This window comes from Falco biarmicus, unplaced genomic scaffold (genome assembly GCF_023638135.1).
Source record: "Falco biarmicus isolate bFalBia1 unplaced genomic scaffold, bFalBia1.pri scaffold_27, whole genome shotgun sequence".
Lineage (NCBI taxonomy): Eukaryota > Metazoa > Chordata > Aves > Falconiformes > Falconidae > Falco > Falco biarmicus.
In genome coordinates, this window is record NW_026611833.1 from 2,435,118 (window position 1) to 2,505,341 (window position 70,224).

At 52.1% G+C, this 70,224-nt stretch overlaps 3 protein-coding genes across 3 annotated transcripts in view; 1 reads left to right on the top strand and 2 right to left on the bottom strand.

Moving 5' to 3' along the window:
- The window catches only part of LOC130143377 (uncharacterized), a 10,182-nt gene extending 7,986 nt beyond the window's left edge, over window positions 1-2,196 (top strand). The window contains exon 4 of the mRNA XM_056326062.1: window positions 1,243-2,196. Coding sequence (XP_056182037.1) covers window positions 1,243-2,196 — 954 coding nt within the window. The remainder of the gene's footprint in view (window positions 1-1,242) is intronic.
- Window positions 2,197-9,686: 7,490 nt separating this feature from the next.
- Window positions 9,687-15,980, bottom strand: LOC130143378 (olfactory receptor 14C36-like). Its single transcript, XM_056326063.1, has 4 exons — window positions 15,070-15,980; window positions 14,946-14,998; window positions 12,908-13,111; window positions 9,687-10,024 (listed from the first exon to the last, which is right to left on the bottom strand). The coding sequence occupies exons 1-4, from the start codon at window positions 15,975-15,977 to the stop codon at window positions 9,687-9,689; spliced, it is 1,503 nt and encodes a 500-aa protein (XP_056182038.1). The 5' UTR covers window positions 15,978-15,980.
- Window positions 15,981-28,356: 12,376 nt separating this feature from the next.
- On the bottom strand, window positions 28,357-32,344 carry LOC130143379 (olfactory receptor 14C36-like). The gene is made up of 3 exons (XM_056326064.1): window positions 32,071-32,344; window positions 31,649-31,654; window positions 28,357-29,012 (listed from the first exon to the last, which is right to left on the bottom strand). Exons 1-3 carry the CDS (start codon window positions 32,342-32,344, stop codon window positions 28,357-28,359), a joined length of 936 nt encoding a protein of 311 aa, XP_056182039.1.
- Between the last annotated feature and the right edge of the window lie 37,880 nt (window positions 32,345-70,224).

Here is a 70,224-nt window from a genome sequence, read left to right on the forward strand (position 1 = left end):
GTCCCTCTGCAGAGCACAGGGGCTGAGAGCAGCTGCCCGGCAGTGTTGGTGTGTGGGAGGTGGCGAGCAGAGCTGGGCAAGGGCAACGCTGCCCTCAGTGCCTGGCTCGCTCGCCCTGGACACTCTTACCTAGACCATCAGTGCAATTTTACTTCTTTCTCTGCCGTTTTGGGTTAGTTTTATTCTCTAGCTCTTGCTGTCAGGCTCTCTGGGGATGGGTGTTTCAGCTGCAGAGTCACACTCTGACCTTGTGGGTCCTCTCCTGCAGGTGTGTCCATGGGAACAAGTGTCCCAGCTTTCCTCTCACCCGTGGGGCTGTGGGCAATGCCCTATGTGGGGCTGGGCAATGGGCTGGTTCTCCCTGAACCTGATGCTCTTGTTAGGGCACTTGGCTACCTCCTTGAAGTTCCCTTCCAAGCAGTGCGTTGCCCTCCAGAATGGAAACCTGTCCCCTCGCACCCATTAGCGATCTGAAAGCCCCACGTAGATGCGTAGAGTTTCTGTGATGGAGAAAACACTGCTGGGGTGGGTGAAATGAGCTGTGTATCCTTTGCTGTGGGTGGGATGCTGAGTTCTGATGAAAGTCTACAACCTTTACTGGTCTGTGGTGGGTCAGACCGTTCTCAGCAGTGCCTTGTGGTATTTCAGGGTAACATGGGAGTGTGGCCACCATTCATCTCAGGAAGGTGCAAGCCCACAGAAACTGGGAACCAGAAGGACAGACCACCTCCCCTCACTGGGCACTCACCCACAGGCAATCCTCTTGCCTCACAGACCTCACTCTGTTCCACCGGAGGGCAGCAAAAATGCTCTGCTTTTCTGACATCTGAAAATACTCAACAGGAGAGATGGGGGGGAGCTGTGAAAAAAACTAAAGCTCTCTTACAATGCCTTCACCCTTCCCGTTCCTTAGCACTGGCGCTGCAGACGCTGACCAGCCCTTCTGCGTTGGCACTGGTTTCAGAGGACAAAGTTAAACACCAGGACTGGTCCCTGCCCCCACCCACTGCTGCAGAGTGGGGCTGGCTGGTCAAGAGCCCGTGGGCAGATGCCCTGCTCTTCATCACCCACACGGCCAGCACCAAGCAGGGCTGCAGCCACACAGCTGCAGGAAGGTCTCCGAGAAAAGAGAGGGATGTCTGTGTGTGACGGGGGGATGGTCTGTGGGAAATGGCTTTGATTTTGCTTGCAGAAGTCTCCCCTAAATTATCGCTGTCTTTTTCTCCTGTGACAGGACCATATGCCCAGAGGCAGCAGATGTCCAACAGCAGCTCCATCACCCAGTTCCTCCTCCTGGCATTGGCAGACACGCGGGAGCTGCAGCTCTTGCACTTCTGGCTCTCCCTGGGCATCTACCTGGCCGCCCTCATGGCCAACGGACTCATCATCACTGCTGTAGTATGTGACCACCACCTGCACACCCCCATGTACTTCTTCCTCCTCAACCTCTCCCTCCTCGACCTGGGCTCCATCTCCACCACTCTCCCCAAAGCCATGGCCAACTCCCTCTGGGACACCAGGGACATCTCCTACTCAGGATGTGCTGCACAGCTCTTCCTGATTGTCTTTTTCCTTTCAGCAGAGTGTTCTCTCCTCACCGTCATGGCCTATGACCGCTACGTGGCCATCTGCCAGCCCCTGCACTACGGGACCCTGCTGGGCAGCAGAGCTTGTGTCCACATGGCAGCAGCTGCCTGGGCCAGTGGGTTTCTCAACTCCCTCCTACAGACAGCAAATACTTTTTCACTGCCACTCTGCCAAGGCAATGCCCTGGGACAGTTCTTCTGTGAAATCCCACAGATCCTCAAGCTCTCCTGCTCACACACCTACCTCAGGGAAGTGGGGCTTATTGTGTCTAATGTCTTAGTAGTGTTTGGGTGTTTCATTTTCATTATTCTGTCTTACATGCAGATCTTCAGGGCTGTGCTGAGGATCCCCTCTGAGCAGGGACGGCACAAAGCCTTTTCCACGTGCCTCCCTCACCTGGCCGTGGTCTCCCTCTTTCTCAGCACTGCCATGTTTGCCCACCTGAAGCCCCCCTCCATCTCCTCCCCATCCCTGGACCTGGTGGTGGCAGTTCTGTACTCGGTGGTGCCTCCAGCACTGAACCCCCTCATCTACAGCATGAGGAACCAGGAGCTGAAGGGTGCAATGTGCAAACTGATAACTGGATGTTCTGAAGGAATAAAATTATGAATAGCATTTATAATGTAGTTCATCACAGACCCAGACTGTCTTCTGAATTTGTTGTAGTTGCTCATGGTATTTCATTTCTGACAAAGGTATCGTCCCCATTCTAATTCCTTCTGTGATTTTCTTTTCTGAAGGTGCCCTGCTCTCTCCTCATCTAACAAAGCCAAAGGGCCATTAGGCAACTTTATTTTTGCTGGGATTCTTCCTTCCAAGGCCTTTCTGGAGCTGCAGGGACTGTTCCTGTGTCCACAGACGGAGGGGAAAAGGTTCCTGGCATGGCAGCAGTACCAGGGAACACCAGCCCTTGGCTCTCCAGTGCTGTCCTCCTTCCACTTCCACACTCTCCTTCTGACCCCATGCCTTGGTGTAAGGCCTGAGTGCTCTGGCAGCTTGGTCACCGCCGTGGTGCATGGCAGTCCTGTGAGCGCAGGCAGGGGCAGGCAACGGGCACTCTGTGACGGTGCTGGCCTCCATAATATGTTCTGGACTTGTGGAGACCACCTGAATGCAGCACTGCAACGTGCTTCCTTGAACCGAGGTCCCCGTGCCCGTTGCTCATGACGAGGGCCATCTCCGCGAGGTGCCGAGCAGGGCGCTTCACCCCCGGGCTGAGGTGCTGCCAGCCTCTGGCAGGGGCAGCAGGAGGCCAGGCAGTCACTGTGCCTGCTGCAGTGCTCTGCCTCCACACGTGCCAGGGACGGGCTCGTGCCTCTGAGCACCCCTGTGCGCGTGAGGCTGGGGTTCAACCACGGCAGCAGTGCATGAGGCCAGCTGAGGTGGGGACACCTCCCAGCGCCTGGCCGTTCCTGTGTGTGACTGCAGGAACAAAGGCCACTGTCCCAGGGAGATTCATCTCACCCGCCTTGGGCAGGCTCATTGCAAGTGCCTCGGTCTGATCACGGCACCCTTTCTGGATGGTGCCCTCAAATGTGTCCGAGCAATCAGGGAGGTTCTGGGGTCCTGGGAAACGGCAGACATCCAGCCTTTGTTCAGGAAAAGCAAGAAGGACAACTGGGAGAAATACAGGCTGCTCATCCTCACCTTAGTGTCTGGGGAAATGACGGTGGAAATACTCCTGCAGCCATTTCCAGGTAACTGTGGGACATCAAAGGGGTTGCTGCACCCATACGTATTGAGGCAAGAAGGGGATGGTTTGTACCTGGACCTTTGCAAGGGTTTTGACTTTTTCTCCTGCACTTTCTGTATAGGCAGATGGGTGACTTCTGGAGTGAAGAAATGGAGGATACTGTGGGGGGAAGTTGGCTGGGGGCTTGTGGCTATCTCTCGAGCTAGCTCAACAGCGTCAGGGAGCGAAACCCGACCTTGGGAGAGAGACACAGTTATGCCTGTTGGAAGGAAGCCATGGGAGCAAGAGGAGAAACTTGAAGATAGGGAGTGGTCTGCAGAGCTTGTGGCCTTGTAGATAAAGGGAGTTGCTGAGCTGCTGTGTCTGTAATAAAAAAAGAGCCCAGAGTGGAAAATTGCTGAGCACAATTAAAGGCTGACACGTCGGCCCCCTGCAAAGGTATAAAAGGCTTGCTTGATTATTGATTAATAAAGTGTCTTCGAGGTGTCTTTGAGTGTCTTCGTGCCTTCGATCCTCTTCCAGAGTCGGTGCATCATACGCCACAGGGGCTCAAGACCAAATGTCACCAGTGGTCAAGTCCTCCTGGTGGCCACTGACTAGTGGCATCTTCCAGTGCAAGCAGTTGGGCCAACTGTGTTGAATGTCTTTATTGTCTCCCAGTACAAGCTGACAAAGTGGCTTTCCACACCCTTCTGTGGATGATGCCAAAGTGGGCAGAGCCCTTGAGAGATGCCAACCAGTTCACCCTGCCTTGAGCAGGACAGCTGGACAAGGGCATTTACAGGGGCCTCTCCCAACCTGAGATATTCTAGGACTCATTGACTCACTTCCCTGGAGAGCTCAGCTGGGATGGGATAGCAGGGGGAAGAAGGGAAAACAGAGGCGCAGAAGCAGAGACGATACATGGTCCAGTAGAAACAAAGCAGTTCCCCTGAGGACTGTTCTTCCACCCAAATGGTAGGTAGGAAATCCATGAGATAAATTGGCTGACAGAAGCTTCCCTTCATCTGCTGGGTGCTGGGCCACGGGGAGGGTGACGGCTGAGGACGGTATCTCGTGGTCAGTTGTGTCTCAGGGACTCACATTCCAGCAGGAGGCCAATGGCTGTGACGGGGGCAGTGAGGCCAGTTCTGCCTGCGGAGGGGACAGGCCACCAGCAGCAATGTGCCTGGGAAAGGGGCGGTGAGGTTGCCTCTGCCTGACACAGCGCGTAGGGCAGCCCCTGACTCATGGCTGGCACACGTGCTGTTAAGCTCCATCTGCCCGTGTCTCGGGCAGGCCAGCAGAACCAAGGGGCTTCTTTCTTGCTTGTCACGTCGCTGCTGCCTGAGAACATGACTGCACCGCAGCAGGCACACGGCTTGCTCGTGTCTATGCGAGAAGCTGAAAGGCTCGCAGCCTTGGAAGAGCGCGGTGAGGCCGTGGCATGGTCAGGGGAAAGGCCACAAGGAGGGTGACGGGTCGGGATGCCCGCCTGAAGGGTGGTTTCCCAGGTGGTGGAGCTTTCCTTGGAGGTAGGGAAGAGCAGGAGGGAGAAGCACTGCCACCCAGTGCAGCTGGGAAAGTGGAGACTGGAGGTCAGGAGGAGGAAATGTCACTCAGGGGCTTGTGCTGTGGTGGGAGACGTCGTCCAGAAGGAGTATGAGATCAGTCCATGTCTGTGTGTTTGCAGGCACAGCGTGTGAGGGTGGGCAGACATCAGTGCATGTGCGGCAAGGGCAGGGTGAGAGCACGGTGGGGAAGCCAGATGGGTGCCTGCGGCCTGCCGGGGAAAAGCAGCAGCCGTGGGACAGCGTAGGGCAACATGAGATGGAAGGCAAAGGGCACGGGCAAGGCTGGAAGTCACCAAGAGAACCCAAGGGTTGTCCCCTTGCGTACGGCCATTGTCTCTGCCGTACAGAGTGCAGTTTATGGCATCTGCAGTGTCCTTGGCCATCTCTTCCTTTCCTGTGGATCTCTTTGTCACTGCCTTCCCCAGTTCAGCAGCCCCTCGCCAAGGAATAAACCACCCAGCAAAAGAGTGAAACCCAGTGGGTCTCTCTGGAAGGGGTGGTTGATTCTGCCTGTATCTCCGCAGGTAAGTTGTTCCCCACCGACTGTTCTCCAGTGTCTCAGTCAGTCATATCAGGAAAAATCCCTCCCCGTGTACATCTACCCAGCCATCTTGGTGGTAACGCTTTTTGTGCTACATGGCACATATCCAGCACCACCCCGTGCCCAGTGGAACGTTCCAGTACCTACGGCTAGTTAGTTCTGACAGCTTCATGAAATGCATTGGGCAATCACAATGTGGGTAGGGCCCCACAAAGACCAGAGTTCCATTTTGGTGTGTCTCGGCTTCATTTTAGTAACACACTTCACACTGAGTGTGGATTCAGTGTTGCCCAGGTCTGGAGGTCAGTCTCGTTCCAATGAGTGTATTTTGGTCTTAGCCACAGTTACTCCCACTAGTCCCCAATGGGATGGGGATACCAGCTACAGGCATTCCTGCATGAGGACATTCAGGGAAATGGGTACCTACGCAACAATCACTCCTCCTAACAGCATTTATCGATTCTTCAACAATTTTCAAATGAGTATTCCGTGTCCATGACTCCTCCTGATCCCACCCAAGTTGAGGATGTAGCATACCACATCACAGGCCAAATTCTATACATCTCTAAAACATGTTTCAACACATATCTACAAAGGAGAGGCAAGTAGAAGACTCCAGCTTCCCTGTAGACAGCCCAGTCTTATCTGGGGTCGCATTTCAGTCATTCACTTATACGCTGTCTGGCAATAATGCAAGATACCGAACCTAGAACTTCATGATTCTGGAGGTAGTTTCAAGCATAAAGGTTTTTCTTGCTTGACAGTCCATTCTGGTGATGTGGCTGCTTAAACCCTGCTATGGCACGTCCATGGAGTGACTCCTTCAGGCTTGACAGCAGCGTAGGTGCTGAGCAAAATCTGGAAAGGTCCTTTCACTTCTCTTCAACGGTTCATCCAACCACGTTCTAAGATACACACAATCTCCAGGTCGGTAGTGATGTACAGGCACGTCCAGGGACAGATCTGCGCTCACAGTGACGTACCTCTGGAGAGAGGACAGGACCTTTCCTAGAGACTGAACATACTCTTTTAAGCCATGTTTCCCTTCTATTATTTTGGGATTCACTCCCATTTCTGTCACCTGGCAAGGTTTACCATGTATCCTTTCCAAAGGACTAACTCTCTCCTTCCGTTTACGCTGGATCCTGTATCTGTAGCAATGCTGAGGGAAAAGCATCTGACTGCTCTCTCTGAGGTTCTTGGCAGATTTTACTCATCTGTCCTTTCAGGCTTTGCTTCATTCTTTCTACTTTCCCGCTTGATTGAGGTCTCCATGGAGTGTGGAGATCCCATTTTACCCCTCCTAGTTTAGCTAAAAGGTGAAGGGCTTCTACTACCAAGTGTGGAGCCCTGCCCAAAGAAAGTCCTATGGGTACCCCAAATCTCAGTATAATCTCTGAACTTACACTTATGATATTTCTTATTGTTGCGGCGAGGGAAAGCTTCCCGCCAGCCTGAAAAAGCATCTGTCATGACTAAAAGATACTGATACCCATTCTGCTGCAGTAACTTGGAAAAAGTCTAATTGCCAGTAATCCCCTGGGCTTTGTCAGCCCTGGGAAAGATCATTGGGGTAGGTGAGGGTTATTCTTCAGGTACAACTCAGGCTTCTTCACTCTGCTTTTTGTTTTCCCAGTCATGGTACATTTAGAACTTGCCCTTTCAAGTCTTCTACCCAACTCTCAATTCCCCAGGGAGTTTCTTGGTGCTTCCTTTTAACCAATTCACACATAATTTCCTCTGTAAATTTTAGTTGATGCGAAGGAGTCACCCATCATCCGTGATTTGGGTTGCCTTCAGTATATTAGCCAACTGATTGTTTTCTGGTGGATCCTGTGGGCTCTTAGGCCCTAATTTCTGCCGTTTCTCTGGCAGGACTAGCAATATTTGACTTTCAGCTGCTTCTTTCCTTGCTTGATCTGCCACTTGCTGTCCTAGATGCACCGAGCTATCTCCAAGGTGCTGCACTTTACAATGCATAATTGCCAGCCCCCTGGGTCAACTGGTCACCTGAAATGATTGTGGGGTCTTTGCCTCATAATTTGACTGGGGATCCTTGAGAGGTTCAGAGTCCTCTTTCTTTCTTTCTTTCCAACAGCCCCATCGTCATGGTCTATTCCAAAGGCAAATTTCAAATATGTCCATGCATTAAAAAAGCCTTGTCTGTTGATAATAATCCCAGTGCCCTTAGTGAGGCTGTGAGTTCTGCCTCTTGGGCCCACGTGTCAGATGAGAGGGCTTTGGCTTCTCTTCTCTCTCTGATAGTTACCACCACATGTCCTGCTCTTTGGGTCCCATTTCGCACAAAACTACTACCACCTACAAATAAGTCCCAGCCTCCATTTTCTGTTGGCGTGCCCTTTAATTCCACTCGGCTAGAATATACCTCTGCCATTGTCTTTAAACAATCATGAGTTACTTCTTCTTTTCCACCGAGATCATGTCATTTTTGCCCAGGTGTCAGTTCCTGGGCCTCTTGCATCGGTAATACTGTAGCTGCCACCGTGCGCGGACAGGTTGGCCGTCCTTTACTGACACTGTCCAGCTGTTTGGAAAAGCTCCCCACGGCTCTGCTCCATGGTTCCAGGCTCTGGGCCAACACTCCTAAGGCAACGTGTCACCTTTCATGCACAAAGAGTTCCAATGGGTTTTCTAGATTTGGGAGGCCTTGAGCTGGAGCACTCATTCCAGTCCGTTTCCATTCCATAAATGCATCTCTGCACTCCTGAGTCCAGACAAGGAGGTTTCCCTTTCCTCCAACACCTTCATATAGAAGTTTGGCAATGAGTCCCAAATTCATTATCCGTAAGTGACACCACCCGGCCATTCCCAGGGATGCTCTGAGCTCTTGTTTTCATTTGGGTTCTGGGATTTGACAAATGGCCCTTTTCCTCCAGCTCCAAGACTCTGCTGGCCCAGGCAAATTGTAAATCCCCAATTGATTGCTTCTTCTGGGGTGGTCTCTGCCTTTTCCCAGGGTACTTTGTACCCTGCTAGCCCCCAAGGTTTAGGAGGTCCTTGTTATAGAATCTTCTTTACTACTGGTTGCTAGCAGTACGTCACCTACCTATTGCAGCAAGGCGACATTTTCCTACCTCTTTTGCCAGCTTTCCAACTCACTGGCTAATTGATTTCCAAAGACTGTAGGGCTATTTTTAACTCCTTGCAGTCATACAGCCCTGCACAGCTGGGTTTCTCGACCAGTTTCAGGGCTTTCCCATTTGAAACCAACCGATTGGTGACTGGCAGCAGCCAGCACAAGGCAGAAGAACGCATCTTCACATCTCATACAGTAAACCATTCCTCATTCTCCTTCAGGGTGGTCAGGAGGGCATACGGGTGTGCTACTGCCTCATGGACATCTTGCACAGTTGCATTTATAGCTCGTGAATCTTGCACCAGTTTATATTCTTCTGAATTTGGCTTCCTGAGAGGTAATACTGGAGTGTTATGTTCTGATTGGCATTCTCTTAGTAACCCAAAATCTGTGATTTGTTCAGTTAAGGACTCCAACCCTTTCCTGACTTGTAGTTTAACTGGGTACAGCTTTTGACTTGCTGGTCTGCCATTTGGCTTCCGCTGGATGATTACTGGTTCCCCTGCTTGGGGTTGCCCTGGTGTTCCTGAAGCCCATACAAGAGGTATTGCAGCATTTGTAACTGCTTCTGGTATCTGCTGTAGCTCGGCTTCCTTCTGCAACATAAAAACGCGGGCATCCCAATCTTTATTGTCAGGAATATGGTTCCTTTGAGGAAGCCCAGGTGGCACCTCAGGTAGATTTGGTTTCTGTCAACCAGCAACTGAATGCCAGCCCTGCAGTGCGTCACGGTCTGACCCAAGTTCATCCAGCTGGTCCATGAACAGGAAGCCCATCACAGTGGGGGTTCCAATCACCTGGCTACTCCCACACTCCCCTGGTACTTATTCCAACAATCCTTTGCTCAGCCCCGTGAAGATACCATCAAAGAACCAGTGCATGGTTCTCACAGTGTTCCTGGATCACAGCATATGCAAACTGAAGCACATTTTCAGCAGCACCATGTCCTCCTGGAGGTCAGCCTCCCCTCCCCCACAGGCCTTCAGGGGCCTCAGCAGCACTGCAGCTAGCCAAGCCTTCTTCTGCCAGGGCTGCAGAGCCCAGCACTGCTTTTCTGGCCTTGCAGAGGGCAGGGCTTCCTCTGCTGGTGCGCTTAGATTGCCACCGCCACCCACTCCAGCGGGTCTCTGGTCTCCAGCACAGCACTGGCACACGCTGGGTCGGGGGCGCTTGGTACCAGCTTTGCCCGAGAGAAGCCTGAGCTTGGCCCCAGCGCTACGGCTGAGGTGCTGCAGCCCAAAAGCGCACCGATGGCTTGGGCCTGGGGCTCAGGCAGGAGGAGCTGGACTTCCACATGCTGTCATCGTGCTGGATATTGATGGAGTAAATCATGATATTGATGAAATAAATCATGACGGGTGGTGGGACAGGCCACAGTGGTGCGGCAGGGGAAGGTGTGGGCTTTTCACGAGGGACAGGCCAGGAAGCTGAGGAGGGGATGCCCTCCGTGTGCAGGCACTTGTGGCACGTGCGGATCTCCTCTACGGGGTGTGCAGCAGGTTGGGTGAGCCCTTGCAGGAGAGTGTCAGCGAGAGGCCGGTTAGTGTGCCATCCTGGTGGGAGACACAGCACCCGCACTCAGGGTACGGCAGCGGAGAAAGGCTTATCTAAGCAAGCCAAGGAAGTCTGCAGGTCCATGATCCCAGCTCTTATTGGGGACTTCATGACCCTGACGCTTTCTGGAAGGGGAGCACAGCAGGATACACCCTGTCCAGCTGGTGTCGGGGGTCTCTTGAGACAAATTCTTTGCACAGGTGTCAGGCCAGCAAAGGTGACGCTCACCTGAATCTGGTCCTTGCCAAACAGGCAGTGCTGCTGAGGGGTGTGAAAACCAGTGTCAGCCCTGGCTGTAGTGCTCATGAAATAGGGGGAGAAGACTTTAGCCTCTTCAGGGGACTTGTAGCGGTAGTCCCATGGGCAGCAGCACTCAAGGACAGCAGAGCTGTGTACGGCTGGTCATTCAGGAAAGCATTTTCCAAGCAGAACTGTCCATACCGAGGAGCAGGAAATCAAGCAGACATGCCAAGAGAGATCCTTGGCTAAAGAAGGAATTCCTCAAGAATCTCCAGAGAGAAAAGGAAGCATCCTGGAGGTGGATGCAAGGGCTCAAAGAGGAATTTAGAAATAGGGATGTCTTCAGGGAAGCCAAAGCCTGCTTCGTATGGGGTCTTGCAAGATGTTCAAGGGCATCAAGAGGATCTGTCACTACTTGCAGAACAGTTTAAGAAATAAACTACGCCCCTGTGTGGCCACTGCTGAGCTTAGTAAGAGCAGGTCTAGATAAATCTGAACATCCTCCAGGTCCTCTTTGCCTTAGTCTTCCCCAGCATCGTGTCCCAAAGCTTTGTGCCTGAAGGCAGGACTCTGGAGGGAACCAGCCAAGTGTGGATGGGGATCGTGTCAGGAGTCATTTGACCAAATTCAATGCTTCCCACTCCAGGGAGGTGGAGGGGCGGCATCCCAGGGAGCTGTGTGAGCAGGCCGATGTCCCAGTGAGGCCATTCTCCATCCCCACTGGAAGGTCCTAGAGACTGGAGGAACTTCCTCTTGACTGGAAGCACCCATGAATCTCGTGATACCCAAGAAGGACAAATTGAAAGTCCTGCCCCTAAAGTGGACCGAGGCCCTGCGAGGACACAGGGCAGGGACTGCCTGGCTGGGCCCTTGGTTTGCATTAGGCAAACTAGGAGCCACCAGGAAAGGTGACCAACAGCCTCCTGGGCTGTATGACCAGGAGCACAGCCACGGCAAGTCATTCCCCCCCTCTGCTTCCCACTTGTTTCACCACACCTAGAGTACTTGTCTAGCACTGGTGCTCCGCAATAGCAGAGAGACACTGGCACGCTGGAGCCATTTCAGTAAAGAATCACAGAGATGGTCAAGGCTGGAGCACGGGCCCTGTTAGATCAGGCTGAGGGAGCTGGGCTGGTCCACCCTGGAGAATGGAGGGCTTTTGTGGGAGGATGTAAGAGCCTTGCGTTGCCTATGGCAAGGTTTCCAAGTACTCACTGTGGTACAAGGCAGGAGCACAGGAAGCAATGAACTGAAGCAAGAGCGCTGTCCTCCTTCTTCACCTGCAGCCTTTAGCTCGGGGAACCACAGGCTGCACGGCCCCCCATGGTGAGGGGTGTGCCACCAGTTAAGAGTCCACTTGAGTGACATTTCTGGCACCTGAGCGGGTAACTGTCCAGGTGGATTTCCCAAGGGTAACTCCTGCCTCACCAACCTGACAGCCTGCAGTTGTGCGTGAGGAGCTCCACAGTGGATGTCATTTCCCTCAGCTTCAGCAAAACTGTTGTCATGGTCTCCCTCAGTGTTCTGCCCGAGTGAGGCCATGCCACTCTGGGTGCGAACAGAAAGAGATGAGTAAAACACCAGCTGGATGGTCAGGCTGAGAGAGCAGTGGGGAAGGGCTCACACCCCACCTGGAGGCCACTGGGACATACTGGGGCAGTGTGGGCAGCACAGGGGACTCTCCTGCTTACAGTTTAAGAGCTGTACACATGACCCAGTGGAGGCAACTCTCACAGTGTCTGTCGGTGGCACCAAACTGAGAGGAGCATCCCTGTGCCCTAGGGATGCCATGGAGGGGAACCCTGGCAGGTGGGGTGGCCGCCCTGGCAGGAGCTGCACAGATGCAGGACGGACCAAGGGCAGAGCCTGCACCTCCCTCGCATGGACTAACACCCTGCAGCTGCAGGGCCTGGGACCTGCCTGGCTGGGCAGTGTCTGTGCAGAAAAGGCCCTGGTGGTGCTGGGGGACAGAAGGCAAAACACAATCCCAGCCCGTGACCTGGTAGCAGAGGCAGCCAGCAGGGCCCTGGAGCGTACGAAGAAGTGCCTTGCCAAGAGAGTGAGGGAAGTGATTGTGTCCCCACGCTCATCCCTCGTTAGACCCCCTGTCCGTGACTGTGTTCATTTTTGGGCCCTGACTGTGGAGGGAAGGGGGGAGGGAGCGGCTGGGTGGCTGCTGGGCTTTTGGCCAGAGACAAGCCATTACAGCGAGGAAGGTGTGTATGTGGGAGGGAGTTGAGGAAGGAAGGGAGGCAACAGAAAGTCCCCAGGACTTGGAGGGCCATGGTTTCAAATCATTGGCCACCCCATTCAGAATGAAGCTGGGAAGTGATGCTGACATTCCGAACCAACAAGGTCCATAGACAGGCCAGGCTGTTCCTATGGTTGTGCCTGGAGACCCGCACACCTACAGCACAGGTTGTGCTGGGGCTGAATCTCCTGCCTGGCTTCAATGGGCTCCTGGAGCCATGGACAAAGCTTTGGGTGGAGGCCCCAGGTGAGGCTGGTCAGGGCCAGGAAGGCCTAGGGATGCTCTCAGGGCCCTCCCCCATGGGATCCCACCTGCCAGTGCCCTCAGCAGACCAGGTTCTCATTCCCTTCTGCCCCAGGGCTGTGCTCTGCTGCTCTCCTTCCCCACTTACTTGGGCATCGGGGACTCCACAACTTCACAGTGACTACAACCAAGGTGGCACTGGTCTTCACCTGCCTGAGCAGATTGTCCTCTTTGTGGAGACCCAGGTCCAGGTGAGCATCAGAGTGGGCAACCTGTTTGGTCTGAGGAACTTGCCCACAAGCCCCTGCACTCTTGGCATCCTTGCTTACCTGTCCTGTGAACACCAAGGAGACTGATTCCCCCAGAATAAACCAGACTATCTCACCCATTGTTTCTCCTGCCATAGTATCTCACAATCCAAACATTTTTTTAATTGGCAATAAATTAATCTTTGCCAAGGCAACACATCTCTGGACATGAAAAGAATCATTAAGAGATTTCTTTGTCTTTATCTTGACCCATGAGCATTGCTGGTTTATTTTCTTCCTTTGTCCTGTTGAGTCAGTGCAGCGAATGAGCAGCTGAATGTTTGTCTCACCATTGGTCAAGGTTAACCCACCACAGGACCACATCAGGACTGCTGAGCCCACAATGGGGCTCCCCAGCACAAGCGAGACCCTGACACATCACAGCAAGTCCTGCAGAGGCCAGAAGGATGGTTAGGACCTGGAGCATATTATGGGCAAAGGGAGGCTGAGAGAGCAAGAGTATTATTTGAGAAATGGTTCTGAGTGAAAGACTGGAGCGCTGGACCCAGGCCAGCTGGTGGGATCTCAATCAATATTTGTTAGAACACCATGCCATGAGAACATGATCTTGTTGGAGGTGTCTGACAATGGCCTTCCCTGAGAGACCAATGTGGCAAGAGCTATGGGACTTTTGTGTAACAAGTGTCAGTAGGAAAGTGGCTCCCTTTATATTTAGAAATGGTGATGGAGTTGGGTATCACTGGGCATCGGAGGAGGACAGAGGTGGCCATGCAGCAGTGGTCCCTAATGAGGGCTGGGGTATATGACCAGGCTTGGAAATGAGCAGTGTTTGGGAATTTGTGGGGAAAATTTCCCTTCTGCAGCTTTCTGAGGGTGTGCAGGGAACACAGCACAGATCTGGCCCCTCAGTCCCGCTCCTTTGGTGCCTTGCTTGCTTCACCATGACCCCTGGGTCTGCACCAGGACACCCTGCTGTGTGCCCCCACCCTGCACACCCACACAGCTGAGCTCTCACTGGTGTTTCCCTCTCCCTGGCCCTTCCCAGCCCAGCCCCCCCCCCAGCTCTGCCCACCTCCCCTGCCCTCTCCCCAGCCCAGGCAGACACAGCAGCCCACGCGGGGCTGGCCCCATGCAATTGCCCACCCAAAGGGGGCTGCAGAGCTCTGGGCACTCACCCCATGGCCATAGACCATCACAAGGGCACAGGAGATGCTGGTGGGCAGAGAGGGGTCTCCTCCTGCCAGTCAGCCCCAGGGCTGGCACCAGCCATGGCATGAGGACACAGAGGCCATTGCCTCCCTCTGTCTGCTGCTCCTCTCTCACAGGGACCCTGCTTGCCCACTCCTGGCAGCCCCTCGGGGCCAGTCCCTGTCCCCAGCACCAGGCTGCTGGCCTGGGGGCTCCCCAGGCACCTCCTGCTGCACCAGGGACACAGCAGCCTGCCCCAGCTGGGGCATCCACAGAGACACCTGCTCTTGCCCAGGGATGTGGTCTCAGGCATGGCCCTGAGCAGGCGGTGCTGCTGTGCAGGGCAGCGGTGCCTGAAAGCCCAGGGAGATGGTCCCAGGCACATCCCTCTTGGTCACCCACCATTCCCATGGGCACTGGGCCCCCACACGCCAAGGCTCAACACAGGCCCATGCCCTAACGCGTTGCCCCATGCCCTCCTCCCCTGAGCCATGGGGAACCCAAGCCCAGCAGCATGGTCTTCTGGGGGCAATTCCTGCAGCCTGTTCCTGAGCTCAGCTTTGGAAGAAGAGACCAACCTCCAGATATAGGCATTGAAAAAACCCACCCTTTTATTACTGAGATGTGACACAGGAGTATATATGTACCATCCTCCCTGGCGCATGTACAAAGGCCTCTGGGTCAGGGAGGCTGGGTTCGTGCTTTTGGGGAAGTGGAGTGAGGAAATACATTGAAGTAAAACCGTGATTGTCATAGATGGAATGTTAAACACACATGATGTCCTATACGTGACTTGAAAATACCTTGTAAAGAGCCACAGTCAGTTCATTGCCGCTGAGAGACACCTGACTGCATCAGCTTCTTCAGTGCGTCCTTCAGCTCCTGGTTCCTCATGCTGTAGATGAGGGGGTTCACTGCTGGAGGCACCAACGAGTACAGGACTGAGACCGCCAAGTCCAGGGATTTGGAGGAGATGGAGGGGGGTTTCAGGTAGGCAAACATGCCAGTGCTGAGAAAGAGGGAGACCACGGCCAGGTGAGGGAGGCACGTGGAAAAGTCTTTGTGCCGTCCCTGCTCAGAGGAGATCCTCAGCACAGCCCTGAAGATCTGAACGTAGGACAGCATGATGGAAACAAAACAGCCAAATGCTATGAAGGCACTAACCACAATAAGCCCCACTTCCCTGAGGTAGGTGTGTGAGCAGGAGAGCTTGAGGATCTGTGGGATTTCACAGAAGACCTGTCCCAGGGCATTGCCGTGGCAGAGTGGCAGTGAAAAAGTATTGGCCGTGTGCAGCGCAGCATAGAGAACATCACTACCCCAGACAACAGCTGCCATGTGGACACAAGCTCTGCTGCCCAGCAGGGTCCCGTAGTGCAGGGGCTGGCAGATGGCCACGTAGCGGTCATAGGCCATGACAGTGAGGAGAAAATACTCAGTTGAAATGAAAAATAAAAAGAGAAAAGCTTGGGCAGCACATCCTGCATAGGAGATGGCCCTGGTTTCCCACAGGGAATTGGCCATGGCTTTGGGGACAATGGTAGAAATGGAGCCCAGGTCAAGAAGGGACAGGTTGAGGAGGAAGAAGTACATGGGGGTGTGGAGATGTTTGTCACACACTACGGTGGTGATGATGAGTCCGTTGCCCAGGACGGCAGCCAGGTAGATGCCCAGGAAGAGCCAGAAGTGCAAGAGCTGCAGCTCCCGCGTGTCTGCCAATGCCAGGAGGAGGAACTGGGTGATGGAGCTGCTGTTGGACATCTGCTGTTTCTGAACACAGGGACCTGTTGAAGGACAAAAGGCAGGGACAATTTAGGAGAGACTTCTTTGAGCCAAGTGAAAGCCGTTTCTCCTAGATGCGCCCCCGCTGCCCCATGTCCCCCCCTCTGCCGTTCCTAGGAGAGCTCCCTTCCGAGCCGTGGCTGGAGCTGTGCTGAGTGCTGGCCGAGTGTGCTGTGAGGAGCAGGGGCTGTGCCCGCTGGCTGCCCAGCAGTGAGCCCTGCTCTGCAGCAGGGGCTTCATGGGAACCGTGGGGGCAGGGGCCAGTCCTGGCCTTGCACTGGCTCAGCCCAAACTGCTCCCAGCGCAGAAGGGCCTGTCAGCATCGGCTCTGCCCGTGCTGAGCAACGGCCATGGCCAGAGTCAGGTCAGGAGGGCTTTGTGCTGTGCTCAGGGAGAGCAGAGTGAGTGCTGAGAGGCAAGGGCACTGTCTGTGCCTGAGGGCAGAGGCAGGGAATCTGGTGAGTCCCTCCAGCTCCTTCTCAGCTGCCCTGCACTTGCAGCTTTCTGTGATAGAGTCCAATTACACTGACATGTGTCCTGGTTTAACCCTGGCTGGAAATTATGTACCGCAGGGATGCTCACTTACTCCCCCCTCACCCATAGGTATGAGGAGAGGAATCAGAAAGGAATGTAAATCTTGAAGTTTGAGACGAGAAAAAAATCATAAATGCAGTAGAATAAAAATGAAATTACAATAACAATAATGAGAATGACAGTTATAATGAGAGGGAGGTAGTCGGGGGTAATAAAATCCAAGAAAGAAAGAAAGGAAGGAAGGAAGGAAGGAAGGAAGGAAGGAAGGAAGAAAGGAAGGAAGGAGGGAAGGAAGGAAGGAGGGAAGGAAGGAAGGAGGGAAGGAGGGATGGAGGGAAGGAGGGATGGAGGGAAGGAGGGAAGGAAGGAGGGAAGGAAGGAAGGAGGGAAGAATGGAAGAAAGAAACAAAGAAGGAAAGAAACAAGGAGGAAGGAAAGAAGCAAAGAGAGAAAGAGAGAAAGAAATGAAGAAAGAAAGAAAGGAAGAAAGGAAGAAAGGAAGCAGGGAAGACAGTGATACACAATACAGCTGCTCATCACCCACTGACTGATGCCCAGCCAGTCCCCAGCATCGACTGGCAGACCCCAGCAACCCCCACCAAGTTTATATACTGAGCATGAACATGTTGCATCACCTATAAACAACCAAAAATATCAGTGCATTTTCAAAATTGTTCTCAAAAGTCCTTCCCACTTAGATGAAAATTAACTCTATCCCAGCCACAACCAGGACACTTTGTTACCCTAAAAAGCAAGCAGACACTGCTGAAGAGCAGAGGGATCCACTACAGAGCACAGAATGGCTCGCCCTTTCTCGAAGTCTCAGCACCCCCGTTTCTAGCCAGGGACACCCATGGTCACAGTGTGCCCTGGAAGCAGCGTGCAGCTTGGGTGGACACCCCAAGCAGGTGACCAAGGGTCCTGATTATGGTAATTGTTAAAGGAGAGCCAGCTCCTTCCCCAGCATCACACACTGCATTGCCCACAGCTTCACAGATTAGAGGAAACCCGGGACACCTCCTTGCTGTGCTCACATCGGCACAGGAGGACTCACAGGGTCTGTGCCTGAGCCTGCAGCTGAAACTCCCATTCCAACCGAGCCGGTCAGTTATCCCAAAATCATCTGAGCAAAGCCAGGAGAGAGACAGATGGGCACACTGGAATGCCTTTCCCTTCTCAAGCCCTGCACAGCACCTCCCAGACCAGAGCAATGCAGGACAGCCACGCTCAACGCCTGCAGCTGTCCCTGCCAGCAGCTCTTTCTCTGGCCCCACGGCTCTTCCCTGCCAGCGCTCACAGAGCCCAGCTCAGCCCCTGTGTGCCCAGCTCTGCCCTGCAGCCGCTCTCTGCCTGCAGGCCTGAAAGAACAGCTCCCCCAGAGCCTGAGGGAAAAGGAGAGCTGATGCTGCTTTGATCTGGATGCTGCTGCAGAGGGAAGGCACTTGCTGACCTTCCTCATAAACATCACTGTGATGCTCTGAGAGTCTCTGCCCCTGCTCTGACCTACACAGTTCAGATTCCATTCCTACCAAGATGAGCAAGATAAAAATGGAAGCAGAGATTCAGGCAAGAAGAGACTCCAGCAGAAAACCCCTGCCGTGAATGTGCTCATGAGAAGTCGCCTTGGAAATGAGGTGGGCATGAGCAGAAGCTGCGAGCAGCCCTGACCAGTGCAGCACCCACGCAACAGCACGAGAACATTGCCCTGACAGGGTTTGCTCCTTCCACCTACAGATTCTCCCTGCAGCCGCACGGGAGCCCCCCGGCAGGCTGAGAGCTGCCCCTGGCAGGCGGCAGAGCCCCTGCCCCAGCACACAGCCCCCTGGGCTGCAGGGACCCTGCTGGCAAGGACAGCCCTGGGCACCCCTGCCTGCACAGCCACCTTCACAGCCCTGCAGCCGGCCCTGGCACAAGGCAGCCCACATGCCCTGGCCCTCCCACGCTGCAGCAGGGAAGCCCTGCTCTGCAGCACACTGGCCTCCTCCACAGCACAAGGCTCCCACACGGTCCCACAGGCTGGGGGGGCCCCAGCTGCTGCAGACCCGGCTAGGAACTGCAGAGGCATTGCCCTGCAGCCACACACTTACCGGCTCCAGGGCTCTGCAGATTTCTCCAGCAGGGAGCTCTCAGCAGCCCCCCACCAAGGGCTGCTTTTGAGCTCTCCCTGCCTCCCTCCTCTGCCCCTCTGGGCTCCCTCCAGCTGTCCCTGGGGCTGCAGGGGAACCTGCTGGGCAGCAGGATGAGGCCATCCCTCATGGGCCTTGCCTCACCTGGGGGGACACACTTATTTCCAGCTGTGGCAATTCTCTTACTAGAAAAAGTTTTGTGCAGGAGTATCAACTTTTGTTAACGCATTACTAGAGAGGACACCAGGAAGACTGCAGCAAAGGATCCAAGTACTCCTAAAAGAGTGTGTGTGCATGTGTGTGTCTGGTGGTTCTACAGGCAGGGCGGGGAGGATGTCTTCAGTGCTTCAGTAAGCCCTGCAGGGCCCATTTCAGCACTTCATTGCACAGTCCGAGGGCTCAAGACTCAGCTCTCCTTTGCCCAGGCCATGTCTCTGCTCTGAAGCAAAGCCTTTGCACCCCCGGGCTCGGGGACACTTGGTACCAGGTTGCCTCATGGCCAGGCAGAGCTGGGCTGGTGCCACAGCTGGGGGGCTTCAGCCCAGATGTGCAGCAGTGCTTTCACGTTACGACAAGGGGTTTCCTCAGACTCTTGGTTTTTAATGAGCCTGGCAGTTTCCGAAGACAGACGAGACCCTTGTGTCTGACCAAGCTGCCCACGACCTGTGCTTTGACAGCCCACTGTATCTGAGGGTGACTCTACCAACCTATCCAGGAACCCCGCTGACAGCATCATTGAGTCAGAGCCCTTAAACACCTACTCACATCTCCAGAGACTTATAGAAAATGAACTTCAGCTGAAGATTTTTATTAAGCAAGTTTGTGACAGAGTAAGGTTCAAGGAATGCCAGTAATGGTAGGCTGACTGCAAAACACGCTTAAAGCAACACACTGAGCAACAGCTACTGTGAGGTAGTGCTAGCATAAAGTTCTTACCCTATAGGCGTCCCTAGGGGGAACGACAGGTTCAGCCCATCCACCGATCCCAGAAGTTCCCATGGGGTCTCCACTCACTTATCCCCTCATTGTCCACTTTGACACTTCATAGCACGTTGCTTATTCATTTACCTACATGGGATAGGTTACAAGTTTCTCACTCGTCATGTACGTTAGTGCTCACCCTCAAGCAGCACCACTGAAGGCTTTCACTGACTGCACATGCTCCCCAAGCGGGGTTTTGCCCGCGTTTGAGGGCTGTTTGACATGGAGGTTGCAATCGGTCACTACCACCGTTACCTTTGTTTTACTATTGACTGGGGTTTTTTTGGTTTGTGTTTTTAGGGTTTTTTGGTTTTGGTTTTGGTTTTTTTTATATGTATGAGGGTTGAAAGACCTTACCAGCTTGTCTTCGGCTGTGGCCAGAACTTCCTTGCTTGAATGCTCCTTCCTTTGGCAATGGTGTTCTTTCCACCCCTTGTTCTATGTCACTCATCCTTCCCAAGGTGACTCCCTTGGTCAGAAGTCCCTTCATTCGCAGAGAGGGGGTCCTCACTTGACCTCACTTTGTTCACAGAGGTGTTTATCAGATAGTGAACCACTGAATCACTGTGGTAATTGAGGAGTTTAGAACACCCGCCACCCCCGGACTTATTTCAGTCCTGGCCCAGTTCATTGTATTGACATTTTGGTGGAGCTTGAGTGACTCCAGTCATTCATATTGTTGTTACTGTTTGGTATCCTGTGCCCAGGGAGCTGTAGTAGGACCTTGGAGGTGGGTAACTTTGGCATGGAGGTGGGCATTGGTATTACAAGGAGATTATTTCATCTGAGGAAAGTCCTATCGCCTCAATGGTTGGCTCAGCAGTGGACAGCCTCTCGTAGCTTCTTATGTGACATCAGCTGTGTGGTACCATCAAGTTTCCCTTCCTGCAGGGAGCACAGCAGAGCTTGGCGGTGGGGTCTCCACTTGCTCCACCCTCCATTACTCCCATCAGCAGGTGCTGAGACGGCAGGGTGTGTTGCTTAGGGAGCTGTGGTAGAGTAGATTCTGTCCATGCCAACCATCCTAAAAGCGATGCAGTTATTTTAGCCTAGAAATCTTTCTATACTGCTAGGCTTCTGTTGGGTCCCAGTTTTCCCTAATTCCAAAGTAATGAGTAATTTTCCCAGAGGCAATTGAAACAGCAGACACAGAAAAAAGTCCCCTCAACTCCACTCTGTAGTGGGGTGAACTGGGAGTGACAATGCTGGAAAGCCCTTTGATGCCATGAGAACGTTTAATCTTTGATCACCCCAAGTTCCTCTTTCCCTAATGCCATAAGGCAGGACAGACACCTCCAGAGCCCACAGCATAGTCCCTTGCTCCTTGGAACACCCTCAGCCAGACCAACCACAGCTCATGAGAGCGACATCCAAAGGTCTTCCAAAAATCAGAAAGGCCTTTTCAGTGCGGTTTTGATGAGGAAAGCTTTAGGGTTTGTTCAGAGAAATCTCCCCTAACTTGTCACAGTCTTTTCCCTATTGGATAGGTCCCCATTCCCAGAGGCAGCAAATGCCCAGTGGCACCTTCATCACCCAGTTCCTCCTCCTGGCATATGGAGACCCATGGGAGCTGCAGCTCTTGCACTTCTGGCTCTTCCTGAGCACCTGTCCTGGTTTCAACTGGGATAGAGTTAATTTTCTTCTTCAGTATATGATCTGTTTGGGCTATGATGTGAGAACAATGCTGAGAGCACACTCATGTTTTTAGTTGTTGCTGGGCGATGTTTATACTAAGTCAAGGACTTTTTGGTTCCTCGGGCACTGCCAGCGAGAGGGCTGGAGGGGCACGGGATATTGGGAGGGGACACAGCCAGGACAGGTGACCCAGGGTAGCCAAAGAGGTATTACATACCATATGACGTCATGCTGAGTATGTAAACTGGGGGAAGAGAAGGAAGTTGGGAACATCTGGCATTATGGCGTTTGTCTTCCCGAGTAACCATGGCACGTGACGGAGCCCTGCTGCCCTGGGGATGGCCGAACACCTGCCTGCCCATGGGAAGTGGGGAATGAATTCCTTGCTTTGTTTGCTTGTGCCCGCGGCTTTTTGCTTTGCCTATTAAGTTGTTCTTATCTCAATCCTTGCGTTTTACATTCCTTCCCGATTTTCATCCCGATCCCTCTGGGTGAGGGAGGGGTGAGCAAGTGGCTGCGTGGTGCTTGGTTGCCGGCCAGGGTTAAACCACGACAGCACCGACCTGGCTGCCCTCATAACCAACGGCCTCGTCATCACTGCCGTCATCACCTCAACACCCCCATGTATTTCTTCCTCCTCAACCTCTCCCTCCTCGACCCGTGTTCCATCTCCACCACTCTCCCCAAAGCCCCAGAGGACCTTTGGTGCAACTGAACCTCATGTCTAGGAAGGACAAAGTGCTTTGGAATGTGTCCTTGGCAATGGTACCTGTGATCCAGGAACACTGTGAAAATCATTGGTCTGTTCCTCAACTGCCTCAGCACAGGGATGATAATCAACGGTGCTGGCTAACTGGGGAGGCCCCAGAAGACTGGAGGTTAGTCAAAGTGGTGCCCACCTGCAAGATGGGCAGGAAGGAGGATCTGGAGAACTACAAGCCTGTAAACCCAATCCTTGTGTCAGAGAAGGTCATGGACGACAACTAGGTTGCTCAGGCAAGACTTGCCCTTGTTGAAGCCATGCTGGCTGTGCTGAATCACCTCCCTGCTCACCGTCGGCCTTAGCACAGCTTCTAGGAGGATCTTTTCCATGATCTTCCCAGGCACGGAGCTGATGCTGACAGGTGGCCAGTTCCCAGGGTTCCTCTTTCTACCCTTTTGAAGGATGCGTGCAATGTCTCTCTTTTTCCAGTCACCAAGAACTTCACCTGAGTGACTTGACATTTCCAATAGCATGGAGGGTGGCTTGGCGACTCCATCAGCCAGCTCCCTCAGGGCTCAGGCATTCATCTAGTCAGGTCCCACGGACTTACTCATGTTCAGGTTCCCCATGTCTGTTGTTACTGGTTTGCCAGCTGTGTTTGTTGGGGGTGCACATTTAATTTGTCCTTCATTCTCTAAGTGACATGCCTAGACCAGTCCTTCTTCTCCTTCTTCTTTGAGTCCCGTGCCGTGTTCAGATCCAGCCACACTTTGTTCCTCCTGACACATCCCTACGTAACTGGGCAGCATCCCTATACCCTTTGCAGGATCCATGGCCCTCCTTCCACATCCTCTGCAATTCCTGGATGGACCTCTTCAATCGGGTACATCTGACCGTTGACGGGATCTGTCAGGAAGACTCTCAGAGTTTCTGTAATGCAGAGGAGAAGGAGATGCTCTAGAGGAGGGCTTCCTTGCCACACCATCAGAGGAGAAGGCATGGTGGCTCTCTGCTCCCAGGCACAGCTGCAGGGGTGTGAAGTTGCTGTGTGTGGAACAAGGGGTGCCCAAGGCCGGCTGGGCCGAGTGGGTGGTGGGAGACTAGAATTCATGTTGCTGGTTTGGAGCAGGCACTGAGAACCCAGCTCTCGTTAGCACTTTTCTGAGCTGCTCCTTTGGCCCTGCACACACCAGGATGGCCCTGGGCAGTGCCGTGCTGCCAGGAGGGTGCAGAAGGGCAGAGCTGAGCACAGAGCGGGTGGGATGGCTATGTGAGCCCTGAGTAGCTCGGAGGCATGGGGCCAGAGAAGCAGCTCCTGGCAGGGACAGCTCCAGGCAGCAGAGACGTGGGCAGGCAGCAAGAGGGAGCTGCTCCCAGAAACACTGTGGGAGGGGGGATTCAGGCATCTCCCTGCCATCCCCTGCAGGGCAGGCACCTTCCCTGGAAAAAGCCCCTGCTCTTCTTCACCATCAGCATAGCCTCTGCACTTAGAGCCATGGGCTCGGTCGCCTTCTCCGTGGCCTCACCCCAGAAGGGGAGGAATCATCAAATACCCTCCCACCTGCCCCATCCTGCCTCCACTGGTAGCAGCGCTGCAGCGTTTGTCCATCTTCCCCCCTTCTGTCTCTGCTCCTCGTGCTCTTATCACTCAACTTGGATGCGGCGTGGGATTCAGAAGCACTTGAGAGACCAGCCTGAGGGGTCTTGCCATACAGGTTAGCCTATGGCAGTAAGGTCTCCCAATCGCCTCCTGATACCTAAGCTCCCAGAAGTCCAAAAGAGACACCTCTCACTTCAGGACACCCCACCTTCAGGAGCTGGGTGGCTGCAGGCTGCGCTCCAGAAGGGCACAACTCTCCGGTGGCATCGCTGTGTGATCAGGGAGCCCCATGGAGAAGACACCCCAGGAGTGCTGCTGGGTAGCTGTGCACAGGCAGCTGCAATGTGCCCTCTGTGTCCCTGGCTGCAGGGGCAGAGCGGAGATCCTTCTCAGGTATGATGAGGCAGCATGAGGAGCTTGCAGATCGGTACTTGGAAACTGGCTGCCTCTGCTCTCAGCAGCGTCCAGTTCCTTCTCTGGGAAGCATTGGGGGTGACAGTCCTGCAGGTCAAGGAGCTGCCAGCACAGGGCAGCTGAAACCAGGGCGGGTGGACAGACTGGCTGTCCTCAGTCCGCACAAAGGGACTGTCTCTTTGCCTCTCAGGGCCCACCTGATGGCACCTGCAGTGCAGCAGGAATGGCAGTGCCAAAACCACTCCTCAGCTGTGGTGGGGCAACCGGAACAAAATACACAGAGAAAAATCCCCTCAACTCCGCTCCATAGTTGGGTGAACACGGGGTGGCAATGCTGTGAAGCCCTTTGATGCCCTGAGTGTATTTAATCCTAGATCACGCCACGTTCCTATTTCGCTACTGCTGTAGGGAAGGACTGACTCCTGCAGAGCCCACAGCAGAGTCTCCTACTCCCTGGAGCACCCTCAGCAAAAACCAACTCATGAGAGATCTACTAAAGGTCTTCGGGAAAGCAGAGAGGCCTTTTCATTGGGGTTCCTCTGAGAAATATGTTAGGTTTTGCTCAGCAAAGTCTTGCCTAACTCTTTTCCCTCTCAGACAATCTCTGTGCCAGGAGGCACCAGATGCCAAGTGGCTACCCCTTAACCCAGTTCCTCCTCCTGGCATTGGCAGACACGCGGGAGCTGCAGCTCTTGCACTTCTGGCTCTCCTGGGCATCTCCCTGGCTGCCCTCATGGCCAACAGCCTCATCATCACCACTGTACTGTGCGATCACCTCCTCCACACCCCCATGTGCTTCATCCTCATAACCTCTCCCTCCTCGACCTGGGCTCCATCCCCACCATTCTCCCCAAAGCCACGCTCAGTTTCCTGTACGACCAGAGCCATCTCTTACTGAGGATTTGCTGCCCAGCACTTACTGATTCTCTTTTTCATTTCAGCAGAGTATTTTCTTCTCACTGTGATGGCTTATGACTGCTTATGAGATTTGCCATCTACCTCGCCAACCTGACAGCCTGCAGTTGTGCGTGAGGAGCTCCACAGTGGATGTCATTTCCCTCAGCTTCAGCAAAACTGTTGTCATGGTCTCCCTCAGTGTTCTGCCCGAGTGAGGCCATGTCACTCTGGGTGCGAAGAGATGAGTAAAACACCAGCTGGATGGTCAGGCTGAGAGAGCAGTGGGGAAGGGCTCACACCCCACCTGGAGGCCACTGGGACATACTGGGGCAGTGTGGGCAGCACAGGGGACTCTCCTGCTTACAGTTTAAGAGCTGTACACATGACCCAGTGGAGGCAACTCTCACAGTGTCTGTCGGTGGCACCAAACTGAGAGGAGCATCCCTGTGCCCTAGGGATGCCATGGAGGGGAACCCTGGCAGGTGGGGTGGCCGCCCTGGCAGGAGCTGCACAGATGCAGGACGGACCAAGGGCAGAGCCTGCACCTCCCTCGCATGGACTAACACCCTGCAGCTGCAGGGCCTGGGACCTGCCTGGCTGGGCAGTGTCTGTGCAGAAAAGGCCCTGGTGGTGCTGGGGGACAGAAGGCAAAACACAATCCCAGCCCGTGACCTGGTAGCAGAGGCAGCCAGCAGGGCCCTGGAGCGTACGAAGAGGTGCCTTGCCAAGAGAGTGAGGGAAGTGATTGTGTCCCCACGCTCATCCCTCGTTAGACCCCCTGTCCGTGACTGTGTTCATTTTTGGGCCCTGACTGTGGAGGGAAGCGGGGAGGGAGCGGCTGGGTGGCTGCTGGGCTTTTGGCCAGAGACAAGCCTTGACAGCAAGGAAGATGTGTATAATTCGGAGGGAGTTGAGGAAGGAAGGGAGGCAACAGAAAGTCCCCAGGACTTGGAGGGCCACGGTTTCATATCTTTGGCAAACCCCATTCAGAATATGCTGGGAAGTGATGCTGACATTCCGAACCAACAAGGTCCATGGGCAGGCAAAGCTGTGCCTGTTGTTGTGACCCTAAGGAGACCCACACGCCTCTCTAAGGTGACCTGCACACCTACGGCATAGATCATGCTGGGGCTGAATCTCCTGCCTGGCTTCAATGGCCCCCCGAAGCCATGGACAAAGCTTTGGGTGGAGGCCCCAGGTGAGACTGGTCAGGGCCAGGAAGGCCTAGGGATGCTCTCAGGGCCCTGCCCCCATGGGATCCCACCTGCCAGTGCCCTCAGCAGGCCAGGTTTTACTACCCTCATCTCCCAGGGCTGTGCTCTGCTGCTCTCCTTCCCCACTTACCTGGGCATTAAGGACACCACAATTTCATAATCACTACAATCAAGACTGGCACTGCTATTCACATCCCTGAGCATCTTGTCCTCTTTGTGGAGACCCAGGTCCAGGTGAGCATCAGTGTGGGCAACCTGTTTGGTCTGAGGAACTTGCCCACAAGCCCCTGCACTCTTGGCATCCTTGCTTACCTGTCCTGTGAACACCAAGGAGACTGATTCCCCCAGAATAAACCAGACTATCTCACCCATTGTTTCTCCTGCCACAGTATCTCACAATCCAAACATTTTTTTAATTGGCAATAAATTAATCTTTGCCAAGGCAACACATCTCTGGACATGAAAAGAATCATTAAGAGATTTCTTTGTCTTTATCTTGACCCATGAGCATTGCTGGTTTATTTTCTTCCTTTGTCCTGTTGAGTCAGTGCAGCGAATGAGCAGCTGAATGTTTGTCTCACCATTGGTCAAGGTTAACCCACCACAAAACCACATCAGGACTGCTGAGCCCACAGTGGGGCTCCCCAGCACAAGCGAGACCCTGACACATCACAGCAAGTCCTGCAGAGGCCAGAAGGATGGTTAGGACCTGGAGCATATTATGGGCAAAGGGAGGCTGAGAGAGCAAGAGTATTATTTGAGAAATTGTTCTGAATGAAAGACTGGAGCGCTGGACCCAGGCCAGCTGGTGGGATCTCAATCAATATCTGTTAGAACACCATGCCATGAGAACATGATCTTGTTGGAGGTGTCTGACAATGGCCTTCCCTGAGAGACCAATGTGGCAAGGGCTATGGGACTTGTGTTTAACAAGTGTCAGTAGGAAAGTGGCTCCCTTTATATTTAGAAATGGTGATGGAGTTGGGTATCACTGGGCAACGGAGGAGGACAGAGGTGGCCATGCAGCAGTGGTCCCTAATGAGGGCTGGGGTATATGACCAGGCTTGGAAATGAGCAGTGTTTGGGAATTTGTGGGGAAAATTTCCCTTCTGCAGCTTTCTGAGGGTGTGCAGGGAACACGGCACAGATCTGGCCCCTCAGTCCCGCTCCTTTGGTGCCTTGCTTGCTTCACCATGACCCCTGGGTCTGCACCAGGACACGCTGCTGTGTGCCCCCACCCTGCACACCCACACAGCTGAGCTCTCACTGGTGTTTCCCTCTCCCTGGCTCTTCCCAGCCCAGCCCCCCCCCCAGCTCTGCCCACCTCCCCTGCCCTCTCCCCAGCCCAGGCAGACACAGCAGCCCACGCGGGGCTGGCCCCATGCAAGTGCCCACCCAAAGGGGGCTGCAGAGCTCTGGGCACTCACCCCATGGCCATAGACCATCACAAGGGCACAGGAGATGCTGGTGGGCAGAGAGGGGTCTCCTCCTGCCAGTCAGCCCCAGGGCTGGCACCAGCCATGGCAGGAGGACACAGAGGCATTGTCTGCTGCTCCTCTCTCACAGGGACCCTGCTTGCCCACTCCTGGCAGCCCCTCGGGGCCAGTCCCTGTCCCCAGCACCAGGCTGCTGGCCTGGGGGCTCCCCAGGCACCTCCTGCTGCACCAGGGACACAGCAGCCTGCCCCAGCTGGGGCATCCACAGAGACACCTGCTCTTGCCCAGGGATGTGGTCTCAGGCATGGCCCTGAGCAGGCGGTGCTGCTGTGCAGGGCAGCGGTGCCTGAAAGCCCAGGGAGATGGTCCCAGGCACATCCCTCTTGGTCACCCACCATTCCCATGGGCACTGGGCCCCCACACGCCAAGGCTCAACACAGGCCCATGCCCTAACGCGTTGCCCCATGCCCTCCTCCCCTGAGCCATGGGGAACCCAAGCCCAGCAGCATGGTCTTCTGGGGGCAATTCCTGCAGCCTGTTCCTGAGCTCAGCTTTGGAAGAAGAGACCAACCTCCAGATATAGGCATTGAAAAAACCCACCCTTTTATTACTGAGATGTGACACAGGAATATATATGTACCATCCTCCCTGGCGCATGTACAAAGGCCTCTGGGTCAGGGAGGCTGGGTTCGTGCTTTTGGGGAAGTGGAGTGAGGAAATACATTGAAGTAAAACCATGATTGTCATAGATGGAATGTTAAACACACATGATGTCCTATACGTGACTTGAAAATACCTTGTAAAGAGCCACAGTCAGTTCATTGCCGCTGAGAGACACCTGACTGCATCAGCTTCTTCAGTGCGTCCTTCAGCTTCTGGTTCCTCATGCTGTAGATGAGGGGGTTCACTGCTGGAGGCACCAACGAGTACAGGACTGAGACCGCCAAGTCCAGAGATTTGGCGGAGACGGAGGGGGGTTTCAGGTAGGCAAATGTGCCAGTGCTGAGAAAGAGGGAGACCACGGCCAGGTGAGGGAGGCACGTGGAAAAGGCTTTGTGCCGTCCCTGCTCAGAGGGGATCCTCAGCACAGCCCTGAAGATCTGAACGTAGGACAGCATGATGGAAACAAAACAGCCAAATGCTATGAAGGCACTAACCACAATAAGCCCCACTTCCCTGAGGTAGGTGTGTGAGCAGGAGAGCTTGAGGATCTGTGGGATTTCACAGAAGACCTGTCCCAGGGCATTGCCCTGGCAGAGTGGCAGTGAAAAAGTATTGGCCGTGTGCAGCGCAGCATAGAGAACATCACTACCCCAGACAACAGCTGCCATGTGGACACAAGCTCTGCTGCCCAGCAGGGTCCCGTAGTGCAGGGGCTGGCAGATGGCCACGTAGCGGTCATAGGCCATGACAGTGAGGAGAAAATACTCAGTTGAAATGAAAAATAAAAAGAGAAAAGCTTGGGCAGCACATCCTGCATAGGAGATTGTCGCGATGGAGGGAAGACACAGTCGCTCAATATGAGTGATCAGCAGACTTCGTTTATTGTACCTTACAGTCACCTTTTATGCCTTGTTATAATTAGCTCATACATATTACAAAAGTTAAGCTCATTATTGGTTAGTTGCCTAAATACCAAGCCCGCCCCTTGTTTCTCTTCTGTAGTTTTCTGTTCCCACCTGCAACATTCTTTTCCCACCAAAATCTTCCTGTTACTGTGTAAAAAGGACAGCCAAAGACAGTGTATTTTGCTTTACTTCAGATAAGCTGAGAGCGATGTGCATTTTTGTCCAGCCAGCTGGACTATGTCTATGTGACCCTTTTCAGCTAGCCAGTTAGCCACAATTCCCCCGTTTTTATTTTGGGCGACATAGCCTTGGTTGACCATTTTCAACAACAGCGTTTTAACACAGGAAAATACACAGCCAACTTATAAAATCTCAGTTCAGAAGTATAATTCCAGAAATACTTGAAAAATAAAGTTAGCTTGAAGCTTTAATTTAGATGCTCTTTCTGTTCCAGTGATACAAAAAGTTTAAAAAATTCAAAGGTAATTTTAAAGTTCTGAACATGGACTAATGCAAGCTCAAAACCCAAAAAGAAACCAAACTGATGTTTGACTAGGAATATTTGCAAATATTTTAGTGGAAAATCCCTGACCATTAACAATTTTCTGTCCAAATAACAACTGCCCTTATGCAACCAACCAGTCCATACATTTTCTGAAGAATTCCTCATCGATATCAAAGAATTAACAAAGGGAAAAAATTAGTTCTAAGCTATATACATTCATAAGTGGATTTTTCAATAGTTACATACAGATTTACACACTAAGCCATAATGGCTTGTAGGTGATACACACAAGAAGAGTACGTTGCTTATCTGTCTGAATGTCTATGCTAAATTTGACAACTGTGCCACAAGCCAAGCCTACATGGGTGCTGTATGTTATGCACGTTCCTTAACAAACAGAAGTATAATAGGTAAATTCCCAAGATCTAGTCCCCAACCTAATTATATTATTTTGTAGCCAATTAAGGAAAATAACACAAATGTGCATATCTACATGTGCACACACCTTTTAGTTCAGAACCGATCTGTGATATAAGGTCTTAGCCTTATGGCATCATCGAATCTTAACGAGTACAGTAATTAAAAATGCAGTCTTACTGTAAGTGCGATTTATGCTGACATTCCCTCAAATGCTACATGTGAGTATTTCTCACTCAACTGCCTCAAGTTAAAATAGTAGTATTTGTTAATATGTATTAAAAAAATCATTAATTCTCTACAATAGCAGTTGACTTCAATAACACTATGTAAGCAAAAGAGGCTTAAGATGGGTTTTCTGAATGCTAACAATTTATTTTAGACTGTCTAAACTCAGGTCTTGAAAGATTTCACTCTGCCAGACGTAGAAACACTGTTGCACTCCAGTTGTGATATCCCTTTTCCCAAGTTGTCACATGCACATCTTGCTCAAGCAACATTATTGTCAAAGTTTCTCTCTGCTACATAAAAGCATGTTGCACTTGTAGACATAGAAGACCCCACCCTTACTTAGATTATTACCTTATTACCTCATAACTCTTAGTATACCTTGTATCTCTGATTTCATCACTTCAAAAATTCACCAGAAGCAGATAAAACCACAGCATCAGACTAAACTACACCTTAACTGCTGATTCAAATAAAGGCATTCTCTTCCACATATGCCTAATGCTTACAAATAGTGTTGGCTGGTTTTGATCAAGAAACTATTATTACAATAATGATCAAAAATAATAATCCCATTTGCAAAATGCCTTTAAGCCAGCCTCCTAGTCCCAACCAATTTCCACATTCAGAATACATCATAAATACAGAATACAGAATAAATTATCTCCATCAAGGCAAAAAGGCTTCTCTTTAAGCACAGAGATGTTTGCTAGGTCAAGGCAGAAACCCATTTCTTGTAGGTGACATCTGAAGCACCTTTTTTTTTTTTTTTTTTTTTTTTTTTTTTTTTTTTTGGGTTTGTAATCAAGTCCGTATTTTTCCTTGAGAAGCTTAAGCTGTTCCTCTTGTTTCAGGAGTGTTTCCAACTCTGATTTGTCGAATAGGTCCGTATTTCCCAAAAATATCATACATTTCCTCCGCTGTGATTTCATACGGCAGGTTCCGAATATAAAGGATCCGATTGACCTCTGGGGGCAGCCAGATGTCAGCTCGCTTGGCCGCTTGCATCGCCATGGCGCCGATCGGAGCGGGGGGGTGGCGCCGATCGGAGCGGGGGGGGGGTGGGGGGGGGTGCCGCCTCGGAGAGAAGCCGCGGCCGGGAAGGGGCCTGCTGGGCTGCGCCGCCGCTCGCCGCTGCCGCGGGGGTCCCGGATGCTATCCCATACGCTAATAACCCGGGTAATGCCTTTTTACAATCTATGTCCTGAACGCTCCGCTTTTCTAAAAAGCATATGAGCGAATCGTACGTCGCTTGTCTCTCCATACCTTCGTCAGCGCTGTTGCAGCCTTTGCGAGACTTCGGCGACGCGTGGCCGGCGGGACCCTCTGTAGGTGCTCCCGGGCGCGGGGACTGTGCCCTTCCGCCTCCTGCGCTGCTTTCAGGACCGGTACCCGAATCTCCGTCGAACCGTGGCTCGCAGGTTCAGCCCTCTCTAGGGTCCCTGTTCGGGCGCCATTTGTCGCGACGGAGGGAAGACACAGTCACTCAATATGAGTGATCAGCAGACTTCGTTTATTGTCCCTTACAGTCACCTTTTATGCCTTGTTATAATTAGCTCATACATATTACAAAAGTTAAGCTCATTATTGGTTAGTTGCCTAAATACCAAGCCCGCCCCTTGTTTCTCTTCTGTAGTTTTCTGTTCCCACCTGCAACATTCTTTTCCCACCAAAATCTTCCTGTTACTGTGTAAAAAGGACAGCCAAAGACAGTGTATTTTGCTTTACTTCAGATAAGCTGAGAGCGATGTGCATTTTTGTCCAGCCAGCTGGACTATGTCTATGTGACCCTTTTCAGCTAGCCAGTTATCCACAGGAGATGGCCCTGGTTTCCCACAGGGAATTGGCCATGGCTTTGGGGACAATGGTAGAAATGGAGCCCAGGTCAAGAAGGGACAGGTTGAGGAGGAAGAAGTACATGGGGGTGTGGAGATGTTTGTCACACACTACGGTGGTGATGATGAGTCCGTTGCCCAGGACGGCAGCCAGGTAGATGCCCAGGAAGAGCCAGAAGTGCAAGAGCTGCAGCTCCCGCGTGTCTGCCAATGCCAGGAGGAGGAACTGGGTGATGGAGCTGCTGTTGGACATCTGCTGTTTCTGAACACAGGGACCTGTTGAAGGACAAAAGGCAGGGACAATTTAGGAGAGACTTCTTTGAGCCAAGTGAAAGCCGTTTCTCCTAGATGCGCCCCCGCTGCCCCATGTCCCCCCCTCTGCCGTTCCTAGGAGAGCTCCCTTCCGAGCCGTGGCTGGAGCTGTGCTGAGTGCTGGCCGAGTGTGCTGTGAGGAGCAGGGGCTGTGCCCGCTGGCTGCCCAGCAGTGAGCCCTGCTCTGCAGCAGGGGCTTCATGGGAACCGTGGGGGCAGGGGCCAGTCCTGGCCTTGCACTGGCTCAGCCCAAACTGCTCCCAGCGCAGAAGGGCCTGTCAGCATCGGCTCTGCCCGTGCTGAGCAACGGCCATGGCCAGAGTCAGGTCAGGAGGGCTTTGTGCTGTGCTCAGGGAGAGCAGAGTGAGTGCTGAGAGGCAAGGGCACTGTCTGTGCCTGAGGGCAGAGGCAGGGACTCTGGTGAGTCCCTCCAGCTCCTTCTCAGCTGCCCTGCACTTGCAGCTTTCTGTGATAGAGTCCAATTACACTGACATGTGTCCTGGTTTAACCCTGGCTGGAAATTATGTACCGCAGGGATGCTCACTTACTCCCCCCTCACCCATAGGTATGAGGAGAGGAATCAGAAAGGAATGTAAATCTTGAAGTTTGAGACGAGAAAAAAATCATAAATGCAGTAGAATAAAAATGAAATTACAATAACAATAATGAGAATGACAGTTATAATGAGAGGGAGGTAGTCGGGGGTAATAAAATCCAACAAGAAAGGAAGGAAAGGAAGGAAAGGAAGGAAAGGAAGGAGGGAAGGAAGGAAGGAGGGAAGGAAGGAAGGAAGGAAGGAAGGAGGGAAGGAGGGAAGGAGGGAAGGAAGGAAGGAGGGAAGGAAGGAAGGAGGGAAGGAGGGAAGGAGGGAAGGAAGGAAGGAGGGAAGAATGGAAGAAAGAAACAAAGAAGGAAAGAAACAAGGAGGAAGGAAAGAAGCAAAGAGAGAAAGAGAGAAAGAAATGAAGAAAGACAGAAAGGAAGAAAGGAAGAAAGGAAGCAGGGAAGACAGTGATACACAATACAGCTGCTCATCACCCACTGACTGATGCCCAGCCAGTCCCCAGCATCGACTGGCAGACCCCAGCAACCCCCACCAAGTTTATATACTGAGCATGAACATGTTGCATCACCTATAAACAACCAAAAATATCAGTGCATTTTCAAAATTGTTCTCAAAAGTCCTTCCCACTTAGATGAAAATTAACTCTATCCCAGCCACAACCAGGACACTTTGTTACCCTAAAAAGCAAGCAGACACTGCTGAAGAGCAGAGGGATCCACTACAGAGCACAGAATGGCTCGCCCTTTCTCGAAGTCTCAGCACCCCGCTTCTAGCCAGGGACACCCATGGTCACAGTGTGCCCTGGAAGCAGCGTGCAGCTTGGGTGGACACCCCAAGCAGGTGACCAAGGGTCCTGATTATGGTGATTGTTAAAGGAGAGCCAGCTCCTTCCCCAGCATCACACACTGCATTGCCCACAGCTTCACAGATTAGAGGAAACCCGGGACACCTCCTTGCTGTGCTCACATCGGCACAGGAGGACTCACAGGGTCTGTGCCTGAGCCTGCAGCTGAAACTCCCATTCCAACCGAGCCGGTCAGTTATCCCAAAATCATCTGAGCAAAGCCGGGAGAGAGACAGATGGGCACACTGGAATGCCTTTCCCTTCTCAAGCCCTGCACAGCACCTCCCAGACCAGAGCAATGCAGGACAGCCACGCTCAACGCCTGCAGCTGTCCCTGCCAGCAGCTCTTTCTCTGGCCCCACGGCTCTTCCCTGCCAGCGCTCACAGAGCCCAGCTCAGCCCCTGTGTGCCCAGCTCTGCCCTGCAGCCGCTCTCTGCCTGCAGGCCTGAAAGAACAGCTCCCCCAGAGCCTGAGGGAAAAGGAGAGCTGATGCTGCTTTGATCTGGATGCTGCTGCAGAGGGAAGGCACTTGCTGACCTTCCTCATAAACATCACTGTGATGCTCTGAGAGTCTCTGCCCCTGCTCTGACCTACACAGTTCAGATTCCATTCCTACCAAGATGAGCAAGATAAAAATGGAAGCAGAGATTCAGGCAAGAAGAGACTCCAGCAGAAAACCCCTGCCGTGAATGTGCTCATGAGAAGTCGCCTTGGAAATGAGGTGGGCATGAGCAGAAGCTGCGAGCAGCCCTGACCAGTGCAGCACCCACGCAACAGCACGAGAACATTGCCCTGACAGGGTTTGCTCCTTCCACCTACAGATTCTCCCTGCAGCCGCACGGGAGCCCCCCGGCAGGCTGAGAGCTGCCCCTGGCAGGCGGCAGAGCCCCTGCCCCAGCACACAGCCCCCTGGGCTGCAGGGACCCTGCTGGCAAGGACAGCCCTGGGCACCCCTGCCTGCACAGCCACCTTCACAGCCCTGCAGCCGGCCCTGGCACAAGGCAGCCCACATGCCCTGGCCCTCCCACGCTGCAGCAGGGAAGCCCTGCTCTGCAGCACACTGGCCTCCTCCACAGCACAAGGCTCCCACACGGTCCCACAGGCTGGGGGGGCCCCAGCTGCTGCAGACCCGGCTGGGAACTGCAGAGGCATTGCCCTGCAGCCACACACTTACCGGCTCCAGGGCTCTGCAGATTTCTCCAGCAGGGAGCTCTCAGCAGCCTCCCACCAAGGGCTGCTTTTGAGCTCTCCCTGCCTCCCTCCCCTGCCCCTCTGGGCTCCCTCCAGCTGTCCCTGGGGCTGCAGGGGAACCTGCTGGGCAGCAGGATGAGGCAATCCCTCATGGGCCTTGCCTCACCTGGGGGGACACACTTATTTCCAGCGGTGGCAATTCTCTTACTAGAAAAAGTTTTGTGCAGGAGTATCAACTTTTGTTAACGCATTACTAGAGAGGACACCAGGAAGACTGCAGCAAAGGACCCAAGTACTCCTAAAAGAGTGTGTGTGCATGTGTGTGTCTGGTGGTTCTACAGGCAGGGCGGGGAGGATGTCTTCAGTGCTTCAGTAAGCCCTGCAGAGCCCATTTCAGCACTTCATTGCACAGTCCGAGGGCTCAAGACTCAGCTCTCCCTTGCCCAGGCCATGTCTCTGCTCTGAAGCAAAGCCTTTGCACCCCCGGGCTCGGGGACACTTGGTACCAGGTTGCCTCATGGCCAGGCAGAGCTGGGCTGGTGCCACAGCTGGGGGGCTTCAGCCCAGATGTGCAGCAGGGCCCTCAGCCAGGGGCCCACGCAGAGGCAGCTGCAGCCCGTCCTGTTGCAGACAGAGCTGTGACCCTGAGGGAACCAAGTGCCAAGGCAGGTGGCAGAGCTCAGCACAGCTGCTCGGCAAGGACAGCAGCCTCCAACAGCCCAGGCATCCACCACGCGGTTTAGACCGGTGAGGCAATTCCAGGGCACCCGAAGGAGCGTTCCCTCCTTCTGCACAGGCCACAGCCTGCCAGTGTATGACCTGGGGCCTGCACTCTGCTGCTCTCCTGCCTCACTCCCCTGGGAGATGAGACTCCACCATTTCTTTGCTCCTAGTACCAAGGTGGACACGAATGATGCAGGGTTTCAGATCCAGGGGAGCATCACAGCTGCTGGCCCATCTGGCAGCTGTGCTAGAACGCTGATGCAAAGAACCTGCAGACACCTAAACGTGCATTGTCACTGTGCTGCCCTGTGGCTGTCAGCGGGCGGTTACTTGACCACGGGCTTGCAGGATCCCACCAAGCCTCTGTCTCGCTGCTCCCCTCCTTCTTCACTCACCTCGATGTCTGTAGGGCTGTTCTCTCACATCATTCTCACTCCTCTCCCTTTCTGTTTTGTCCTTTCTGCCATAGGGTATCACAGAGGTGCCACTAGAATTGCTTATTGGCTCAGGTTTGGGCAGGGGCTGGTCCATTTTGGAGTCAAATGAAAGTGGCTGTTATGGCCATGGAGTCAGCTCTGGATCTCTTCTTACCTTTGCCAGCCTACAAACACCTCCAAACCACTCCCAAACCCTTGCCATGTAAACCCACAGGATCTCTAAAATCCCCAGTATGATGTGAGGTTATTGATCCTAAGGCTTCCTCACGCTGCTTAAATAAGACTTTTCCCTTTCCTCTCCCTGATTTAGGTTATTTCAGAGCAGTTACCCTGAAGCACACCTGTGTCACCAGGGCCAAGCTCAGACATGTAACTACAAAAATAATAATGGGTACCAAGTGTCCAAGGTCACAAGCAAGCAAAATATTTTGCTGCAGAGCATTCTGGGGTGGTGGGCAGAGGTCACTGTGAAGGTGAAATGAGATGTCCCTAAGGAGAGCAATCCATGCTGTCCTTGGGACCAGAGACATGCAGGGCTGGACTGTGCAGTGCTGCAGGAGAAGGCATTGCTGCCAGTGATGCCTCTGTAGCCCCAGTGGACATGTGGTTCCGGTGAACCTTATACCCAGAAAGGACAAGGTGCTTTTGAATGTGTCCTTGACCATGGGCATCCCGTGATGCAGGGACACTTTGAAAATCATTGGTCTGTTTCTCTATTGCCTCACCACAGGGGTGACTTTCAACAGCGCTGGCTAACTGGGGAGGCCCAAGAAGGCTGAATGTTAGTCACGTGCTGCCCACCTACAAGAAGGGCAGGAGGGAGGATCGGGATAACTACAAGCCTGTCAACCTGATCTTAGTGCCAGGGAAGGCTGTGGAGCTGATCATCCTGAGCGCCACCACACAGGAGGTGCAGGAAAACCAGGAGGTCAGGACCAGCCAGTATGGATGTATGAAAGGCAGGTCCTTTGTGAGGAATCTGATCTCCTGCTGGGACAAGATGACCTGCCTAGTGGATGAGGGAAAGGCTGTGGATGCTGTCTACCTGGACCTTAGGAAAGCCTTTTGGCTCCATCTCCCACTGGATTCTCCTGGAGAAACTGGCTGCTCATGGCTTCGGTGGGTGTTCTCCACGCTGGGTTCGAGCTGGCTGGACAGCCAAGCCCCAAGAGGGGGAGTAAATGGAGTGAATTCAGGTGACGACGGCCCATAAGGAGTGGTGTTCCCCAGGGCTCTGTGCTGGAGCCAGTCCTGTTTCAGATCTTCATCAGTGATCTGGATTGAGTGCACCCTCAGTGAGTTTGTGTACAACATCAAGTGGGGTAGCAGTGCTGATGTCCTTGAGGGCATGAAGGCTCTGCAGAGGGATCTGCACGGGTTGGATCATTTGGATGAGTCCAGTTGTATGAAGTTCAACCAGGAGAAGTGCCAGTTCTGTACGTGGGTCACAACAGCCCCCCACAACGCTACAGGCTTGGGCCAGAGTGGCTGGAAGGCAGCCTGGTGGGGAAGTACCCTGAGGGTGCGGGTTGACAGACGGTTGAGCATGAGCCAGCAGTGTGCCCGGGTGGCCAAGAAGGCCCATATCATCGTGTCTGCTATCAGAAACAGTGTGGCCAGCAGGACCAGGGCAGTGATGGACCCCCTGTACTCGGCACTGCTGAAGCCACACCTTGAACACTGTGTTTCCATTTTGGGCCCCTCACTGCAAGAGAAACACTGAGGATCATGTCCAAGAAGGGCAACAAAGGTGGTGAAGGGTTTGGAGCCCTGGTCTGTTGATGAGTGTCTGAAAAGACAGTTTTCTTTTGAAAAGTGGTTTTACTCTGGAGAAGAGGAGACTCAGGAGAGATCTTACTGCTCTCTAGAGTTACCTAAAGGAGGTTGTAGATGAGTGGGGGTAGGTCTCTTCTGCCACATAACAAGTGACAGAACAAGAGGAAATAGCCTCTAGTTATACCAGGAGAGGTTTAGATTGCATATGAGGAAAAACATCCTCACTGCAAGGATGGTCAGGCATTGGAACAGGCTGCCCAGGGAGCTGGTGGAATCACCAGCCCTGGAGGTGTTTCAGAAATACACAGACACAGTGCTTCGGGACGTGATTTAGTGATGGAATTGGCTGTCCTGAGGTAATGGGTGAATTTGATGGTCTTTAAGGTCTTTTCCAACCTCAATGATTCTGTTCCTATGCTTCCGTGATTTATTGCAGGCCTACCTAGACACGTTGCTGAGCAAGCTGGTCTAGGTCACCCTGCTTCAGTTGGAGGGCTGGATTCGATGATCTCCAGAGGTCAGTCCAACCTGGAAAAAAAAGCCATAGAGCTATAAGAGCATATATAAAGAATGTCAACTCAACTACAGAAGTTCATGTGAAGAATATTTCTCCACTCAAATGGCTTGTGGGAAATGCATTTGAAAAATCTGAAAGAAACAAGGCTGCTTTTCTGTGGCCAGGTCATGGGTTAGAATGAGGGTGACAGAGGGGTGTGTTATGAGGAGGACAGCTGATTCTCAGGAACTCCTCATGCAGGAGGACATGCCTGGCTGTGAAGGGGCCTGTGAGGTCAGTTCTGTCTCTGGAGGTGACAGGCCAGCATCAGGAACGTGGCTGGGACAGTCCCTCTGCCAAGGGACCCCATAGGCCCCATCCAGGAGAAGGGCTGGGGTACAGGCTGTCATGTCCATTTTGCCTGTGGACATGAGAGGACAGCAGCAGGCATGTGGCTTGGTCATGTCTCTGGGAGAAGCTGAAAGGCCAGCAGCAGCCATGTGGTTCAGAAGACCATGTGGAGGTGACTTCACTTTTTTGAGGGGAAAGACCACCAAAAATAGCTATTGAGTTATGTTCCCTGCTTGGAAGGCAGTTCCTGAGGTGGTAAAGCCTTTCTGGGTAGTGGGAAGAAAGAGGAGAGGGGAAAAGATTTCACAAAGTGTAATGTTGCAAATGGAGAGTGGCTATCGGGAGGAAGAACCGTCACTGCAAGGGTCCTGCTGCGGTGCCAGAGCTCAGCCAGAGGGAGCCTGGATCAGCCCATGGTTTGTGTTTCAAGGAACAGCCGGTGAGAGTGGAGGTACCTCAGCGAAGGTATGGCAATGTTGGGGTGAGAGCAAGGCAGGGCAGCGAGATGGTGCCTACAGCCTGCAGGGCAACAGGGGCAGGGCTCCAACCATGTAGGACAGCCTGTGGTGGAGAGGGCAAAGGGTGCTGTCAAGGCTGGAAGGCACCAGTAGAACCCAGGTCTGTGTCCCCTTGGCTGTGGCAGCTGTCTCTGCCTCTGAGGGTCATGTCAAGACATGATGTCCTCACGGCACGGGGGCATCGTTGCCTCCTTGCAGCCCCATGGGGAAGCTGGAAGTTGCTGTGCCATCGCTGTCCTTCACTTGGCAAATCCCCATGAGGTTAATTGCCACAACTGAAGAGTTGCCCATAGGGAATATTAGAGACACTACTGAAAGACAGTCCAAATTTTCCTCTCTGAACCTTAAAGCAGAAGCTACATAGGTAGAATGGATTGGAGTAATCACAGAGGAAGAGGAGAAAGGCATCTGGAGATGAACTTCTTAACCCATAGCTGTAAATCAGGAAACCAGGACGTCAGCATATTCCAAATCTCTTCAATTTCATAGAAGGTGTGAACTTCCTGGGACTCATGACAAATATTAGGATGCTTCCAAATTTCTTTTATATCTCTAGAAATTCTCCCACTTTGACCTAATTATACACAACAACTGAGGTATTCTCTGAGGTTTGCCCTCTGATGCCAGAGTTCACCCAGAGGCAGCCTGGCTTGTCCCATGGCTTTAAGTCTCAAGGAACAAGCAGGGATGAGGGGAGAAACTTCAGAAAAGGCAGAGAAATGCGGGTGTGAGGGCTGGGTGGGAAAGCAAGGAAGATGCCAACCCCCAGAGTGGAAAGAGGTGCCACATGGACAGTGTAGGGCAACTTGCAGTGGAGATGGCCCAGGGCTGCAGCAAGGCTGAATGGCCCCACAGGGGGCTGAGGCCTCTGTCCCCCTGGCAATGGCAGTTGCCCATGTCATCAAGGGCTGTGACAGGAAACTTGATTTGGAGGCTCTTATGTTCTGCCCTCCAAGAGCCTGGGGGTCAGGGCTGGGTCTTTCTGCTTCATAAAAAAATCTAAATGTGTTTTGCAGCATTGCAGCCACCGACACAGTACCTTTGGCTACCTGAAGTTCTGGCCTCTAATTAGCTACTCTAACGAGTCCATGGGGACGCTTTGTCAGCAATGGCCCTCAGCGGGACCCATTCATGCTTCATGGCATTTTGAGTGTTTCTTCTGACTTGCATTCCTTGAGTGGTTTGTTCAGTCTTCTCTCAGTAGCTCAGGTTCATGGAAGGAGCCCCAAGTGCCTTAAAGAAGTTATTTACAGTTTTATAATTTCCTTCAGATGTTGAAGACCTGTGTAGCTCAAATGAGCTTTTTCATGGTGTAGTTAAAAGGGAAGACTTTGAAGCGCACCAGATGATAATTCCTTTATTTATTTCATAGGTTATATTTTGCTACTTTTTAGGCTAGAGGGGAGGTTCTAGCAGCAATCTCCAAGTGATAATGATGCAGAGGATCTCCTCAGGATATCTGGACTGGTAGGAAACGCAGTTCTTTGAGGTCTGACACCGGATGGACAACCTTGCTCTGACTGTCCCCAAGACCACCCTTTTTCTCATTGTCCCCTGGGACTCACATCCCTTCTCCTTATGTCAGACTTCTCCCCTCAATTCTGCAGGTGGGTGCTGCAGCTCCTCTGCACCATCCCCACCAATTTGCCTTAGAGGACTGGCTGCACACAGGTACAGAAGAATTATTCAAATCTGCAAGCACTGTGAAGAATGATCAAGTGGCATAAATAAGCCAACACCCTCCACAAGCATATGCCGAGTCCAAGCTGTCTCTGATGAGGTGCCTTTCCGCAAGGGACACTCTCATGAGAAATCTTTTAGGTGCTAGATACAGAAATATAGATCTAAACACAAGGGGAGAGTTGGGTAAGGAGACAGTTCGGCTGCAGGAAGACATGCAAGCTTTTCCTTCCTGAAGTAAAAACAGCAGCACAGGTGAGAGGTACCGAAAAGACCAAAGAGTAAAGGGAGGAGAAAACAGGTGAATAACTGAAAGAGCCTTTGCTGAGACAGTCTGCTGAAAAGATGACTTAGAAGTCGTCACTTTCTCCTGCTCAGGTGCAAATATGTTAAAGATGGGAAATGTAAGGACAGGTGGTATAATTATAGTAATAATGGTGAAGTTCTGGTATAAAATCAATATTTCCTTGAGGTATCGCTTTTGAAAGCTCCTTGAATTGGCAGAGGTCACATGTGAGAAAGGACAAGTAAGTGTTGCAACTGTCTTGGAAGGAGACCAGAAGTGCAGCTCCATGAGTGGTGTGAAGGGTGGTGAGGGGTGTGCCACCAGTTAAGAGTCCCCTTGAGTGACATTTCTGGCACCTGAGCGGGTAACTGTCCAGGTGGATTTTCCAAGGGTAACTCCTGCCTCACCAACCTGACAGCCTGCAGTTGTGCGTGAGGAGCTCCACAGTGGATGTCATTTCCCTCAGCTTCAGCAAAACTGTTGTCATGGTCTCCCTCAGTGTTGTTCTGCCCGAGTGAGGCCATGCCACTCTGGGTGTGAACAGAAAGAGATGAGTAAAACACCAGCTGGATGGTCAGGCTGAGAGAGCAGTGGGGAAGGGCTCACACCCCACCTGGAGGCCACTGGGACATACTGGGGCAGTGTGGGCAGCACAGGGGACTCTCCTGCTTACAGTTTAAGAGCTGTACACATGACCCAGTGGAGGCAACTCTCACAGTGTCTGTCGGTGGCACCAAACTGAGAGGAGCATCCCTGTGCCCTAGGGATGCCATGGAGGGGAACCCTGGCAGGTGGGGTGGCCGCCCTGGCAGGAGCTGCACAGATGCAGGACGGACCAAGGGCAGAGCCTGCACCTCCCTCGCATGGACTAACACCCTGCAGCTGCAGGGCCTGGGACCTGCCTGGCTGGGCAGTGTCTGTGCAGAAAAGGCCCTGGTGGTGCTGGGGGACAGAAGGCAAAACACAATCCCAGCCCGTGACCTGGTAGCAGAGGCAGCCAGCAGGGCCCTGGAGCGTACGAAGAGGTGCCTTGCCAAGAGAGTGAGGGAAGTGATTGTGTCCCCACGCTCATCCCTCGTTAGACCCCCTGTCCGTGACTGTGTTCATTTTTGGGCCCTGACTGTGGAGGGAAGCGGGGAGGGAGCGGCTGGGTGGCTGCTGGGCTTTTGGCCAGAGACAAGCCTTGACAGCAAGGAAGATGTGTATAATTCGGAGGGAGTTGAGGAAGGAAGGGAGGCAACAGAAAGTCCCCAGGACTTGGAGGGCCACGGTTTCATATCTTTGGCAAACCCCATTCAGAATATGCTGGGAAGTGATGCTGACATTCCGAACCAACAAGGTCCATGGGCAGGCAAAGCTGTGCCTGTTGTTGTGACCCTAAGGAGACCCACACGCCTCTCTAAGGTGACCTGCACACCTACGGCATAGATCATGCTGGGGCTGAATCTCTTGCCTGGCTTCAATGGCCCCCCGAAGCCATGGACAAAGCTTTGGGTGGAGGCCCCAGGTGAGGCTGGTCAGGGCCAGGAAGGCCTAGGGATGCTCTCAGGGCCCTGCCCCCATGGGATCCCACCTGCCAGTGCCCTCAGCAGGCCAGGTTCTCCTTCCCTCCTGTCCTGGGCTGTGCTCTGCTGCTCCTTTTCCTCACTTACCTGGGCATCAGGGACACCACAACTTCACAGTGACTACAACCAAGGTGGCACTGCTATTCACATCCCTGAGCATCTTGTCCTCTTTGCGGAGTCCCAGGTGCAGATGAGCATCAGTGTGGGTGGCCTGGTTGGTCTGGGGAACTCACCCACAAGCCCCTGGGCTCCTGGCATCCTTGCTTACCTGTGCAGTGATCACCAAGGAGACGGATTCCCCCAGAAGAGACAGGCTCTGTGATCCACAGGTTTCCTCAGGTCATTTCAAGCAGACATTGTTCATGCCTCACCCTGACTGTATGACCCGTCACTCTGTCCCGGCTCGGGCTGGCATGGAGTGCATTTTCTTCACAGCAGCCCTTCTGGTGCTGTGCTTTGCATCTCTTCCTAAGGCAGCGCTGACCACACACCAGTGCTTTGGCCACCGCTGCAGAGTAATCACCAAGGCTTCTCTTTCTCACACTCTGCATGCGCTACAAGGAGACTGGGGGGACGCAAGGAGCTGGGGCAGCTGACCCCCAGTGACCACAGGGATATTGCATATAAAAGGATTTGGGTGCTGGACTGGGCAAAACCACAACTAATTCCTCCCTCAGTGCCACCCTGGCTGCTCTCCCCTTTGATCCACACTCAAGCTCTCACCCAACCTCATTGCCTGTCCAATACAAGAGCTCCATGTATCTGAGCTGCCCTGACCTCACACAGAGCGTCCCCCTCCCCTCATCTTTCCTGTAGGTCTCCCCTACAGACCTTGTGTCTCCATCCACCACCAAAGGCGTGGGAGCTGCCCTGCCCCTCCTCAGCGCTTACGGCACTGATGTCACAGCTCTGTGGTGGCACAGGGGGCTCCTGCTGCCCGCGCCCCAGGCGGTGGGCTCTGGGGCCCATGTGGGCTGCAGCACCTCAGGGGTGGCACCAGGGCCAAGGGCAGGCTTGTCACAGGGACACCGGTACCCAGGGATGGGAGCCCTTGTGTGGGAGGGGTTTGCTGCCCAGCAGAGGATGCTGGAGCGGGTGGCAGGGGGCAGCAGAAGGATGAAGGACGTTCCCACCACGAGAGCAAGGGCTGCAGTCCCCGAGGCCAGAGGGCAACAGGCCTGGGCTGCGCAGCCCTGGCAGGAGAGGGCTTTGCTCTCCCAGGTGACTCTGTAGCACCCTGCGGCCTGTGCCAGAGCTGAAGCTCATCTCCAGGATGGGCAAGATGCTGCTGCTGGTGCTGAGCGAGCCCCTGGGGGAGGCCAGCCCGTGATGCAGCCCTCCTGGGGCTATCCTGCTGGTGGCAGGCCGGCCAGAGAGCAGCTCTGCAGAGAAGGACCTTTGGGTGCCAGAGGACAAGCAGCTGAGCAGGAGCCATCGATGCACCCTCATGGCAAAGGCCAACGGCCCCCTGGGCTGCATTAGGAAAAGCATCACTGGCCGATGGGGGGAGGTGACCCTTCCCCTCCTCTCAGCACTGCTGAGGCCACATCTGGAGGGCCGTGTCCAGGGCTGGGCTTCCCAGAGCAAGGGAGTTGTTGACCTACTAAAGTCCTGCAAAAGGCCACCAAGCTTCTTGAAGGGACTGGAACATGTCTCCCAGGAAGACAGGGTGAGAGATCTACAGCTGTTCAGTCTGGAGAAGAAAAGCCTCTGAGAGTCTTATTAATGTACGCAGCATTCCATGTGAGCCAAGGTAACACTTTTTGAACTGAGGATGTTCAACCACAGCAGGTAGTTGCCAAGAGTGGTTATGGAATGTCCACCCCTTGACATATTCCAAACCTACCCAGCCAAGGCCATGTACAACCGGCTTGAGCTGGCTGCACGTTTTAAACTAATTGGTTCTTGAAGCTAAGCCTTGCATACTAGGCAATCCCTGATTGGTGGTTAACTACCAGCAATTAACCGCAAGGTGTTGCCTTTCCTTGGTGCCATCCTTGGCGCCATCCGTCTCCCGCTCCCCTGTGCTCTGTAAACATGCCTCATCATGTTAATTGTTGTCTAGACAAGCTCGAGCACATTCCCCTCAGCTAACTGATTGCCACGCGTGGTCCTAGTTTGCAGCCCGCTCCTGCATCTCCCCCTTCCTGTTGCACAAAAGAACCCCTGAAACCGAGCAAAAACAAGGCACAAGTAATAGAACAAATAAAAAACCAACTAAGACATATTATCAATGTCAAAATAACCCACTGTCTTTGTTCCGTACAGTTTTACAATTTCCCCTTTTTGTTTTTGAACAGCTAGTACCAGGTTTGCCATGTTCTGCAGGGCCCTTGCAAACATGACAGCAACCAAGGCAATAGCAAACAAACAATACTGCCAACTGAGTGAATGGATGCCAAAAAGGCTGAAATTTTCTCAGATTTTGTTAACATGTTGCTGCAATGGGGCGCCTAAAATGCACGCAGCACATACCATCAAAATCCTCACAGCCATGTCCTTGAACCAACACCAAAAAGCAGTGGCAATTTTGACTCACATTCTGAACTGCCTACCAAACAAGGTGATTTAACTCTTTAATGCTTTCCCTGCTGTTACTCTGGATAAGAGAAGAACCGCTGCGACACGTTCCCATCATAGCCTCCTACTACATTAGCATCTACAGAAAGACAATTATCGACAAAGTGTAAACAATATCAGCTTCTTTTGGATTAACATTATACATAGATGGAAGGGCACACCAAACAAGAACTGGTTCAGTCAAAATGTTCGAAACATCGCATGCCTTCTCTGAACATACCTCTGGGGTCATTCCCCTCATTCCCTCTCTTTTTTATGCAAAGAGAAACACTTTTACCATAACAGAGAAGCCCCTATTTACACCTGAGCCCGGACACAAACCGCAGCTGTATGCGCCACCAGGCTCAGGGCAGGAATCATTCATGCAGTTACATAGCTGTATATCTCTACAAGTGTGCAGACACCTATTAAACACTAGATAACCATGTTTATCTTTCCTAGTCTCCTTCACAATACCCAGCTGTTCTCTCATCTCTTGTTAGGTCAAATATTCTCCAGCTTCCTCTCCTATATCTCTCTTCAGACATTCTCTATCCTCTTTTTTGCTTGTTAATTGCGACAAGGCAAAGGGTGTGTGTAGCTGGGTGACCACGACCTGATTTATGTTACAATCAACTAAACACTGAATACAGGAAAAAAAGGTATGGGAGACATAAGGCAAACATCAATAAGGTGGTTAAAGATATTTATAATAAATCCTGTAATACTTTTGAGTCATGGCCCAAAGTTTCCCAGCCGTGAGAAGAGACCAAAGGCCTCCCGCCCCTGGCTCTGTTGCAGATCTTTGTTTTAAGGCTTGTAAGTTTTATATACTTTTGTAAATTAATTCACAGTGGTCACTCAGATTCACATAACACATCCTACCAAAGTCTTCACACTTGTGTCCCTGTGCTAATAATAAAAATCAATAGCAACTCGGTTCTGTAGCAACATATGATGGACAGAATCAACATCTGTTAATAAGCCAGGAAAAAAAATAGTATTTGTGGTATTACTTTGTTTAGCAAGCTAGCAGCCTAATTTACTAAGCAAGTTAAAAGCGTGTACTATTCTTACAGAAGAGATTAGAGAAGCAAAAATGTGTTATGCTGCATTCCAGAACTCAGCCTGAGAATTACAGTCTGCTGTGAGTTCTGCGTTACAATCATTTGACACATGTTGGGGTTGCAATTGTGAAAGTTGCCCGTTTACAGTTTTCATTGACATTATCACAGCTCGTTGTTTTAAAAGCAACCCTTGAGCTTCCTGATGTTCGACTTGCTGCAAAATATTCTGAAGCCAATCAATCAAGTTAGTATTAAAGTTAGTGACTCTCTAGGACCCTGCAAGACTGTGGCAAGACTCCCGCACCCTGACTGCCTTAATAGCCATTCCTTCATTTGCAAACAGTTGTCCCTGGGATACCTTGCCCGAGTCACAGAATCCGCACAGTTAATTGCTCCAGCCAACTGCTCACAGTTAACAGCAATTCCCCGATTAAGGTTTTCAGTCAAGGCCACTACACACAGCTCACAAAAATCAGATAACCACATCATATACTGTATCAGTTAGTACCATACAAAGCAGTAACTTCCAATCATGCAGTGTGAGTGTATAAGGCTCTGCCATCACTTCAAGAAGGGTCATAGCAAATGCATTATGAATCCTCCCTTCCCGCACTGCTTTGCTTAACTCTGTAACAGCCTCGTATTGCACAGGCTGCCACTCTGCAGGTTGATTTGTCTGACAAAATACTGAACATGCCCTAGCGACTCCCCAAACCCATCACTGAAGTGTTTCCCACTTGCATTCCTGCCACCAATCCCTCAGACCCCCTTTCACCCTCCCCGAAAGTACAGTCAATAAATCGGGAGAGACAAGGGGATGGGGGAAAGGTCTAGCTCCTTTTCCAGATCTATAGGACCTGGATCAAAAGGTTTATCATTGTCAATAAAATCATTGTCCGAGTTGTCCTGTTCCTGTGCTTGGTCCTGTGTTGTGAGGGTCGCTGCAGTCAGTGACAGGAGGAAGCTTTTTGGGCAGAGAAGGTGTGGACAGAATCGCCATCGCTGATGGTGTCTTGAGAAGAGTCTCGCTGTCAGTGGAATTTACAGCCTCCTCTGTTTTGGCACCGTTAGTAGAATTAGTCTACACTTGGCAAAGAGTAGTCAGAATTTGCCACCAAGATGTTAAATGCATTCCCGACACGGAGTTCCCCTCCACGGCAGCATCATACAATTGGCTGCTGTCTGTACACACTTTCATTCTTTCCAAGTCTCTAAAGTTTCTTGGCTGCTCACCTGTCTCGATGCATACAGGTGTTATCCTCGGGGTTTAGGTTGTCCGCCTGGTCCAGACAGCAAGACGATCGTTCAGCCAAGCCGTCTCCTCCGGAACGCAGCCCTCTTCCACGAGCTGGCTTTTTTATCGACCAGTTCCGTCCTTATTCTTCCAAGGCTTGGGAACACCACCATAGGGGTCACCATTTGGGGAGACTGAGGCATGGGCTCCCGGATCTGACTAGAAGACCCTTTATGAGTCCATATACATCCCTCACAGGGGAAGACACTTGATTTCCATGTTTCCACAGCTCATCTCTCTGTTCCAGAGGGACTTCATTTGCCGGTTCCTGCTTCCTTTCAGCAGCTCATTCAACGTTCTGTGGGACTTGCAGCCTGCCGCTCAGCCTGGCGGTTCATAAACCCATCACGTCGGGGTCTCCAGTTTGCTGCGATGGATAGACAGGACGCTGTTTGATGCTAGCAAATGCCGACTTATTGTGCAGAAGCACGAGTTTATTTATGTTATCAGAGGTCGCGTGCTTTAAACAGAGTGGTTCCTTATGACGCGCGGAAAACGGACTCCACAATCCGTAAGATTGTAAAGTAGGTATGTTTAATCAGCGCTGGGCAGCACGGGGGTAGTCCTGCCAAAAATCGTGCGCGCCTGGCGCGAAAACTTGCGCGATTTTATAAGGCAACTCATTACATATTCATAACTATGTCGTAACACGCCTATATATGCATTACCTATCCCCGCTTTGTATTAAAATTAGCTCTGCGAGTCATTTCCATATTTTTCTCTCAACTGAGTTTGCGCAGTGTCCCCTGGTGGTGGTCGTCAGGGGTCCTGAGGATGAAGGCAGGTGAGTCTTCCTCGTGACCGCTAGTTGCCCCCACACCTGGCGCAGGCTCAGTAACGTCCTGCTCTTTGTCCAAACCGCAGAACCGGCTTTGGCTTGTTCTTGCAAGGCTGTAATCTTTCTTTGGACTTATATGGTCATAAAGCTGGACTTATATGGTCATGAAGCCCTTTACTCCCGTACACCTTGTCACAGCACCCAAGCAAACCCTGTAAGATTTGGCAAACAGCTAAACAGACTATCATAGTCATTAAACTTTACAACTTTACCCTAAACAGCTAAGCAGACTATCATAATCGTTAAACTTTACAACTTTACCCTAAACAGCTAAACAGACTATTACAATCGTTAAATCCTACAACTTTACCCTAAACAGCTAAGCAAACTATCATAATCGTTAAACTCTACCCTATCTCTTACCCCCCCCCCCTCTCTCTCACTTAAGCTAAGCATTACATACCAGGCAATCCCTGTTTGGTTAACTACAAACAAAGGACACTTTAAGTAAATTTTTACACTCATCAATTAACAGCAAAGTGTTACTTCCCCTTGGCACCATCTGTTCCTCATCTTCTTATCTTTTCTCGGCCAGACTCATTCTGTTGGTTGTTATCTATTCACCCTCCTTATCCTCCCAGGGTCTTCATGTAAGACAGAACAATGAAAACAAAACACCCAAAGAATAAAGAGGCATCAGCCACAATTAGCCCCACTTCCCTGAGGTAGGTGTGTGAGCAGGAGAGCTTGAGGATCTGTGGGATTTCACAGAAGACCTGTCCCAGGGCATTGCCGTGGCAGAGCGGCAGTGACAGTGTATTGGCCGTGTGCAGCGCAGCACAGAGAAACCCACTGGCCCAGGCAGCTGCTGCCATGTGGACACAAGCTCTGCTGCCCAGCAGGGTCCCGTAGTGCAGGGGCTGGCAGATGGCCACGGAGCGGTCATAGGCCATGACGGTGAGGAGAGAACACTCTGCTGAAAGGAAAAAGACAATCAGGAAGAGCTGTGCAGCACATCCTGAGTAGGAGATGTCCCTGGTGTCCCAGAGGGAGTTGGCCATGGCTTTGGGGAGAGTGGTGGAGATGGAGCCCAGGTCGAGGAGGGAGAGGTTGAGGAGGAAGAAGTACATGGGGGTGTGCAGGTGGTGGTCACATACTACAGCAGTGATGATGAGTCCGTTGGCCATGAGGGAGGCCAGGTAGATGCCCAGGGAGAGCCAGAAGTGCAAGAGCTGCAGCTCCCGCGTGTCTGCCAATGCCAGGAGGAGGAACTGGGTGATGGAGCTGCTGTTGGACATCTGCTGCCTCTGGGCATGGGAACCTGCTCAAGGAGGAAAAGTAGTGACAAGTCAGGCAATTCTTCTGTTAAGCCAAGTGAAAGCCGTTTCTCCTAGATGCGCCCCCGCTGCCCCATGTCCCCCCCTCTGCCGTTCCTGGGAGAGCTCCCTTCCGAGCCGTGGCTGGAGCTGTGCTGAGTGCTGGCCGAGTGTGCTGTGAGGAGCAGGGGCTGTGCCCGCTGGCTGCCCAGCAGTGAGCCCTGCTCTGCAGCAGGGGCTTCATGGGAACCGTGGGGGCAGGGGCCAGTCCTGGCCTTGCACTGGCTCAGCCCAAACTGCTCCCAGCGCAGAAGGGCCTGTCAGCATCGGCTCTGCCCGTGCTGAGCAACGGCCATGGCCAGAGTCAGGTCAGGAGGGCTTGGTGCTGTGCTCAGGGAGAGCAGGGTGAGTGCTGAGAGGCAAGGGCACTGTCTGTGCCTGAGGGCAGAGGCAGGGACTCTGCTCTCTCCATCCCTCTCCTTCCCAGCTGCCCGGCAATTGCTCCTTTCTTAGATGGAGAGTGATCACACTGCCATGTTACCCTGACAAGCAGCGAGAAATGGCACTGCTGAGAGCAGAGGGATCCACTGCAGAGAACAGAATGCCTCATCCCTTACCGAAGGCTCAGCACCACACTGCTATCCAAGGACACCCAGGGCTCACTGTGTGCCCTGGCAGGCACATACAGCTTGGGTGGACACCCGAAGTAGGTAGTCAAGTGTCTTGACCATGGCAAGTTCTTGCAGGAGACTCAGCTCCTTCCCCAGCCTCACAGACTGCATTGCCCACAGCATCACAGGTTTGGGGAAAGCTGGGACACCTCCTTGCTGAGGACATGTCTGCACAGGAGGACCCACAAGCTCTGCGCCTGAGCCGGCAGCTGAAACCCCTCTTGCCAGAGAGCCTGTCTGCAATGCCAATAGCATCTGAGCAAGGCCAGGAGAGAGACAAAGGGACACTCGGGAACTCCTTCCCCTTCCCCAGCCCGGCACACCACCTCCCACACAGCAGCAGTGCAGGACAGTCACCCTCAGGCTCTGCTCAGCGAGAAATGGCACCGTGGCAGCAGGAGAGATGCACTTCATCCCTTCTGCTGCTCTGCTGGACCCGGAGCTGTTGAAACACATGGAACCAACGGTCTAAAGGCTGTGCTGGGTGGGAGAGGAGAGCAGAGGTGTGTTGCTCAGGGAAGGCACCTGCACGGCAGACCATGGCCAGGAGGTGCCCCTATCTGCCCTGCATCAGGGTCCCCCTCAGCATCTCCCCCCCTCCCTGCCCAGGGCTCTGCTGCCTGCAGCTGTCCCTGCCAGCTGCTCTTTCTCTGGCCCCAGGGCTCTTCCCTGCCAGCGCTCACAGAGCCCAGCTCAGCCCCTCTGTGCTTTTGATTGTGTCCTTGACCATGGACATCCCGTGAGGCAGGGACACTCTGAAAATCATTGGTCTGTTTCTCTATTGCCTCACCACAGCGATGACTTTCAACAGTGCTGGCTAACTGGGGAGGTCCAAGAAGGCTGAATGTTAGTCACGTGCTGCCCACCTACAAGAAGGGTAGGAGGGAGGTTCGGGATAACCAGGAGGTCAGGACCAGCCAGCATGGATGTATGAAAGGCAGGTCCTTTGTGAGGAATCTGATCTCCTGCTGGGACAAGATGACCTGCCTAGTGGATGAGGGAAAGGCTGTGGATGCTGTCTACCTGGACCTTAGGAAAGCCTTTTGGCTGCATCTCCCACTGCATTCTCCTGGAGAAACTGGCTGCTCATGGCTTCGGTGGGTGTTCTCCACGCTGGGTTCGAGCTGGCTGGACAGCCAAGCCCCAAGAGGGGGAGTAAATGGAGTGAATTCGGGTGACGACGGCCCATAAGGAGTGGTGTTCCCCAGGGCTCAGTGTTGGGGCCAGTCCTGCTTCAGAACTTTATTAATGATCTGGCTTGAGTGCACCCTCAGTGAGTTTGCATACAACACCAAATTGGGTGGCAGTGTTGATCTCCATGAGGGCAGTAAACCTCTGCAGAGGGATCTGCACGGGTTGGATCATTTGGATGAGTCCAGTTGTATGAAGTTCAACCAGGAGAAGTGCCAGTTCTGTACGTGGGTCACAACAGCCCCCCACAACGCTACAGGCTTGGGCCAGAGTGGCTGGAAGGCAGCCTGGTGGGGAAGTACCCTGAGGGTGCGGGTTGACAGATGGTTGAGCATGAGCCAGCAGTGTGCCCGGGTGGCCAAGAAGGCCCATATCATCGTGTCTGCTATCAGAAACAGTGTGGCCAGCAGGACCAGGGCAGTGATGGACCCCCTGTACTCGGCACTGCTGAAGCCACACCTTGAACACTGTGTTTCCATTTTGGGCCCCTCACTTCAACAGTAATGTTGAGGTGTTTTAGTATGTCCAGAGAAGGGCAACAAAGGTGGTGAAGGGTCTGGAGCCCTGCACTGTTGAAGAGCACCTGAGGGGACTTAGGTTGTACAGTGTGGAGAAGAGGAACCACAGGGGGGATCTTTCTGCCTGAAAGGATGTTGTAGACTTGAAAGGTTGGGTTGTAGACCTGAAAGGTGGGGTAGGTCTCTTCTCCCAGGTAAGAAGTGACAGAACAAGAGGAATATGCCTCAATTTACACCAAGAGAGCTTTAGATTGGATATGAGGAAAAACATCTTCACTGCAAGGATGGTCAGGCATTGGAACAGGCTGTCCAGGGAGCTGGGGGAATCAGCAGCCCTGGAGGTGTTTCAAAAGTACATAGATGCAGTGCTTCGGGACATGATTTAGTGATGGGATTGGCCGTCCTGTGGTAACGGTTGGATTTGATTATCATTAAGGTCTTTTTCAACCTAAATGATTCTCTGTTCCTATGCTTCTATGATATTGCAAGCCTACCTAGACCAGTTACTGAGCAAGTTGCTCTAGCTGACCCTGCCTCAGTTGGAGGGCTGGATTCGATGATCTCCAGCGGTCAGTCCAACCTGGAAAAAAAAGCCATATATATGAAAGATCATATATCATGTGTGTGTCAACACAACTACGGAAGTTCATGTGAAGAATGTTTCTCCACTCAAATGGCTTGTGGGAAATGCATTTGAAAAATCTGAAAGAAACAAGGCTGCTTTTCTGTGGCCAGGTCATGGGTTAGAATGAGGGTGACAGAGGGGTGTGTTATGAGGAGGACAGCTGATTCTCAGGAACTCCTCATGCAGGAGGACATGCCTGGCTGTGAAGGGGCCTGTGAGGTCAGTTCTGTCTCTGGAGGTGACAGGCCAGCATCAGGAACGTGGCTGGGACAGTCCCTCTGCCAAGGGACCCCATAGGCCCCATCCAGGAGAAGGGCTGGGGTACAGGCTGTCATGTCCATTTTGCCTGTGGACATGAGAGGACAGCAGCAGGCATGTGGCTTGGTCACGTCTCTGGGAGAAGCTAAAAGGCCAGCAGCAGCCATGTGGTTTAGAAGACCATGTGGAGGTGACTTCACTTTTTTGAGGGGAAAGACCACCAAAAATAGCTATTGAGTTATGTTCCCTGCTTGGAAGGCAGTTCCTGAGGTGGTAAAGCCTTTCTGGGTAGTGGGAAGAAAGAGGAGAGGGGAAAAGATTTCACAAAGTGTAATGTTGCAAATGGAGAGTGGCTATCGGGAGGAAGAACCGTCACTGCAAGGGTCCTGCTGCGGTGCCAGAGCTCAGCCAGAGGGAGCCTGGATCAGCCCATGGTTTGTGTTTCAAGGAACAGCCGGTGAGAGTGGAGGTACCTCAGCGAAGGTATGGCAATGTTGGGGTGAGAGCAAGGCAGGGCAGCGAGATGGTGCCTACAGCCTGCAGGGCAACAGGGGCAGGGCTCCAACCATGTAGGACAGCCTGTGGTGGAGAGGGCAAAGGGTGCTGTCAAGGCTGGAAGGCACCAGTAGAACCCAGGTCTGTGTCCCCTTGGCTGTGGCAGCTGTCTCTGCCTCTGAGGGCCATGACAAGACATGATGTCCTCACGGCACGGGGGCATCATTGCCTCCTTGCAGCCCCATGGGGAAGCTGGAAGTTGCTGTGCCATTGCTGTCCTTCACTGGGCATTGGATGCCCACCTTCCATGGTCCCCAGGAAGAGCCCTGAGCCCTCTGTGAGGGACAGCACCGACCTCCCCACAGGCTGCAGGTCACGGCTTGGCCTTTCTGCTTCATCAAGCAAGCCAAGGCTTTGCTCAGCAGCAGAGCTGCCTGCACAGCGCCTTTGCATTCCTGCACTCACAGCCCCCAAGGACGGGCTCTAACAAGGCCATGGGGCGGCTTTCTCAGCCATGGCCCTCAGTGGGGCCCATTAACGCTTCCAGGGACTGTGGGCTTTGCTCCGGACTTGGTGATCTTGAGAGGTTTCTTCAGGCTCCTCTGAACACCTGAAGTCCAGAGCACCACAGACACCCTGGGCTCATGACGAGGGAGAACGCCCTGACGAGCCCTGTCTCCTCCATCAGGGACATCTGGTCTTCAAGTTTGGCTCCTACACTTAATGAGATAAGTTTCAGCTGTACAGTGAAAGAGAAAGGCAGGTAATGAGCACTTTGGGGAAAGGATAGAAGGCTTTTCCAATTACTATTGATGCACAGTGTCTCCTGAGGAGGTGCGGACAAGTAGGAAAAGCAGTCCCTGGAGCTAATCACTGCATGGACAGCCTTGCTCCCCAGCTCTCCAGCCTCAATATTTTTGTCTTCAGCCCCATGAGACTTACATCACTTTACATCAGATCTTCAACCAACTCTGCAGCTGAATATAGCAAATTCTTGGCAGTAATTATTGCCTGCTTTTCTTAGAGAACAGGGTGTAAGCAGGAATAAAAGAGGGATTAATTATCGTGTGTGTGTGGGGGGGGGAGTGGGATAGAAATTAATAAATAAAAAATACATTTCTCAGCTGTATAATTGTTAGTTCAAGCAAATCCCCATGAGGTCTATTGCCACTACTGAAGAGTTGCCCATAGGGAATATTAGAGACACTACTGAAAGACAGTCCAAATTTTCCTCTCTGAACCTTAAAGCACAAGCTACATAGGTAAAATGGATTGGAGCGATCAAAGAGAAAGAGGAGAAAGGTATCTGGAGATGAACTTCTTAATCCATAGCTGTAAATCAGGAAACCAGGACGTCAGGCTATTCCAAATGTCTTCAATTTCATAGAAGGTGCAAACTTTCTGGAACTCACGACAAATAATAGGATGTGTCCAAATTTTTTTTACACATATATCTGTAGAATTTCTCCCACTTTGATCTACGTATATGCAACAACTGGTATTAAGAACAGCACAGACTCTGCCTTCAGACACCACCTTCATATCTAACGCCATTCCATTTTGCACAGCTATAGGGGCTATTTCTCACACTTCTTCCTGCAAAGCCTTCATGGCACCTGCAGGGTCCTTGGCCATCTCTTCCATTGCTGTGCATCTCTTTATCACTGCCTTCTCCAATTCAGGAACCGCTGACCAAGGAGTAACCGAGGCCACAAGCAGGCTGATGATCTGGGCTATCATTATGACACCCATTACATCTGAGAAGCTCATAGGAGGCACGTGGCCATGAAGGCGAGTTTGAGGTCCCTGGAGTCTCCAGTTTCCTTGGGGGATTGGCCATCAGCAGCCCAGCTGGTTATGGCTGCAGTAAGAAAGGCACTTGGACTCTGAGACAAAGTGTCATTTCAATTGGCCTTGGCTAGAGCCAACTCTCTACACACAGAGACAATCGTGTCAGCTGTATGCCGTCCCTTCCGAGGCCGGGAACACGGAGTTTCCAGCGTTGGGAGAGTGGTGCAGCAAGTTGTGCAGATCCTGCCTGCAGAAGGGTTATCCCACACTGCTCCTGTCAGCTCTTGAAGTGTTTTCTGCCAGGGAAACCCATTCTAGTCATCACTTCTCGTGTTCTAAGAGGAGATGTTCACTTGGGAGTTGGTAACTGCAGCCTCAGACAAAGGTAAGGGCGTGCGGTTGGCCATTCACCAGCAGCTTCCTGCAGATTTCTTCTTCCAATATGGCTTGTTCTGCAACCCAGGGACACACTCAGCACAGCTCAGCCTGAAGGCCAAGAGGTACATGGAGCACAGCACAGGCCTGCTCAGGTTTCCTGTGACACTCATCACTAACTCCTCCATGTGCAAAGGGCTTCTGCTCAGATTCTCGCAACCTCCTGATGAAGGTTAGAAGGAGAACGACATCTCCTTTAGACCGCTAGAGAAAGGGAACTTTACTTGAAGGCCTTGGTTGAAGGGAAACTGGAAGATGATCTGCAGGAGCGGGCTGGAAATCAGGACCATGCGTGGCAATCAGTTAGCTGAAGGGAATGTGCTCGAGCTTGTAGGTCACTAACCCTGGGAAGACAAGGAGTGTGAATAGACACAAAAACTAACACGATGAGCCATGCTGAGAGAGCACAGGGGAGTGGGGGATGGATGCCGTGAAGGAAGGGTAACACCTTGCTGTTAATTGCTGGTAGTTAACCACCAGTCGGGGATTGCCTAGTATGCAAGGCTTAGCTTCAGGAACCAATCTGTTTAAAACGCGCAGCTTCAAGAACCAACTGTTTAAAACGTGCAGCTTCAAGAACCAATCTTTTTAAAACGCGCAGCTTCTGAAAGTGTATATAAACTCGTGCTTCTGTACAATAAATTGGCATTTGCTTGTATCACCCTGCGTCCCGTCTCTCCATCGCAGCAATGATCCCTGACCAACATGGCACAAATGCTTTGCTGGACTTGTTTTGAACAAAAGACAAGGCAGGAATGGTGAAAAATGTGGACAGCACCTTTCTGTCAAGTATGGGTGACACTGGTAAAGTAGAATTCAAGAGCAAGTCAACAAGACAAACTGTAGCAGGGCTGAGTAGAGAGGAAAGACCACCTCCACCAACCCTTGGGCAGTGCTCTTCCTAATGCAGCCCAGGATGCCATGGGCCTTATTTGAAAGGTGCAAAGCCAGGAGAAGAGGAGGCTTTGGGGACACCTAATAGCAGCCTTCCCAGATCTTCTTGGGCCATATCAGCAAGAAAAGGCAGCCAGGTTCTTGCCTGTTGTGCATGATGGGAGTGTGGGGGCCAATGGGCATCAGCTGAAGCAAGGGAAGACAATGTCCTTCCCCATGAAGAACAGTCAAGCAGTGGAGCAGATGTCCCACAGAGCTTGTGCCATGTCCATCCTTGGAGCTTTTCAAGCCCCACTTGAAGGAAAGCCTGAGCTACTTGCTTCAACCCCATAACTGATTGTTCTCTGAGCAGCATGTAGGCCTGGACACCTCCGGAGGTCCCTTCCAGCATGAATGACTCTGGATCTCCATCCACCATGGATCTTGCCTTCATGATGGCAGGGAAATCACTCAGGTTTCCAGCGGCTGTTGAAGCCAATCAGAAAGTTGGTCAGATGACCTGCGATGTTCTTTTCCCACTCCAAGCTTTGCTGCTCAGATGCAGGGCTGCTTGGCTGGTTCCTATGGATTCCTATTCTTCACCCTTTCCCAACTTTTCCCTCCTTTCCCACGCACAATTGCTTCTCCTTGACCACCCCTGTATCCTCCCATGCAAGCAGCTCACCTCTCCTTTCCCTTTCCTCCCTGGCCATTGACTGTCCTCCTTTGGTGATTCTTTGGAGCTTTTCACCATAGGTGGCCACCCAGACAAGGGATTCATCATCCCCCTTGACTCAGCATCATCCCCCTTGACACAGCACTGTTGTGGCCACATCCAGGTTATCTGTGCCTGGGCTTTGAGGTTTCTCATTCTGGAGGAATGGGGGAAAAGTGGAGAGGCTGTGGAGGATACCTGCCTGGATTGAGTTTGGTGCCTGTGGAGAGAGACTGAAGGTCCTGGGCTTCTTGATACTGGCAAAGTGGAGCCTCAGGGCACCACAGTAATAGCATGCACCTGCTTGAAGGGGGGTGTCAGAGATAAGGGAGTGATTCCTGATAGCGACAGGAAGAGAAAACCTCCGCAAAGTGCTGCTTGGAAGGGTAAGATTGGATGTGAGGAAAAAGAAATATCCCTCTGAGGGTTGCCCTCTGATGCCAGAGTTCACCCAGAGGCAGCCTGGCTTGTCCCATGGCTTTAAGTCTCAAGGAACAAGCAGGGATGAGGGGAGAAACTTCAGAAAAGTCAGGAAAATGCAGGTGTGAGGGCTGGGTGGGAAAGCAAGGAAGATGCCAACCCCCAGAGTGGAAAGAGGTGCCACATGGACAGTGTAAGGCAACTTGCAGTGGAGATGGCCCAGGGCTGCAGCGAGGCTGAATGGCCCAACTGGGGGCTGAGGCCTCTGTCCCCCTGGCAATGGCAGCTGCCTCTCCCACCAAGGCCTGTGACATAGAACTCGATTTGGAGGCTCTTATGTTCTGCCCTCCAAGAGCCTGGGGGTCAGGGCTGGGTCTTTCTGCTTCATAAAAAAATCTAAATGTGTTTTGCAGCATTACAGCCACCGACACAGTACCTTTGCCTACCTGCAGTTCTGGCCTCTAATTAGCTACTCTAACGAGTCCATGGGGACGCTTTGTCAGCAATGGCCCTCAGCGGGACCCATCAATGTTTGAAGGTATTTTCAGTGCTGCTTCTGACTTACATTCCTTGAGTGGTTGGTTCAGTCTGCTCTCAGTAGCTCAGGTTCATGGCAGGAGCCCCCAAGGCCCTAATGAGGTATTTGCTTTTCTCATTTCCTTCAAGTCTTGAAGACCTGTGCAGCTAATTGAATCTGTTCCATTCATGTAGGTAAGAGAGAGGATTTCAAAGTGCACTTCAAAATAAGTATTTTTTATTTCATAGGTTATATTTTGCTACTTTTTAGGTTAGAGAGGAGGTTCTCGCAGCAATCTCCAAGTGATAATGATGCAGAGGATCTCCTCAGGATATCTGGACTGGTAGGAAACGCAGTTCTTTGAGGTCTGACACCGGATGGACAACCTTGCTCTGACTGTCCCCAAGACCACCCTTTTTCTCATTGTCCCCTGGGACTCACATCCCTTCTCCTTATGTCAGACTTCTCCCCTCAATTCTGCAGGTGGGTGCTGCAGCTCCTCTGCACCATCCCCACCAATTTGCCTTAGAGGACTGGCTGCACACAGGTACAGAAGAATTATTCAAATCTGCAAGCACTGTGAAGAATGATCAAGTGGCATAAATAAGCCAACACCCTCCACAAGCATATGCCGAGTCCAAGCTGTCTCTGATGAGGTGCCTTTCCGCAAGGGACACTCTCATGAGAAATCTTTTAGGTGCTAGATACAGAAATATAGATCTAAACACAAGGGGAGAGTTGGGTAAGGAGACAGTTCGGCTGCAGGAAGACATGCAAGCTTTTCCTTCCTGAAGTAAAAACAGCAGCACAGGTGAGAGGTACCGAAAAGACCAAAGAGTAAAGGGAGGAGAAAACAGGTGAATAACTGAAAGAGCCTTTGCTGAGACAGTCTGCTGAAAAGATGACTTCAGAAGCCGTCACTGTCTCCTGCTCAGGTGCAAATATGTTAAAGATGAGAGAAAATAAGGGCGTAGTATAACTAATAATAATGGTGAAGTTCAGGTATAAAATCAATATTTCCTTGAGGTATCGCTTTTGAAAGCTCCTTGAATTGGCAGAGATCACTTGTGAGAAAGGACAAGTAAGTGTTGCATCTGTCTTGGAAGGAGTCCATAAGTGCAGCTCGGGGAACCACAGGCTGCTCAAACCCCCATGGTGAGGGGTGTGCCACCAGTTAGAGTCGCCTTGGGTGACATTTCTGGCACCTGAGCGGGTAACTGTCCAGGTGGATTTTCCAAGGGTAACTCCTGCCTCACCAACCTGACAGCCTGCAGTTGTGCGTGAGGAGCTCCACAGTGGATGTCATTTCCCTCAGCTTCAGCAAAACTGTTGTCATGGTCTCCCTCAGTGTTCTGCCCGAGTGAGGCCATGCCACTCTGGGTGCGAACAGAAAGAGATGAGTAAAACACCAGCTGGATGGTCAGGCTGAGAGAGCAGTGGGGAAGGGCTCACACCCCACCTGGAGGCCACTGGGACATACTGGGGCAGTGTGGGCAGCACAGGGGACTCTCCTGCTTACAGTTTAAGAGCTGTACACATGACCCAGTGGAGGCAACTCTCACAGTGTCTGTCGGTGGCACCAAACTGAGAGGAGCATCCCTGTGCCCTAGGGATGCCATGGAGGGGAACCCTGGCAGGTGGGGTGGCCGCCCTGGCAGGAGCTGCACAGATGCAGGACGGACCAAGGGCAGAGCCTGCACCTCCCTCGCATGGACTAACACCCTGCAGCTGCAGGGCCTGGGACCTGCCTGGCTGGGCAGTGTCTGTGCAGAAAAGGCCCTGGTGGTGCTGGGGGACAGAAGGCAAAACACAATCCCACCCCATGACCTGGTAGCAGAGGCAGCCAGCCGTGCTCTGGAGCGTATGAAGAGGTGCCTTGACAAGGCAGTGAGGGAAATTATTTTTTCCACGTTATCATCACTCGTAACACCACTTGTAGACCGCTGTGTTAATATTTTGGCCTTGACTGGGGAGGGAAGGGGGGAGGGAGCGGCTGGGTGGCTGCTGGGCTTTTGGCCAGAGACAAGCCTTGACAGCAAGGAAGATGTGTATAATTCGGAGGGAGTTGAGGAAGGAAGGGAGGCAACAGAAAGTCCCCAGGACTTGGAGGGCCACGGTTTCATATCTTTGGCAAACCCCATTCAGAATATGCTGGGAAGTGATGCTGACATTCCGAACCAACAAGGTCCATGGGCAGGCAAAGCTGTGCCTGTTGTTGTGACCCTAAGGAGACCCACACGCCTCTCTAAGGTGACCTGCACACCTACGGCATAGATCATGCTGGGGCTGACTCTCTTGCCTGGCTTCAATGGGCTCCTGGAGCCATGGACAAAGCTTTGGGTGGAGGCCCCAGGTGAGGCTGGTCAGGGCCAGGAAGGCCTAGGGATGCTCTCAGGGCCCTGCCCCCATGGGATCCCACCTGCCAGTGCCCTCAGCAGGCCAGGTTTTACTACCCTCATCTCCCAGGGCTGTGCTCTGCTGCTCTCCTTCCCCACTTACCTGGGCATCAAGGACACCACAATTTCATAATCACTACAATCAAGACTGGCACTGCTATTCACATCCCTGAGCAGATTGTTGTCTTTGCGGAGTCCCAGGTGCAGGTGAGCATCAGAGTGGGCAACCTGTTTGGTCTGAGGAACTTGCCCACAAGCCCCTGCACTCTTGGCATCCTTGCTTACCTGTCCTGTGAACACCAAGGAGACTGATTCCCCCAGAATAAACCAGACTATCTCACCCGTTGTTTCTCCTGCCATAGTATCTCACAATCCAAACATTTTTTTAATTGGCAATAAATTAATCTTTGCCAAGGCAACACATCTCTGGACATGAAAAGAATCATTAAGAGATCTCTTTTTCTTTATCTTTGGCCATGAGCATTGCTGGTTTATTTTCTTCCTTTGTCCTGTTGAGTCAGTGCAGCGAATGAGCAGCTGAATGTTTGTCTCACCATTGGTCAAGGTTAACCCACCACAGGACCACATCAGGACTGCTGAGCCCACAATGGGGCTCCCCAGCACAAGCGAGACCCTGACACATCACAGCAAGTCCTGCAGAGGCCAGAAGGATGGTTAGGACCTGGAGCATATTATGGGCAAAGGGAGGCTGAGAGAGCAAGAGTATTATTTGAGAAATTGTTCTGAATGAAAGACTGGAGCGCTGGACCCAGGCCAGCTGGTGGGATCTCAATCAATATCTGTTAGAACACCATGCCATGAGAACATGATCTTGTTGGAGGTGTCTGACTATGGCCTTCACTGAGAGACCAACTGTGGTAAGAGCTATGGGACTTGTGTGTAACAAGTGTCAGTAGGAAAGTGGCTCCCTTTATATTTAGAAATGGTGATGGAGTTGGGTATCACTGGGCAACGGAGGAGGACAGAGGTGGCCATGCAGCAGTGGTCCCTAATGAGGGCTGGGGTATATGACCAGGCTTGGAAATGAGCAGTGTTTGGGAATTTGTGGGGAAAATTTCCCTTCTGCAGCTTTCTGAGGGTGTGCAGGGAACACGGCACAGATCTGGCCCCTCAGTCCCGCTCCTTTGGTGCCTTGCTTGCTCCACCATGACCCCTGGGTCTGCACCAGGACACCCTGCTGTGTGCCCCCACCCTGCACACCCACACAGCTGAGCTCTCACTGGTGTTTCCCTCTCCCTGGCCCTTCCCAGCCCAGCCCCCCCCCCAGCTCTGCCCACCTCCCCTGCCCTCTCCCCAGCCCAGGCAGACACAGCAGCCCACGCGGGGCTGGCCCCATGCAAGTGCCCACCCAAAGGGGGCTGCAGAGCTCTGGGCACTCACCCCATGGCCATAGACCATCACAAGGGCACAGGAGATGCTGGTGGGCAGAGAGGGGTCTCCTCCTGCCAGTCAGCCCCAGGGCTGGCACCAGCCATGGCATGAGGACACAGAGGCCATTGCCTCCCTCTGTCTGCTGCTCCTCTCTCACAGGGACCCTGCTTGCCCACTCCTGGCAGCCCCTCGGGGCCAGTCCCTGTCCCCAGCACCAGGCTGCTGGCCTGGGGGCTCCCCAGGCACCTCCTGCTGCACCAGGGACACAGCAGCCTGCCCCAGCTGGGGCATCCACAGAGACACCTGCTCTTGCCCAGGGATGTGGTCTCAGGCATGGCCCTGAGCAGGCGGTGCTGCTGTGCAGGGCAGCGGTGCCTGAAAGCCCAGGGAGATGGTCCCAGGCACATCCCTCTTGGTCACCCACCATTCCCATGGGCACTGGGCCCCCACACGCCAAGGCTCAACACAGGCCCATGCCCTAACGCGTTGCCCCATGCCCTCCTCCCCTGAGCCATGGGGAACCCAAGCTCACAGATGTTATTCAGGGAAGAATTCCTGCAGCTTGTTCCTGAGCTTCGCTTTGGGAGGAGAGCCCAACCTGCAGGCATGGGCACTGAGAAAAAACCCTTTTATTTTGCTTATACTTGCAAAGGCAAAACCAACCATTCAAGTGCATGCAGTGGATCTTCCCAAGCCTGGTTCCACTGGGCCAACATAGCATAAGGAGAAGATTGGTCCTTTAAAAGAAAAGCACTTAAAGGAAGCGTGCGATCTATATGCAACACATCGTGCAGAGATCAGCTGTTTGACTTCTTTCACAAGTGCCAAGGCTGCAGGCGTTAAAGGCCTTGGGGCTAAAAGATCTGTGTCTCCTTTTCAAAGTTGCAACAGAGGTGGCATTTGTTCATTACTAAGGCCTAAATAAGGCTGTAGCCAATTCAGCATTCCTGAAAGCTTTTGGACATCATTCAAGGTCTTTACGTCCAGTTTCAGTTTGATAGCTTGTGGAGACATGGTTCTCTTCAGCACATTCATGCGCAGATATTTCCAGGGCTCTTGTCTCTGAACTTTTTCAGGAGCTACAATCAACCCAAACTCTGCTAAACTGTGCCTGGCATCCTTCTCAGCTGTCTCCAGCAGCTCTTTTGATGGTGCTGCTAGCAAAATGTCATCCATGCCATGATAACCGTAAACATCCTGGTATTTGTCTGTCACTGAGCTCAGGGCTTGGGCTACAAACCACTGACAAATGCTTGGTGAGTTTCTCGTGCCTTGAGGCAGCACGGTCCAGTGGTAGCTTTTTGTGGGCTCAGAGTTATTTCTAGTTGCTACTGTAAAGGCAAACTTGGCTTTGTCTTCTGGATCTAAAGGAATGGTAAAAAACCCAGTCTTTCAGATCAATAACTACAATGTCCCACTCCATTGGTATCACGGTGGCAGACGGCAATCCCGGCTGCAAGGCCCCCACAGGGGCCATCACTGCATTGACTTTACGCAGGTCAAGCAGCAATCGCCATTTACCTGAAATCATTTTCATCACAAGTACAGGGCTGTTCCACGGGCTATGTGACTCTTCAGTGTGGCCCGTGTTTAATTTTTCCTTAAGTAACTCATGCCGGGCACACAGCTTTTCCTGGGGCAGGGGCCACTGACCTACCCATACTGGTCTGTCGGTCAGCCAAGTAGACCAAGGGGAGGCTGTTTCACTGCCTGCAGTACAGTGGCCCCAGTTAAAAACCCGTAGTGATCCAAACTCCCCACTGTCCTAGACAATCTCGGCCCCACAGAGTGAGTGCTGTGGTGGTAACGTATGGCCGGACGGAGGCAGTCTGTCCTTCTTGTGTTTTGATCTGTATAGGTTTTACAGACAAGTAGCTTGTAGTCACGCCCCCCCGACCTACATCTCCCGCTGCGTTATTTACCAAAGGCCAATGAGGTGGCCAGTCCTTTCTCGATATGACAGTTGCGTCTGCTCGGGTATCCAGAAGACCGCTCAACTTCACTTGTGCAGGAGTGCCTCCCGACAACGCCAGAGTGCAGGTCATGTTGGGTCCTTGTGGAGATGGTTCTTGTGTCCAAGACACTTGGGGTATTCCAGGGGAGGTGAATCCTTCATCACCCTGCTGTCTAGGCTCTGTTTGGGGAACAAAACTCTCAAAAGGCACAAGCTGAGCAAGGCGTGTATTTTTTGGAATGTTCCCAGGAGGCACAGTTGCAGAAACTCAGGCACATATTTGACCTGTACAGTCTGCATCAAAAACACTAACATGGACTTGGTTATTTTGGACTTGATCTAACACTAGGGTGGACCACTGAGCCTGATGTTGAGGGCTGGCATACTGCCCAGTACCCATCAACACGTCAGGCCCATTACCAACCCGGGGATCATCCTGTGGAAGGTTCATATTCTGCAGCCCTTGCTGTTCCACCGCTGCCCGCCATGTGCCGTGGAAGACCGCTAGTGGCACAGGTTGGAAAATGATCTGCGCCACCTGAGAAATATCGAAAGGAGTCCAAGTGTCCATGGTAAGCAAATGTAACGATTGCTTTGTAGCCGGCAAATTCACCCCGTACTGAGAAACAGGTTTTTGCAAGTCCTGCACTATTTTCCAAGCAGGTGCTGTATGAACCTTGGGATTACCAGCAGCCACGTCTCCTGTTATAACAGGACATGCATGCAGTGCAACAGTGGAAGGAGTAGTAGCATCAAGGAGCGGTCTACCTGTATGTCCTACTAAACTCCAGTTTCCCTCTTTCTGTAACCCATCTTTTAGAGCCTGCCAAAATTGCCGAGGGCCGCGTGGCATTACCGTTACGTTGGATACTGGATTTCTACCACCACCACATTCATCACTGCCTCTGACTGATAACCTTGTCGTAGCTGGACATGATTCCCAATTTTTGGCATTTCCACCCTGCGTAGGCAGGGGAGGAGCAGAGGGGGCAGGCGGGAGGGGAGAAGAGGCTGGGGGAGGAGGGAGTGTGGGCTGCCATAAATGTCGGTGGGACTCAGGGGGGCAGGGATCAGTCCGCCGAGGTTTCTGCTTGCCGTCCTCATCCTCGGAATCACTACTGAACATAGGTCGACACTGTTGGGCGGATCTGGGGGCTTTGGGACATTGAGGAGTGGTGACTGGTAAGGGGCCTGGATTCACCCCTCCCCCACGACCTCACCCTCTGGTCTGTTGACTGAAGGGTGATCCAGGGGAGGTCTGGCTGATACACCCCCACTGACGTCTTGCTGACTTTTCAAGCCCCCCCCCCAGCATCACTAAGCAGTGCCCATGTAGTCATAGCCCCGACACCTCTTTGTCCCCTTTCGCCACAGCTTCTAACAGTGTCGATCCTAAATTCTCCCAGGTCGACACACTAAAAGCAGTCATGGCGGATGCTTCTACTCCTTGTCTCTTGGCTCACAATAACATACATCTTAACCACAGCCCATCTAAAGTAGTTCCATGCTTCTGTAACATTTAACTTCCACACTGACAGCACCATGGTATCTTCCTTAAATTTGTCCGCGTGATGTCCCTGGTGGCTCACCTTTCTGGTGTCAGGGTCTCCCAGGACCTTGCAGCCGTCCCGTTGCGCTATTCCACTTCACCAGGCTCCATCTCCCCAGCAACCCGCTGGTCACAGTCTCACGGTCTCCTTATGATACCCCTTATTGGGGTCACATCAGCACGTTGAGGTAACCAATTGTGGCGACGCAAGTCGAGTCAGACCCAAAATGTGGAGTGGCTGGAAGAAAACGGGCATATTATGAGCAACCCAGACCGAATAACTTGGTTGTAATAACAGGCCGCAGCTCTAACAAGCTGCAGGTGTTGTGAAGGACATGTGCAAGGCCAAGGGAGACAAAGAAACTGTGTATTCGCAGAGAGATAAGGGAGCTGGACAGAAAGATGATAAAAACAGGATGCCTGCACAAGGGGGGAGCAGCGTGTTGGCACCGCCCTGGGACCAACAACTTGGGAGGTGGGAGCGTGTGAACGAGCAGTTTTAACCGATCACCTTTTACATAACAAAGCGTGCGTAGTGTGTGCATTTTTAGCTGTAGAGTATAAATTGGTGTGAGTCTATTAATAACGTGGCACTAACTTGATCACATTGGTCGTATAAGTTGTGCCTGAGCCTACTGCGTCAACAAGTGGCGCCCGAACAGGGACCCTCTTGTCCATGCTTGCTGGAGCACAGAGGTGGACAAGAGGGGGCAGAAGAAGCTGGCCGTAGCAGGTGCTGCCCCATTGCATGGGAAGATGCGTGCGCACAGCCGTTGGAATCTTGCCCCGATCAGGTGAGCGGTCGGGGAGGAGATGGGGTCCACACTGAGCAAAGAGGAAGCAGCAGTGGTGAAGCTCCTCCAACATATCCTCTCTCAGAGAGGGTTATCTTGTGATGAGGGAAGCCTGAAGAGGTTGCTGTCGTGGGCTCGGCAGCGTGGATGAATCCGATCCGTGAGTGCAGGCTTTGAACTAGACACTTAGGAAAAGGCTGGCGCAGCACTGTGGGAGGACATTAGCTCAGGCTCTAAAGGCAGGGGGAAGCTCTCCACAGTGTGGAGGCTGATCCCAGAGACTCTGTGCGGCGAATGAAGAGACGGGACGCAGCTTGATGCAAGCAAATGTCAATTTATTGTACAGAAGCACACGTTTTTATACACTTTCAGAAGCTGCGTGTTTTAAACTAATTGGTTCTTGAAGCTAAGCCTTGCATACTAGGCATTCCTCGATTGGTGGTTAACTACCAGCAATTAACCGCAAGGTGTTACCTTTCCTTGGCGCCATCCTTGGCGCCATCCGTCTCCCGCTCCCCTGTGCTCTGCAAACATGCCTCATCATGTTAATTGTTGTCTAGACAAGCTCGAGCACATTCCCCTCAGCTAACTGATTGCCACGCGTGGTCCTAGTTTGCAGCCCGCTCCTGCATCTCCCCCTTCCTGTTGCACAAAAGAACCCCTGAAACCGAGCAAAAACAAGGCACAAGTAATAGAACAAATAAAAAACCAACTAAGACATATTATCAATGTCAAAATAACCCACTGTCTTTGTTCCGTACAGTTTTACAATTTCCCCTTTTTGTTTTTGAACAGCTAGTACCAGGTTTGCCATGTTCTGCAGGGCCCTTGCAAACATGACAGCAACCAAGGCAATAGCAAACAAACAATACTGCCAACTGAGTGAAAGGATGCCAAAAAGGCTGACATTTTCTCAGATTTTGATAACATGTTGCTGCAATGGGGCGCCTAAAATGCACGCAGCACATACCATCAAAATCCTCACAGCCATGTCCTTGAACCAACACCAAAAAGCAGTGGCAATTTTGACTCACATTCTGAACTGCCTACCAAACAAGGTGATTTAACTCTTTAATGCTTTCCCTGCTGTTACTCTGGATAAGAGAAGAACCGCTGCGACACGTTCCCATCATAGCCTCCTACTACATTAGCATCTACAGAAAGACAATTATCGACAAAGTGTAAACAATATCAGCTTCTTTTGGATTAACATTATACATAGATGGAAGGGCACACCAAACAAGAACTGGTTCAGTCAAAAAGTTCGAAACATCGCATGCCTTCTCTGAACATACCTCTGGGGTCATTCCCCTCATTCCCTCTCTTTTTTATGCAAAGAGAAACACTTTTACCATAACAGAGAAGCCCCTATTTACACCTGAGCCCGGACACAAACCGCAGCTGTATGCGCCACCAGGCTCAGGGCAGAAATCATTCATGCAGTTACATAGCTGTATATCTCTATAAGTGTGCAGACACCTATTAAACACTAGATAACCATGTTTATCTTTCCTAGTCTCCTTCACAATACCCAGCTGTTCTCTCATCTCTTGTTAGGTCAAATATTCTCCAGCTTCCTCTCCTATATCTCTCTTCAGACATTCTCTATCCTCCTCTTTTTTGCTTGTTAATTGCGACAAGGCAAAGGTTGTGTGTAGCTGGGTGACCATGACCTGATTTATGTTACAATCAACTAAACACTGAATACAGGAAAAAAAGGTATGGGAGACATAAGGCAAACATCAATAAGGTGGTTAAAGATATTTATAATAAATCCTGTAATACTTTTGAGTCATGGCCCAAAGTTTCCCAGCCGTGAGAAGAGACCAAAGGCCTCCCGCCCCTGGCTCTGTTGCAGATCTTTGTTTTAAGGCTTGTAAGTTTTATATACTTTTGTAAATTAATTCACAGTGGTCACTCAGATTCACGTAACACATCCTACCAAAGTCTTCACACTTGTGTCCCTGTGCTAATAATAAAAATCAATAGCAACTCGGTTCTGTAGCAACATATGATGGACAGAATCAACATCTGTTAATAAGCCAGGAAAAAAATAGTATTTGTAGTATTACTTTGTTTAGCAAGCTAGCAGCCTAATTTACTAAGCAAGTTAAAAGCGTGTACTATTCTTACAGAAGAGATTAGAGAAGCAAAAATGTGTTATGCTGCATTCCAGAACTCAGCCTGAGAATTACGGTCTGCTGTGAGTTCTGCGTTACAATCATTTGACACACGTTGGGGTTGCGATTGTGAAAGTTGCCCGTTTACAGTTTTCATTGACTTTATCACAGCTAGTTGTTTTAAAAGCAACCCTTGAGCTTCCTGATGTTCGACTTGCTGCAAAATATTCTGAAGCCAATCAATCAAGTTAGTATTAAAGTTAGTGACTCTCTAGGACCCTGCAAGACTGTGGCAAGACTCCCGCACCCTGACTGCCTTAATAGCCATTCCTTCATTTGCAAACAGTTGTCCCTGGGATACCTTGTCTGAGTCACAGAATCGGCACAGTTAATTGCTCCAGCCAACTGCTCACAGTTAACAGCAATTCCCCGATTAAGGTTTTCAGTCAAGGCCACTACACACAGCTCACAAAAATCAGATAACCACATCATATACTGTATCAGTTAGTACCATACAAAGCAGTAACTTCCAATCATGCAGTGTGAGTGTATAAGGCTCTGCCATCACTTCAAGAAGGGACATAGCAAATGCATTATGAATCCTCCCTTCCCCCACTGCTTTGCTTAACTCTGTAACAGCCTCGTATTGCACAGGCTGCCACTCTGCAGGTTGATTTGTCTGATAAAATACTGAACATGCCCTAGTGACTCCCAAAACCCATCACTTAAGTGTTTCCCACTTGCATTCCTGCCACCAATCCCTCAGACCCCCTTTCACCCTCCCCCAAAATACAGTCAATGTATCAGGAGAGACAAGGGGGTGGTGGAAAGGTCTAGCTCCTTTTCCAGATCTATAGGACCTGGATCAAAAGGTTTATCAGTGTCAATAAAATCATTGTCCGAGTTGTCCTGTTCCCGTGCTTGGTCCTGTGTTGTGAGGGTCGCTGCAGTCAGTGACAGAAGCTTTTGGGGCAGAGGAGGTGTGGACAGAATCGCCATCGCTGACAGTGTCTTGAGAAGAGCCGCGCTGTCGGTGGAATTTACAGCTTCCTCTGGTTTAGCACCGCTAGTAGAATTAGTCCACACTTGGCAAAGAGTAGTCAGAATTTGCCACCAAGATGTTAAATGCATTCCCGACACGGAGCTCCCCTCCACGGCAGCATCATACAATTGGCTGCTGTCTGTACACACTTTCATTCTTTCCAAGTCTCTAAAGTTTAAAATAATTAAACAGATTAAAATAATGGTTTACACACTAACTCCCCCTATAACTATTAAGGAGGGATCAAAAATTGCTCAATTAATTCCTTTTGAAGCAGAAGTGCCTAAGGCAGAACAAAAGACAAGGGCTGTAGAAGGTATTGGATCCTCCGGTCAGCCTGGTGTTTTGCTAGCCATGCACATCAGTCGGGGAAAACCGGAGGAAGAAACATAACTGAGACACCCTAGTGGACAAGTGTGCAAATTGCAGATGATTATAGACAGTGGAGGTGATGTAACGATTGTACCTTTTCTTAAGTGGTCTAGGCGGTGGCCTCTAATGCCAGCGGGTACCGGCATTGTAGGGGTTGGTGGGACTCAAGCTACCTTTATCAGTAGAGGCGTAATTGCATTTATGTTCTCTGATGGTAGGGTAGTAACTACATGTCCCTACATAATG

What these genes read in the sequence shown, in the direction of transcription:
- LOC130143378 (XM_056326063.1), bottom strand. Translation starts at nt 15,977, where the DNA reads ATGTCCAACAGCAGCTCCATCACCCAGTTCCTCCTCCTGGCATTGGCA. An exon ending in GACGCACTGAAGAAGCTGAT is followed by an intron (nt 14,999 to 15,069) that starts GCAGTCAGGTGT and finishes AGTCACGTATAG; the next exon opens with GACATCATGTGTGTTTAACA. An exon ending in GTGGAGTCCCCGATGCCCAA is followed by an intron (nt 10,025 to 12,907) that starts GTAAGTGGGGAA and finishes GTCTCCCACCAG; the next exon opens with GATGGCACACTAACCGGCCT.
- LOC130143379 (XM_056326064.1), bottom strand. Translation starts at nt 32,344, where the DNA reads ATGTCCAACAGCAGCTCCATCACCCAGTTCCTCCTCCTGGCATTGGCA.